Here is a 72,089-nt window from a genome sequence, read left to right as displayed (position 1 = left end):
CAGTTTACCACACACTGATCTCCATGTTCTGTTATAAAAAACCTCCACTCTCCCAGCACAGCGATGGCAACCATCCACCAACCTCACACTGTCTGTACAACAGAGAGAGAAAGAGAGAGGAAAAGATGTAGAAATCTGAAAAATCAGACTGAATCTCAAAATTAATACATAAGCCATTTAGCTCTTACCAGCACACACCAGTCCCACATCATTATCATGGGAGCAGTTGTGTTTGAGTGAAGATGATTTTGGACAGAAGTGAGTCTGAGATTCGCTGCCTCTACACTGAAGCACCTCTAAACACACCTGACCCTCCCCTCTACCAAAAGCAGCTGCTCCCAGAACCTCCACAGGAGAACCACAGCCCAGCTCTCGACACACAACCTCTGCATCCTGCTGGTCAAAGTCAGAATCACACACTGTGACCCAGCTCTCTCCATGAAGAACCTCCACTCTCCCAGAGCAGCGAGATCTGCCCACCAATCTGACTTCTACAATGTGTTTATAAGAGCAAAGAGAACATGTACGTTAATATTAACACACAGCATTGGGAGGGCTGGGAGGTTAATTTGAATAGAAGGGAATTAAATAATACGGGGCAGTGATTTTTATATTTTGCACTTTTCATTAACTGAAATACAAGGATTTTAAAAATATATATATATATTATTTCTTAGTTGCTAATTCTAAACCAAAGCATTCAAAACCACCTCTGTAATAATCCATTTATTAAGTGTATGAAAGTGAATTTAGGTTCAGGCTTAAACTTTTCATGTTACAAAGAAGTTTTTTTACAGGGGTGTATATAAAACAACTAACAGTTGTTTAATTAATTCAGTACATTCCAACACAGGCCTCATCACATTTGTTTACATCTCTGTGTAATATGTTTTATTTTTTTGCATCTTACCTGCACAAACAGCACCAGCGTCTTCATCATGATTACATCTCTGTCTACCCCAATCATACGACCTACAGTTCTTCAGTGAAGACTCTGATCCAGCACAGTTAGCATATTCCACCCAGATCGGTCCTGATCCTGATCCAAAGCGAGCTCTCCGTGGTGCATCTATGGCTTCCCCACAGCCCAGCTCTCTACACACCACTGCAGCATCTCTCATATCCCAGTAATCATCACACACTGTTCCCCAATGTCCTCTATGAAGAACTTCCACTCTCCAAGCACAGCGGCTACCACCATCCACCAACCTCACACTGTCTGTGTGGAGAAAAAAACAAACACACTGATAATCAGAGAATAATTACACTTATACTCAAATAATAATACTCAAACAAGGCTGAAATACATTTAAACCAAATCATGGACATCAAAAGCTCCCATTTAGAGATCATAAGAAATCAGTTCACTAATTTGTACTTCTATAGCAATACTAAAATGGGCTGACTGGATGATAGCAAAGTGTAAATCACATGAATGTAAGATCAAAAAGTAAATATATACTTTTCAATTAAATGCCACTTTATGCAACATCATTCAGCATGTCTGGTTTGGTGGGGGATTAGTGATGGTCTGGGGAGGCCTGTAGATGCCCAGGCCTCTACAGGTTAGACAACAGTACCCTGCCTGCTCTTAGGTATTGAGATGAAATCCTTGAACCCATTTTAAGAAAAAAAAAAAATATATATATATATATTTTTTTTTTACCAGTATATTATACTTACCAGATGTGACGAGAGTGACAGTGGTCAATAGAAAAATGAGTAGAACTCGGATTTCCATCTCTTGCACACACACTGCTCAACTCAGCAGCAGAACAAGCTTTACCTCTACTCAGCCAGATAAGACTCAAGAACCTGAGAGACAGAGAGAGAGAGAGAGAGAGAGAGAGAGAGAGAGAGATTCCCCACAGCCGCCAATCACACTCACTATGACCTTATTAGAAAGAGGAGAGGAAATTATCAAACATTTTCAGTGACAAATCAGAAGAAGCTTTTTTTTTCATTTTGCCATATTTTTAAAAAGCATCAGCACTAATTAACACAGCTCCACCTCCTTGTGTCTGTGTGTGTCTGTGGGCAAAGGAAGGTACAAAGTCAGCTACCTTCTGGAGACAAACTTCAGAGAGAGTAAACACACAAAATACAGCATTAAAGCTGCACCTGCAGACAGCAGATCCAAACACATAACATCCACCATGAAGATAAGTCACAGTTTCTTTTAACTACACATACAAACAACTTTTTTGTGTTTCTCATGCTTTTACAGAGTATATAAAACTAGTTTTAATCCTGAATACAGAAACTCTGATTAAGTGTGGGAATATTGTGGGTTCCCTGTGAACTACAGCAAGGCTGGTGAGCGATGGACCAAACAAAGACGGTTTGTCTGCCCTGTGAGGCGGGTGTAGGGTATGTTTGTGGAAATGCATCTAAGGATGCACCTACTACTCTACTGATCACAGCAGTTCCAATTACAAAATAAAAGTCCTGTTCTCTGGAGTATGCACTCGTGAGCCGAACTTACCAAGTCCGTTCTGACAAAGTACAAGAGTCCAAACTTGCTTAATCTATAATGAGAAACGGGCTTGTGAGCCCATGGGACCACGAGGGTGGTTGAGAAAACCTTTATTCTCTCTGTAATGATTAATTTATTTATCTAAAACAGTATGAAATGCATTAATGAACTGAAACATGTTGCTCAGTGTGCTTTTAAAAATGAAAAAAAAAAGAAGACACATTCTTTATAGGTGTGAAAAAAAATCACACTTTATTATCATAATATAGAAAACCATAATAATGTATGCTGCACAGACATATATAGATATATTTTTGATTAAGGTGAAAAGCAAATATAATTTGCATGTTTACCATGTTTCCACAATAAATCGTACGTATTAAAATATCCAAACCTGTTGTAATGTGTGGGCTCTCTTCAGCAGGTATGATATCATCATAGACCTCGCCATAGTTTTCTGTAAAAATTAAAAAATGCATTGCAGCACAGCAGCATCAGGATGATGGCAGCAAGACACTGTTACTCAAAGACTCAAACTTTTAAAATACTAAGGGGTTTTCAATGTATTGGTACTGTCGCCCTCTGCGATCAGAACTGGTTGACAAATCAAAGTGTGTCCCTTTAAAAAAAAAAAAAAAAAAAACTCCCACACACCAAAGGATATTAACTCACCTCAACATGCCTTTTGCAATCCTGTAGTTACCCCTGGGCAATCCTAAAATCACTATTACAAACTGTACAGTAGGCAAGACATTGTTTTTAACTTGTGCCAGACATGGATATACTGGAGTAGTCAAAGATAAATTGAATTTAGCATTAGCATTACCCGCTAACCACGCTCACTATTTTCCCGTTCAGGGGTGAGTCTTATCGGCCTGAAGCCTGATGCTAACTGCTAAAACACTTCAGAACCCTACACATATTGCATGGAACTTTTTTCTATAAAACAAAATATATATATATATGTTTTTTCTTCTGCATTAAAAATTCTAACACACATTCAGTATATGTCAACTTACCTGAGAGAAGCTCCTCATCTACGTCCTCATATCCTGAATGCTGATCTTCAGAGATAAAACTTCCTGTTAAAGGAGATCAGAACAGTCAGAATGCCAAAGTTCAATTATTTAATCAAAATCTACAGCAAAAAAATGTATTTGTAAGTCTGAAAATGAGATGAGGCTTTAAGCCCAATCCCATTTCACCCCATGGCCCTACCACTTACCCCAACCATTCTTTGAGTGTAAAGGGTGAAATCCTCCCCATAAGAATTGGGACAACACTTCATGCACCAGATACGTCATCAGAAGCACTAAGGTTCAGTAACCTAGCTAATTTTATGGCATTGTATGTCTTCAGAAAGGTTGGTGATTAAGGAACAATTGTCAATTTCTTAATTCCTGTTATGGAGCTTGGATTAGCTTTCATTTTATTTAATTGTTCTGTTCCGCCTTAAATGATGCAGCCTCTGCTGTCTCTTGCACCATTTAAGGTGAAATGGGAAAGTTGGCTAACAAACCCCATCCCTTTCCTCTGCTTTTTAACAGCAGTACAGGCCTGAATTGATAGTAACAGATATGTAATTCTTCCTATTATAGTCAGTGGAGTAACACATTATTTTGAACCTGTAAGATAAGGTAACAATGCTACAATTGATTTACTGCATGTAGTTTTTTCATTTATAGTCATTTAAACACTCAGAATTGCTATTTGATATCTGACCTTAGATCCACTTTACATACTGTGAGAAGACTGCCTTCAGTGAAACTCTCTACATATAATTTACCTCTTTTAGTATATCTGTTAGTGACACATTTATGGTTAATCTCTTCATAGACTGCCTCAAGCAGAGTCTTCCTCCTCGCCTTAGAGATCACTGTGAGAGAGAAAGAAAGAAACATGGAGTCAGTTCAGTAGAAGAGAAGACTGATGACAGATTGAAGGACTAATGATGATTATAGAAAGTACAGAAAGTGGATTTTAGATGATCTCTAAATCTCCCTACCTCTCCTGAGCACTCTGTTCTGATAAAACAGCACAACCAGAAGCACTAAGGCCAGGAACAGCACAGATCCCAGAACCAGGAGAGACACTGGATAGATGTATGGAAAATTAGATGATGGATTTTTTGAAGGAGGGACTGTCTTTTTCTCTGTTAGCTGTGCTGGTACTGAAAACACAGAATAAAAACACTGTTGAACACTGCATAGTTTTGTTTAAACTTAAAAAAAAAAAATCACACAAAGGAACTAATTAAAAGAGTACCTGTGGTGTAAGTTGTAGTTGTTTCAGATGAAAAAGGTAATGTGACAAATATGTCTGAAAGAAATATCATAAAAATGGTCAAGAAAAAGAGGTTACAGAAGGAGAAAGAGATTAGAGCAGCATTATTTAAGAAATGGTATTTATTGTTTTTGTGTTTATTGTATTTGAAACAAAAGTATATGGCTGATATGGTAATATTGTAGGTATTTTCAAAAATATTGTTGCATTATTGTCTGCCAATGTTACTTAGTGTATTTATCAGTGTTGTGAGCCTAAATCAGCCATAATATAAATGCTATTCTCCCTTTTACAGGTCAGAGGAGCACAATAATAATAATATTGAACCTGACTGAAATACAGAGTACACTGCTTAACATAACCATAGTTATCTTAAGAGAAGTTAATACTAGATTAAAAAACGTTCTCGCACACCTGCACAGGTGACTCCAGCACTGTGGGAGCAGTCAGTGTGGTTCTTCAGGGAATGAGGACAGTCCCACAGGTGAATCTCATTCCCTCTACACTTCACTCTGTTCATCCAGATAGTTCCTCCACCAGAACCATCAACAGCTCTTCTATTAACACTCAGCGCCGGCCCACAACCCAGCTGCCTGCAGACCACCTGAGCATCCCTGATGTCCCACAGATCAGCACATATAGACCCCCACTCAGCATTATGATACACCTCCAACCTCCCAGAACAGATTTCCTCTCCTCCTCTCAACCTAATAGGCATGTAATCTACATCACACATGAACAGACACATGAATAATATTACATTTTTATAACAAAACTACAGCAAACTGCATTAGTGTTTTTATTTAATCAGTTTTCACTCAAATCAAAGATCAACTGATGAAAAGGGAAGTTTAGAATTATTTGACAAAACAAGTTAGAATATAGGCACGAACAAATCTGATTAATATGTATACTTATTCAAGTAGTGAATGGAGTGGTAGTCAAATATTCGTACTTGAGCACTGACCCTGGTTTGGAAATAAGAAGAATTTTTGAAGGTTTTCAAATGCAAGCTGTTTCTTCTCTCCTAGAAATGGAGACACATGCTATAAATACTACAAAAATCAAATCAATACTACTAAACTCATTACTAAAATAATGATCTCAGCAATAACAATTGAGAGTTTCAATTGAGCGGCAAACCCCCTCATTTCACACCAACGCACAGAATTAAAAGTCAGTCTGGTTGTGATTTTCAAATAACACCAGGCATTCTAACAGGGCGCACAGGAAACTTCAAGCTGCACCAGACTGCTCTTTTTCTCTAACCCCACCGAACTATTCCAGCAATGACAAAAACAATTTTTCAGTGCGATTTTCGGACAGAACAGGCTCCTATTAGTAAATGTACACCATTATTGTAAGTCACTTTGGACAAAAGCATCTGCCAAATGTAATGTAATTCAATGTAATATCTTATTATTTCACTCACAAATGTAATTTTTTCTGATACACTTTACACTTTTTATTAAAATGTGTTCCCAGCATGACCAGATGAGTGTAAAAAGCACAGCAAGGTGTAGCTTGTAGTCCCAAAAAATCTCAAGCAATCCTGCACACATACATTGCCATGAAGAAGTATTTGCCCCCCTACAGATATACTGATATTTTTCTGATTATTAAAAAAAACTTTAACATCAGACAAAGATAACCCGAGTAAACATAAAAAAAGCTCATTTTAAATGATCAGGAATAAAGGAATTTAAAGAATTTCTTGATTCTACAGGTCTGGCAGTAATCAGGCCTGGTTGAGTTAAGTGAAACTGAATACTCATCTATCCAAAAAGTGTAATTAATCACATTTTATTTTTTAGGGGGTGTTTGGATATTTTTTTTCCCTTAATAAATAAAATGATTATTTAAAAATTATTTTATATTTACTCAGGTTGTATACACTTACACAGGGAAAGAGGATGAGGAAAAGTGAGGGTGATCCGGTCACCACAACACTTTCTTTCAACACAACTTTCCATGAAAAACTGTTTTACTCATGCTCATCTACTACAAAGAAAAACAACATACCGGAGCAGGTAATGTGAGTCACCTCACTGCTTCTATCACAATTGTTCTGACTCCAGGATGAAGATGGACAGTGAAACAGAGTAGAGTCATGTTTCCTACATTTTACATCATCCAGCCAGTTAGGAGCTGATTCCACTCGTGCTTTGGTAGCTCTCTCAGTCTTAAATCTTCCACAGTTCAGCTCCCGACAGATGAGACCAATTGTTTCTACATCCATCCCATTGTTACACACATTCCCCCAGGTTCCATTATAGAACACCTGCAGATTCCCCTCACAGCCCTCAGTCAGTCTGATCTCTTTATACTCTGATGAGAGAAAATGCTTTATGTTAGACCCTGGAGTTTTCATGTAGTTTAAAACAAACTTAATGAATCTACACTATTAGTTAAAAGTTTTAGAACACCCCCATTTTTTGCCATTTAAGCACTCCAGCCCAGTTAATAACCTGAAATGGTACAAAATCCAGTGTGCTCAAATGGTACAAAAGTTAGCAGTGCCAGGGCCTTTAAACAGAAAAGGACCCCAAAAAAGTGTATATTGTAAAAAAAAAAAAAAACCTGAATATATTTGTTTTAAAGAAAGCTTTGGAAATTGGCGCAAAAATAAGAATAAATTAAGTCTTAGTCTGTAGTAAAGTTAGAAGAGAATGTGTTACTGCACTCTACTGCTGACTTTGTAGTAAACTGCACTTTTATCATAATACCTAAAAAAGACACCAAAATACAGATCAATTTGAAACAATTTAGTTTGCCCTTTAGATACATTCTGACACATTAAAAAAAAACAAGAAAAAAAAAGGTACAGGAAGAGGTCTGGCTGACCCACATGGCAACAACTTTAGATTGGTTTAACAAGTCTTATTTTAACAGTTTAACTAAGTCTCACTTTCAGCACTGAAGAGAAAATTTAGAGGTCTGACAGGTGAAGTGTTGTAAGAACACCAGCAATCAGCACACTGTACCTGAGCAGACGACTCCTACATCATCCTTGTGTCCACATTCATCCTCTCCACACAGCTGATATCTGCAGTTCTACTATTACGACTCTGGAAGAAATGTTGTCAGTTGCACGATTTAATGTTTTAACATATTTAGCAAAACAAAGATACATATATGAAGAGGTTATAATGAAACAGTCTTCTAGTAGAGTCTTTGGCGTAGGCCCCGTCATCGGCCCAGGACTTGATACATCTGGGCTCTGCAGATCCTGTCGTACATTGGAGACAGGGGCGGAGCCAACCCCCGGGCAACCAAACGGGACCAACCTGGAGGCGGTGGGGAAGGAGGAGGGTAAGAACGACCATCAGCGTCTGAAAGGCAGCAAAGGTACTGAATGAGTGATCTTATTTAAAGGCAGAGGGAACAGCTGATTGGATAGGTAATTAGGTGACGTAGCATTGGAGTCTTTAGTAGAACTTTCGCTGCGCTTTCACTTCTACTATTACGACTCTGGAAGAAATGTTGTCAGTTTCACGATTTAATGTTTTAACATATTTAGCAAAACAAAGATACATATATGAAGAGGTTATAATGAAACAGTCTTCTAGTAGAGTCTTTGGCGTAGGCCCCGTCATCGGCCCAGGACTTGATACATCTGGGCTCTGCAGATCCTGTCGTACATTGGAGACAGGGGCGGAGCCAACCCCAAAGTGAAAGAATTAATATATATATATATATATATATATATATACCCACCGGTAGATCTTTACTTTATCCTACATCCTGTAATAAATGAAACGTTTGATTAATAATCAGCATAATAATAAACGATACCGTACTTTTGAACGATAGCTCTTTAGCACCGGTGACTGCGGACAGTGAAGCATTTCCTTTTATACCTTGGATATCCCCATGCATGAGTGAGTTTATTAGCATTTAACTCGTGGATTGTGTTAAGTGAGCACATGCTTGATGTAACTAAATGTGGGTGACCTGTGCAGTAACAAGCAGAGTTAACGTGAGTGTAGTGACCAGTGATGCGCTTGCATTGCGCCAACTTTCCATGCTGTTAGTATGGGCCGATGCCCTTCACTCATACATACGCTTGCTACGAGCCTAAGCGGGGTGCGCCCCCGAAGCGTACGGGCACGAGCCCTTCACTCATACATTCGCTTGCTACGAGCCCAAGCGGGGTGCGCCCCCGAAGCGTTCGGGCGGCGAGCCCTTCACTCATTTATTCATTAGATCATTACATATTCATTCAGTTATCTATTCATCAGAGCATGCACGGGGAATGCCCCCAAACATACAGGCCATGTGCCTACATTCAAACATTCATTTCTTTCATTCTTTAATTAATTCTGCATCCATCCGATCAATACATAACATTTTGCAGACGCTTTTGTCTAAAGCGACTTAAATAGTAAAGTTCAGAAATAATAGAAGGTAGAAAAACTTAATACAGGGCCTAAAGGAGATCAAAGGGAAGTTGTGTGACAGAGGAGTGAAGAAGGGGAAGAAGGAAGAGACGTTAGCAAGAAGAAAATGGTATTAGGCGAGGGGTGCGCCCCCAAACATACAGGCCATGCCTACATTCAAACATTCATTTCTTTCATTCTTTAATTAATTCTGCATTCATCCGATCAATACATAACATTTTGCAGACGCTTTTGTCTAAAGCGACTTAAATAGTAAAGTTCAGAAATAGTAGAAGGTAGAAAAACTTAATACAGGGCCTAAAGGAGATCAAAGGGAAGTTGTGTGACAGAGGAGTGAAGAAGGGGAAGAAGGAAGAGACGTTAGCAAGAAGAAAATGGTGTTAGGCGAGGGGTGCGCCCCCAAACATACGGGCCGCGGGCCCTACATTCATACACGAGGGCGTCGAGCCCAATCAAAGCATGCGTTGCTGTTAGTGAGGGCCATGCCAAAACATGCATCTAGGTTGGGCATCGAGCCCATCATGCGCGGGGACCGCCCCCAAAGCATGCGTTGCTGTTAGTAACGGGCTGCGCGCCCTGTAAAACGCTGAGCGCGGGGTTCGACCCCTGAAAAAACATGCTGTTAGTAACATGCAATAATCCTCATGTCATGTCGTCTGGGCTGTGAGCCCAAGATAAAGAGGAGATTGTCTCCTGGCATGTGTTGATGTAAATGACCACGGGCCATAATGCATTAAGCTATAGGTATAGACATGTGATAATCAGCAGTGTTGGGAGAGTATCACAGATCGTTTTAATACTGGTTAATACTGTTAGTGAAGCATTGAAACAAAAGCAAATGTTGATGTATAATAGATCATTTAAATCGCCGGATTGATGCACAAATTAACATACTCTAAAGTATGTAGTACTTCCACCGCCTCCAGTGTTTGCTTATAAATAATACTTACTTAGACAGTGTTGAATGAGCTTGCTGAGCGTTCAGCAGTAGGTCCAGTTCTGGTCTAAGTGTGTGACAGGTCTTCTTCAAGTAGCAAAATGGTGACGTCAGCTTCGCTGAGGATGTGGCTGCGTCGTTCCTGAAGAGAGCGACCAGCGTAGCAGGATGGAGATGGTCAGCGTTTCCTAATTGACATTTGACAGGTGAAATCTGACCACTGTTTCGCCATAGGGTAGCTATTAGGTGAAACCAAACAGAGGCGCATAAAGTTTAGAAGAGCGTGAAAGCAGATAGCTGCCCCAGAAATGTAAAGACAGAAATAGGAGTGCACTTTTAGCATTTTAATTGTAAAACAGGGCCCTGTTATCTGCAACAGAATGTTTCGCGCAAACAGTAATGAAGGAAGGAGTAGAGCTTAAATCAGACAGCGTGAGGCATTGAACTGATCAAATAAATATTGTCGGCGCGCGCTCGTGAAATGCCTGTGCGCTTAAATCCATAAAAGCTGCCGTATGCAGTTGAAACATAGGGAGAATATATATAACTTGTAAATTAGATTTATTTCTGTAAATGGCAAGCTATATTAAATTGAGGAAGAGGATTTTTGCAATGCCTTTGAGGAGTAAGCATATAGCTGGATTAGAAAACGAACTCGGATAATCTGACTATTACGACGTTCCTTATTAATTGGCATCAATAATTTTGTAGATAGAAAGTTTGTTACCAATTATGAAATTAATTTATAATTACTGAGTCCCAGGTAATTAAATTGAGCAATGACATAATCGGAGTGCAGAAAGAACAACTTAAATGAGGATCGTGATCACAGCTTCGCGGTCACAACGTATTTTATTAATGATTTCAGAGAAAATAAAAAGTAATGAAACGCACGCGATCATCACCGATCATTTCGTACAGAACTGAGAGGCAGATCCAGGGGCGAGGGTCAAAATTAATAGCCAACAGTCGGCAAACTATCGCCCTTGGAAATAAATACCCAAAACCGACAAACAGAGCGGCGCTCGCACCGAGCGCAGCCGAAGAAACAGCGCCGAGGAGAACAATGAGAAATACCGGACCACAACCAAGAAAGCGAGACTAGAAAAGCCACGAACGACACAGCAAACAGAGAAGACACAAAAGCACCCAAGCGAAATCGCGAACCCAGAGACAGATAATGATACAGATACATAGATATTAAATAGCCCTAAGGAAATGTAGACATCCAGCAGCAACAGCACGATTCATAAGAAATAAAGAACAGTAAGAATAAAGAAACACACTATATACGGATCAAAACACAGAAGAACAGAAAAGATATAAGAAGATTAAATAGAAAAGAAAAGGTAATAAGACGATAAGCCGGGAAGCAGGTCAGCAGCAAACAGTTTTAAAACGCAGAGTAAGACATATTCCTTTAAACTAAGCTTTAACAACTAATGCATTTCACAGGTACAATAATTCGTAAGAGTATCAGCAGTACCATTATTATTATTATTATTATCATTACGTATGTTTTATATAAATAAATATACTTATAAATAATATACTACAGTTGGACAATTTATTGTACATCAGTTCGTATTCTAGCATTATTTCTAATTAGTACTAGCACCACTAGCATTATTATTAACCATTACAAATTTATTTTTCGAGCTTATTCAATGTACAGCACACGATGAGCTGCATTGTAATGTATGAAGGTGCTACAAAATAAAGAGTAAACATCGGCATCATTATTATCATTATCACTATTATTAGTACTAATATTACTACCATTATCACTATTAGTACTATTAATATTATTCCATTATGATTACCGTAAACTAGGCAGAGCAGTAGATGTTGCCAACTGCCATCAATAATTTACGGAGCAAAGTGCAAGGAGCAATGACATGGAACGCAAGAGACTGAAAGCACTGAGAAACACAAACATGCATATGATACAAAATATGTCGAAGAAGCGAATACGTGAAAACCCAATCATGAGTAACTGTACGTGACAGCAAGGGAGGCGAGGTCGGGGAAGAGACGGCGGAAGAATGAAGCAGTGAGCGGTAGAATGTTAGAATGTAGTCAAAAGTCCGGAAAAATCAACAGAACAGCGAACAGAAGACAGAACAGAAAAAGAAAAAAGAAAAGAGGTAGAAGAGCGGCCAGCCATAAGGTCAAAAGACCGCGAAGAGGACCATCCACGCGCCGGGGGCAAACGGGCTTCGGAAGGAAGGCAAAAGAAGAACCTTACCTTGTAGGATGACAGCACGCAAGCGCGGGGAAAACCATAGCAGCATCAGCAGAAACAAACGGCCTACCAAAAGCCGGGCCAGGCACGGCAGTAGCTAAACAGGAGGAGGAAGAGGCCATGCAGCAGAGGACCCAGGCAGAAACACACGTGGCAGCGCAGCAGCAGATCCAGCAGAAGCGCCAGGTAGGGCAGCAGCAGCAGCAGCAGCAGCAGCAGAGCTGGCAGAAGCGCCAGGTAGGGCAGTAGCAGCAGCAGCAGCAGCAGCAGCAGATCCGGCAGAAACGCCAGGTAGGGCAGCAGCAGCAGCAGATCCGGCAGAAGCGCCAGGTAGGGCAGTAGCAGCAGCAGCAGCGGCAGATCCGACAGAAGCGCCAGGCAGGGCAGCAGCAGCAGCAGCAGCAGCAGCAGCAGAACCGGCAGAAGGGCACCAGCAGCGCAGGAGCAGCAGCAGATCCGATAGAAGCGCACCAGCAGCGCAGTAGCAGCAGCAGCAGATCCGACAGAAGCGCACCGGCAGCGCAGTAGCGGCGAACAAACCAGGAGCGCGCTAGGCAGCACAGCAACATTAGAAGATCCAGGCAGGAGCGCGCCAGTCAGCTCAGCAAAAGTCAAAGTTCCAGGGAGAGCGCGCCAGAAGGAGAAAGATACGGGCAGGTCCGCGCCAGCCGCAGCAGCAGCAGAGGCCAGGGGAGGCGGAGCGAAGGCAGAGGGGCCGAGTGAACCGGTGCTCAGTTACAACTTGCCACCCTCTCGAACCGTGCTACTCTAGTACACAAATAAAGTAAAAACGCTAGAAAAAGCCCCATATTCAAACAAGCTTCAGCAGGAATACAATAAAGCCGAAACAAAATATCGGAGGACAGTTAAGAGTAAGGAGGGGAGACCACAACGTAACAGAAAACCACGAAATAAGAAAACAAACAAAGGCCCCGCGCATGGGCACTGCCGTCGAGAAGCACATCACGACGGGTTGCGCAATACGACAGAACCCTGCGTTACAGGGAGAGGCAACCCGGAAGCAGATCCACAGCGCCCTTCGACAGCGACCAAACCAGAGTCCGAACTCCACGCCGAGACAGCGACCGCCTGAAGGACCGGGACAGCTGGGGCTTATCGCCGACAGTGGGCTGGGGCGGCGGCGGGACAGAGCAGGAGGGGGTAGAGTAGCGGGCCGCCAGCCAACGGTGCGGCGCGTGGCAAGCAGATTGCGTCGTCCGTGCACAGCCGACTGGACGTGGGGAGCAGCAGCCGTCAGTAGGAGCGGGAGGCGTCCGACGACAAAGCGGCCAGCAGTAGGAGGTTAGCAACAGGAGGCCAACACGAGACGCCGGTCGGACACACTAGAAGCGAGAACGGGACATAAGCGAGAGAACTGCGGACAACGTCAGTAAGAACGACCATCAGCGTCTGAAAGGCAGCAAAGGTACTGAATGAGTGATCTTATTTAAAGGCAGAGGGAACAGCTGATTGGATAGGTAATTAGGTGACGTAGCATTGGAGTCTTTAGTAGAACTTTCGCTGCGCTTTCATTTCCACAGAGACGCCTCGTTCCCCTCACACTCCACCTCATTCAGCCATATGGGTCCAGTTCCAGATCCAAACCGGGCTGGTACCGGTACTGGAGCACTGAGGGCGACTCCACACTGCAGCCGTCTGCTGACCACCTGTGCATCCTCAATATCCCACAATTCATCACTCACTGTCCCCCATGATCCACTGTGGAAAACCTCCAGCCTTCCAGCACAGTCTCCCCCAGAACCAACCAGCCTGATGAAGCTGTAGCCTAAAATTAAGAGAAACCAGTTCAAAGTATGATTTCTTAGTTCACCCGTAGTCACATGATGATTGGTTCATTTCAGATTCATAATAATTATAATAACCCTTACAATAAAACAAAATAAAACAATTTCCCCCTAACAACGGGCATTATTCACTACAACTCCAAATAATTTGAATTAAATGTACCAGAGCAGGTGATGTAGAGCTGTTCTGTGGAGCTGCAGTTAACTGCTTGTGAGCTGCTGCAGTTCCTCAGATGAGCTTCACTCCCAGAGCAGTTGAAACCCGTCACACACATGTAGCTGTGTTCAGGACTGGATGAAGAGGAGCTGGAGATGTTGAGTACAGAACCACAGCCCAGCTGTCTGCAGACCACAGAGGCCTCAGACTCACTCCAGGAGTCCAGCAGAACTCTCCTCCAGTCCTGCCTGAAGAACACCTCCACCTCCCCCTCACACTCCATCCCTCCAGTCAATCTCACTACACCCTCATGAGACGCCAGAGAAGAACCTGAAAGTACCACAAATATATTTTAGATTTTACAGGCTTAATAAGATTGTTTTTACAGCACTTGAAATAAATCAGATTTAGAAATTAAACACATTGTTTTTTTTCAGGTACTGCTGCATTAGCTGAGCTATATATGGAGCAAAATTAGAAATTGATTTTCAGAAATCAAAATTGTCTATGGAAATGTATATACATGTTCAAAACTGAGATACATTAGTAAATTAATTGAAGTGAAGTAAAAAAAATATATATATATATATAAGAACATTATAAGGGCACTTCCTCCTAAAATCACTTTACAGCCCATTGATAAGAATGTTTAAGATTCTTAAAAGCTCACCACTGCAGATGAGTCCAACATCCTGTTTATGAGAGCATGCAGTTCGACTCCATGATGAAATGGGACATTTTAACAGGTGTGTTTCGTTCCCCTGACAATCAAACACATCCGCCCAGATCCGGCCACTCCCCTCCCCAAACCAGTCTGACCCCAACACAGCCACAGCACTCCCACACTTCAGCTGAGCACAGAGGACACTGGCAGCTCTCATATCCCAGCTTACATCACACACTGTACCCCACTCACTGAGGTACTGGAGCTCCACTCGACCAGAACAGGAGTCTGAGCCGTTCATCAGCCGAGCCTGAGTGTGACCTGAATTTACAACCAAGAGACTCGTAAAAGAGCAAGTTCTCTCCTATACTGTATATTATATAAAGAAATGTTAGACGATAATATCACATATTATACTGTACCAGAACATACAAGTCCCACATCATTACCATGAGAGCAGTTGTATTTGTGTGAAGAGGTTATTGGACAGAGAGTAATCTCAGATTCATCTCCTCTACACTGAAGCTCCTCTGACCACACCTGACCCTTCCCTTTACCAAAAGCAGCTGCTCCCAGAACCTCCACAGGAGAACCACAGCCCAGCTCTCGACACACAACCTCTGCACCCTGCTGGTCAAAGTCAGCATCACACACTGTGAACCAAGACGCTCCATGAAAAACCTCCACTCTCCCAGAGCAAACATGAGGACCATCAGCAAGTCTGGATGTCCTGTGATCTGTGTGTAATGCAAAAATGTTAAATCTCTCTCTCTCTCACAATCAGATTAAATAAAGACTTGTATAATAGACAAATGCTAAACAAAACAGAAGGCGTTGTCAAATTAACATGTTCACTTCATTAATGAATAAAAAAAATGAACACAAATAACAAAAATACTGCTCATTAATTACCCTACTTTGTGCCCTCTGACCTCCGACGCTAGATCCCAGTTCACAGATCATATCAAACCACATAATCTATCCAATTCATCCATGTTAATAATACAGATTAATTTAGCTAGGAAAACAGTTGGCATCGCCAAATAGCCATAGTGGCTAATCCGCCATTTTGAAAATCATAACAAAAGATTCATAGAAAAACAATAAAATTTTTTTTTTTTATTCTGACTTTTTTTGTTGGTCAAAATATAATTAAATATGTAAATTCTGTCCATATTTGATATCTTAATTCTGTCCATATTTGCATATTATTTTTAATCATTTTAAGCAGGGCTGGTATATTTTATTACACAGCAAAGCATTTAAGCTGTTATTGTAATAATAAATGGAAAAATGTTAACTATTTTAGAGTAGCCTAGAATATCTGGCATGTGTGACCTTCGTTTATATTTTTTGTAATTTGCATACGAATAAAGGAGCATCAATTTATAACATTTTTTTAAGATATGTACAGTATTTACAGCATCTTTACTGACTGATTTTTTTTAAGCGAAACAGCAGAGTGGTATAGAATACCATAGTCTGGCAATCTCAGTGTGTGATAATGTACACATCAGGAAGTTGTTCAGTTGAGCTGTACACATTTATATCAAAACGATAACACATCGACTAAAATTAATATATTGTGACATAAGTTTTGTCATATCGTCCAGCACTAAATTGTTAAGCTGGAAATGGCACTATGTTTCTAATTACAGTGTGTTGACTGGTTTTGTTTTGGCACATAAGGTGTTTGAGAAGTTGTCTGGAAGTGGAAAGGACTAATGCATTTTGTTTCATTCAGGTTATAATTTTGAAAACAAATGTTGTGCTCTAGCAAATCAGTACTGCAGACCCTTTTTTATGAAATTAAATTTTATCAAACAAAATGAAACTGACTAGACAATATCTTGGGTTAATATTTTCAGCAATTAAATAAAAGTCAAAGCAAATGTTAAAAAAAACATCACTGCTTCTCACATTAGCTGTAACTGTCAGAATTTACTATGTAATAGAATATTTAATACGGAATAGGTATACAAAACAGTGACATTCCATCATATGATCTCTGATTTGATTTTGTCTATGATGTGTCGAAACATTCTCAGAAAGTTCACAAATGTAATACATGTAATACGTACGTATTACAGTTTTTGTCTAATTAAAACATACCTGAACAGGTAAGCTCAATATCCATATTATGATTACAGCTGTGTTCACCCCACCCTAATGATCCACAGTGTTTCAGTGTAGACTCTGATCCAGTACACTTCACATGACTCATCCAGATCGGTGCAGATCCTGGAACAGCTGCATCAGTCCTAAACGGCTCTCCACAGCCCAACTCTTTACACATGACAAAACCCGCTATGAAATTTGCACCAGCACCACAAATTGTTCCCCACTGTCCTCTGTGAAAAACCTCTGCTCTTCCAGCACAGCGACTGCCACCATCCGCCAACCTCACACTGTCTGTGTAAGAGAAAATAAGAACAAGAAAAATTTACCAAATTATGAACTAGTAAGAGTAAAAATGGGAAACATTTTTTGAAAAACACTTACCTGCACACACCAGTCCCACATCATTATCATGGGAGCAGTTGTGTTTGAGTGAAGATGATTTTGGACAGAAGTGAATCTGAGATTCAGTTCTTCTACACTGAAGCTTCTCTGACCACACCTGACCCTCCCCTCTACCAAAAGCAGCTGCTCCCAGAACCTCCACAAGAGAACCACAGCCCAGCTCCCGACACACAACCTCTGCATCCTGCTGGTTAAAGTCAGCATCACACACTGTGGACCAGCTCTCTCCATGAAGAACCTCCACTCTCCCAGAGCAGCGAGAACCTAAAACCAGCCTGGCTCCTAAAATATCACAAGAGCATAAACAATGAGATAACAACAGGATTTAATAAATGAAAGTCAGACAGCACAGACACACAATGTAACTATTCAATACAGTGCACATATTATATGAACATAGTGTAGCTTGCCTGAACAGATGACTCCAGAATTGTGGGTTTCATTGCAGTCATGTTTACCCCATACTGGTGATCTACAGTTCTTCAGTCTAGACTCTGATCCACTACAGTCCACATCATCCATCCAGATTGGTCCTGATCCTGATCCAAAATGAGATTTGCCCAGTGCATCTACAGCTTCTCCACAGCCCAGCTCTCTACACACCACTGCAGCATCACTCATATCCCAGTCATCACCACACACTGTTCCCCACTGCCCTCTATGAAGAACCTCCACTCTCCCAGCACAGCGACTGCCACCATCCACCAACCTCACACTGCCTGTACAACAGACAAGGAATAAAGAAAGAAAGAAGCGAATAAAAAAAAAGAAATAATAATAGGTCTATGCTTCTTCAGCGTCGCAAGGTTATTTAACATAATTCTCAACAGATTTCGCTAATTCAAACAGCCCGAAAATGTTTTAAATAGCTAAATTTTAACGCTCTAATTACTAAAAAATGGCTCGGGTTCAGAAGGACAGTTTATGGCTCAGGTCGGGTCTGGCTCGGGCAGAAAGTGCATGGATTTGGGCCGGGTCGGGCTGGATTTTTGGGCCCGATCTAAGCTCTACCGCTCCACACACTGCAGGCTTTTTGCAGCGGGGGAGCCATACACTTTTACAAAAACACAGTTAACTCTGGACTGGAAATATTCCGCTGTTTTAATCTTTCCAGACCTTGTCTCACCCCTAGGCTATTTTAATTAAGTTTTTCCAACTCTAGACGAGAAATATGTGCAGTTTTAATCTTGCAAGGTTTTTTTTTAATCGCTAGGCTTTTTTATTGAATTTTTCAAACAGCAAACTATTAAAAATTGGCTTATTTACAAAATATTTACATGTAAGTTACTTAACGTTACTTCTAAATGCTAATATAATGCGGGGATACACTTTTAACACCTGACCAGAAATATGTGCAGTATTTTAACAAAACAATTTCAACAACAAGTTGGCTTATTTATATGAAATTTACATATAACGTTAACTTTATTCTTCACACGAACACTGAGCTAATGCTAAGCTAACAGCGCTAAGCTTACACCTGAGGAAAAATATTGTGCTGTTTTAATTTTCTCACACTTCGTCATTAAGCTATTTTATCTAGGTTTTTCCCACAAAAAAACTATTTCAAATTAGCTTATTCATAAGACAAGTTTTAAAAATCTGCTCATTTTCAAATGCAATTCATATTACATTTAAACTATGGCAATGTTTAGCTATCCTTAGACAACTAACGTTAGCTAACTACCTAGAAAGAGAGGCAAGGCCAGCACGTGCAGGTGGTGTAAGACACTACAAACACATAACGTTACATGATCATAAAATAAAGGACCTGGTCGAACTTACCTTATATCTTAGTAGCACAACAAGTCCTGAGGTGAGCTGAGCTGAGCCTAAATGAGCTGTGCTTCCGCAGCAACTAAAAATGTGCTGCTTGGCGCGTTGTGGAGTTTGGGTTGTGATTATAGACTGTATAAAAGTATGGACTGGACGGTCCCCATTTACTCTCATTAAGGCGTTTTAAAGCCAAAATATGGCCGAAATGGAAGCTGCCATCTTGCCTGCGCTTGAGGAGGCAGTAGAGGCAAATTGGAGCCAGAACTGGCGTGACAGAGGTGGGAGGCGGGGCCGTGTGACTGCTCAAACCCCGCCCACTCCACGTAATTTTCACCAAACAAGTTTAGTTACTTTACTTAGCTAACCTGAGTTGGCTAACCTAGTTAACTATCGTTAAGTACCTAAGGCTAGGTTAAAAACCTAACGTAAATACTAAAATTAGGGAGAAGAACGAAGTATGTGTAAGGGACAGTATTAGTATAACAGTAACGGCATTAGAAATGTGTGTTACCACTAGGCACCTGTAGGTGGTTAGATTCGGATAATTACAGTGGTTTTTGGGCAGGAGAAAAAACAAGACAAGCAGTAAAAAGCCAAAGGAGCCTCACCTTTTCTGACCGCAGTTTTAGGATTTAGGAATTAGGAACATGAAAGTACCTAGTTTTCTGTTTATAAGCATTTTAATCGTTTTTTGTTCAGTTTTCTTGTGTATTATTTTGTAAAGAAATAAATCTTTGGTTTGGAAACCTAAAACGCGAGTTGGAAAGTGAGTCAAGAACCGCATGGATCTACAGTATGAATACTAATGAACTGATGGAGAGAAATGATCCACTTACCAAAAAAAAAACTGGAGAGAAAGTTTTCCTGAGGGTACTGTAAAAAAAAAAAAAAAAAAAAAAAAAACACTGGGGTTATTAACAAAGGAGTGGGGCTTGCAGAATGTACAGAAATCAACTTTCCAAAAAAATCCTGGATGTGTAATTTTAGATTAAAATTCCGTCATCTTTCATTCAGTTGAATGGAAATAGGCTTTAGGGTTAAAAGCTGTACTGAAACCAGCCACCAGAGGGCGTAAGAGACGTTGTGGCTTCACTTTTCAACCCCTGTCGTGCTGTCTATACTTATATACAGTCTATGGTTGTGATCAGTGCGGTCTCAGCAAATCAGAGTGGTGTTGACTGGTTAAAATCAACCTAACAATTTTCCGCACAGATTGCATTTTCAAATAGAAAAATACATACATAAATACCTAAATTCGTTAATTAATTAAATAGATACAAAAATATAATCTACTAAATAATTAATAATAAATAATTATTAATAAATGACGCTTAATCAAATAGTCTATATTCATACTGATTTTACAACAATATTTATAACAATGATGTTGATATATTATAAATAAAAAATGATATGTATTCTTTAATAATGTCAATTTCCTGCACCTGTCACCATAACGTCCAAAAAAAGTTACCTAGTCCGAAGATCAAATGTTTAACTGCATATTGTCCTCCAAGTTGTGGTCATAGTTAAACGTCCAAACAGTTGGGGTTGGATCTTTGCCTGCCGGGAGACGGGCGGCAGTGGTGTACTAAAAACTGACAGGGGGCTTCCTGACAGTACGCCGGCAGTTTTAAAAACTGTCAGGGGGCTTGCTGACAGTACGCCGGCAGTATTAAAAACTGTCAGGGAGCTTCCTGACAGTACGCCGGCACTACTAAAAACTGTCAGGGGGCTTGCTGACAGTATGCCGGCAGTTTTAAAAACTGTCAGGTAGCTTCCTGACAGTACGCCGGCACTACTAAAAACTGTCAGGGGGCTTGCTGACAGTATGCCGGCAGTTTTAAAAACTGTCAGGTAGCTTCCTGACAGTACGCCGGCACTACTAAAAACTGTCAGGTAGCTTCCTGACAGTATGCCGGCACTACTAAAAACTGTCAGGGGACTAGCTGACAGTACGCCGGCAGTATTAAAAACTGTCAGGGAGCTTCCTGACAGTACGCCGGCGGTAGTATTAAAAACTGTCAGGGAGCTTCCTGACAGTACGCCGGCACTATTAAAAACTGTCAGGGGACTAGCTGACAGTACGCCGGCAATATTAAAAACTGTCAGGGAGCTTGCTGACAGTAAGCCGGCAGTTTCAAAAACTGTCAGGGAGCCTGCTGACAGTATGCCGGCAGTTTTAAAAACTGTCAGGTAGGGGGTTTCCGGTCGGGTGGGATCTAAGATGGCAGCATAAAGAAAGAGCTCCCAAGCGACGGGTGTTTTTCCCCCCTGAAATATAGAAATTAAGCGAAGAAAAAAGAGAAGAGTAAATGTGCAAAATGTCGGGGGGAAATAAAGGAAAGAGCACCTCGAAGCAAAATCCTAAGACGGTGAGTGAAGACACAAATACTCGGATGGAGGAGAAGGCTAAGGTGGGAGCTAGCGCGCAGCAGCTAACAGAGGAGCCCTTAAGGGGAATGATGAAGGAGGTGATTAGCAGTGAACTTCGTGAAGCACTCACCGTCTTCAGAGATGAACTCAAGAAAGATATGCGAGCGGAACTGCTGGAAATACAGAAGGATATCTCTCAGAAGTTAAATGAGACCACGGAGGCAATCCAGGAAGCCTCCGCGAGAATATCCGAGGCGGAACAACGTATTGGCGAAGCCGAGACATGGAACGTAGCGGCTAAAGAAGCATTGCTACATACGCTAAAAGAGCAGAGAGTCCTACAGAGCAGGCTAACTGAGCTGGAGGGATTTTCGAGGCGAAATAACATCCGCATATCTGGAATACCGGAGGGGGCTGAAGGTTCCTCTGTACAGGCTTTTCTGAAGGAGTTCCTGTCGACGCTGCTGGAGGGAGCTGAGACCCCGCTAGGTATCCAGAGAGCTCACCGGGCTTTAGCGCCAAGGCCGCCCCAAAGTGCCCCTCCGAGATCAATCGTGGTCGGGTTTCTCCAGTACACAGTGAAAGAAAGAGTTCTGAGGGAAGCATGGAGAAAACCACTCCACTATCAGAACCAACGCATATATTTCGACCATGATTACGCCAAGGAGGTCTTAAAGAAAAGGCAAGAATACACCCTTATTAGAAAAGCGATGAAAGGGAAGGGGATCCGTTTTCAGACTCCTTTCCCCGCACGTATGAGGGTTTTCTGGGAAGATGGGGCGACCACATACGAAAGTGCAGACGAAGCGGCAAAAGACCTGGAAAACAGAGGGGTCCAGTCGGGTTACCGGGTAAAAACACAGCCTCAGTCTTTACAAAATAAACTTGAAAAGCTTCTCCCCTGGTCCACTGTGGACGGGAAAAAGTCACAGCGCCGTTCAGTACACCAGCAAGGAGTACAGCAGGGTAACCACGACCTGCATGAAGCAACTATTCGAGAAAAATTGAGAGGCTTCCGACGGGACCCAGATGATAATTAAGTGTTAAATACTCAACTAAGATTCCGTCATAAGCCGTAAAAGGTTTTCCGCAGAAGTACAAAGTTTAACGCTTAATCCTGGTATTTATTTTGATATACTAAGTCGTCGTTTGTGGAGATTCTTAACATTGGTTAGCTTGTAGGAGTGTTTTTCCTACACAACCACTCTTGTAGGGGGTCCTTTCTGTGGACTTCTCTCTCAGAGGCAAGAGACCACGATGGTCAGTTGACATTGGAAATCTCATTGTTTTGTGTATTTACTTTTCAGATTTTGTTTGAATTTAAAAATGTTCTGTTCATGGCACTTTTCGCAGGTAACTTTAAATATTTGATTCTTATTTTTAGAGGACATGCATCGTCAACTTAAGATAATATCAATGAATGTTAATGGTTTAAACAGTCCCATAAAGAGAGCAAAAATATTAGCTAAAATGAAGAAGGAAAAGATTGATGTAATTATGATCCAAGAGACACATTTAATTGATAGTGAACATGAAAATTTTAAAAAATTTGGTTATAGAAATCGCTACTGAGGCATCAGGAATACTATTATGTGGGGGGGACTTCAATGTAACATTAAATCCGAAACTTGAGAGTACAAATAAACAGAGGAGTAAGCCATTGAAAATGTCGAGGATTAGGAAAATAACCCAAGAGCTAGGACTGATAGATATATGGCGAGATGTCAATTATTCAAAAAGAGATTATACATTTTACTCTACACGATATCAGGAATACTCCAGATTGGACTATTTTTTTATGTTTGGTGTGGATAGATGGAGGGTTAAAGGATGTACAATAGGTCAGAGGGACTTGTCGGACCATAGTCCAATTTACCTTACACTTTCTCTTGACAGCCCAGCTAAAAATCATCTATGGCGACTGAATGTAGGCATATTAAATGAATCATCATTTATATCATTTATTAAGGATGAGATAGAAGTATATTTGGAGCAAAATGATAGTGGGGAGGTCTCACCCACAATATTATGGGATGCTGCAAAGGCTGTGCTCAGAGGAAAAATAATAATGAGGATGTCAACAATAAAAAAGCTGAGATTGGCTAAAATGAATGAACTGCAAACTACATTAAAACATTTGGAAAGGGAACATAGTCAAACCAAAGATTCTAAATTACTCCTGGAAGTAAAAAAAAGTAAGACAAGAAATTAATCAAATTTACGAGGATGAGATTGAAAAAAAGTACAGATTTACCAGGCAAAGATATTATGAGCAGGGTCCAAAAGCTACTAAAATGTTGGCCTGGAAACTCAGGAAACAACAGTCATTAAATAATATATTAAAGATAAAAGAACCAATAACAAAGAAAATAACGTCTAAACCTGAAGAGATTTTAATGGCATTTGAGCGATATTATCAGTAATTATATACCCAACCAGAGAATGCAGGCATTGATAAGATGAGGAGTTTCCTGGACTCTATAGACCTTCCAACTATTGACGAAGAACAAAATTCTTTTTTAACATCAGAAATCTCACCTGAGGAACTTTTAGAGGCTATTAGTAATCTGAAAGGTAATAAATCATCTGGAACAGATGGTTTCCCCTCGGAGTGGTATAAAACTTTTAAAGAACAATTAACTCCTCTGTTACTTAGATGCTTCAATTGGGTCCTAGAAAAAGCAGAATCCCCCCCCCTCATGGAATGAGGCAATGATATCTGTAATACCGAAGGAAGGTAAGGATAAAATAGATGTATTTCGGTCTTAAACGTAGATTCTAAATTATACGCTTCTATTTTAGCCAAAAGGCTGCAAAGAATATTACCAGATTTAATAGATAATGATCAGTCGGGTTTCATACAAAATAGACAAGCACAGGACAACATAAGAAGGTCATTGCATATTTTAGACTCTATTAATCAAAGGAAGTTAAAGGCTGTGGTACTTAGCCTTGATGCTGAAAAGGCTTTTGACTCAGTTGGGTGGGACTATCTTTATCAAGTTTTAGATTAATTTGGATCCAATGAGGCAAGTCTAAAAAGCATTCAAACTCTGTATTCATCACCCTCTGCTATAGTTAAGATTAATGGCCATTTCTCAAAAAGACTTCAGTTAGAAAGAGGCACACGCCAGGGATGTGTTTTATCCCCTTCACTATTTGCCTTATACATTGAACCTCTGGCCCAAGCAATAAGACAGAATAAAGATCTGAGGGGAATTCATATAGGTAAGGTGGAACATAAAATATGTATGTATGCAGATGATGTACTTCTGTTCTTGCAGGACCCAGAAATTAGCATACCAATTCTTATGGATTTTCTAAAATATTTTGGATCCTGTTCAGGTTATGTTATCAATGAGCATAAAACTCAAGCTCTATTATATAATTGTACATTAACACAAATCTACCAATCCAAATTTAATTTTAGTTGGACTTCCTCACAAATTAGATATTTAGGAATTAATTTACCAAAAGACTTAGGAGATATATATAAAATAAATTATACCCCCATTATTGCTAAAATAAAAGAGGATTTGAGTAGATGGTCCTTGTTACCCTTGGATCTCAGTAGTAGAATTGAGGCGGTTAAGATGAATATTCTGCCAAGGTTACTGTATCTCTTTCAATCTCTACCAGTAGAAATTCCAGAATGCCAATTTAAAAGGTGGGATAAGCAAATTGCCACATTTATCTGGAATGCAAAAAGATCTAGGGTCAAATATGCAACTCTACAACTTCCAAAGGATAGTGGAGGAATGGCCTTACCTATCTTAAAGAATTATTTTGTAGCCGCCCAGTTGAGATTTATAGTATGCTGGTGTAGCCCTATATATAAGGCCAAATGGAAAGACATTGAGACCGATTCACTAGGTTTTCCACTGCAATCAATTCTGAGTAGTATAAACATGATAAAATCTTTAGAACAACAACAGAGTCAATGGGTTGGGGTCCCACTTAAGATTTGGTCAGATATGATAATTAAATATAAACTACATAGAGACATAAAAAGGCTTTCTTGGCCAGGATATGACATACATTTTAAACCTGCCCAGCAAGATGAAAGATTTAAGCATTGGGCTACTAAAGGTATTACATCATTATGCGTTATGATGCAGAAGGATACTTTAAAATGCTTTGAAGACTTAAAATTAGAATTTAATTTGGAAAAACAAGACTTCTTCAGGTATTTACAGATTAGAAGGTACTTTGCAACAGAAGTTCGAAAGTTAGATAAGGATGTGTCACCTTTGGTAAAGATTTTTGTTGATGTTTATAAAAAAGGAAATCTGGACAGAATGATTGCTAAAATATATGGGGCTATCTTGTCTTCCATGAAAACTTCAACCAGCTATATTAAAAAATGCTGGGAAAAAGAACTTGAAATGAACATTACAGAGGAGGAATGGGGAAAGATTTGCAATTCCCAACCTAGAACAACATTGGCAAGGTCATGGAGGGAATTTGGTTGGAAATCTATTATCCGTTTTTTCATATCCCCCAAACAAACCTGGAAGCAAACAAAGAGAAGCCCAGCTTGCTGGAGAAACTGTGGTGAAAAAAATGCTGGCCATATGCACATTTTCTGGTCCTGCCCAGTGATAACCCCTTATTGGAGAGAGGTCAGGGATGCAGTTTCCACAGTTTTAGAGTTGGACATACCACATAACTTTACCTCTCTTTACCTGGGTTTTATCCCAGATGACGAGAGAAGGACAAATACTTATTCAGAATTCTCACAGTTGCCAGCAAAAAAGCTATCACAAGGATGTGGCTTCAAGTGGCACCCCCAACAATAATCCACTGGATGGAAATAGTTAAAGAGATCCAGCAAATGGAATGTATGACCCTAACCTTGAGACTGCAGAAAGTAAGAATGTACGGACCCTGGAGGAAAGGGACCTTTTTCTTAATAATGTAGATTATGAGGACTGAAGGTAGATGTTATGTAACCTCTCTCTTTTTAAATTTTTGGAATTATCTGGTGTAGAGTATGCCTGCTTGTTCTTTTAAAGTGCCAATAAAAATAAAGTACAAAAAAAAAAAACTGTCAGGTAGCTTCCTGACAGTATGCCGGCACTACTAAAAACTGTCAGGGGACTAGCTGACAGTACGCCGGCACTATTAAAAACTGTCAGGGGACTAGCTGACAGTACGCCGGCAGTATTAAAAACTGTCAGGGAGCTTGCTGACAGTAAGCCGGCAGTATTAAAAACTGTCAGGGAGCCTGCTGACAGTACGCCGGCAGTTTTAAAAACTGTCAAGGAGCTAACCTAGGATGGACTCTTTCATATGGAAGTGGACCTGTTTTGGCATTATGGAAAAATCATGAGAAATTTAATTTTAAACATGAATAATAAAAATAAATAAATAATATAAAATAAACAATACAGTGAATTTTTCCCAAACTTGCAGGAGTCATAGCTTAGGACAGACTCTTTCAAATTGTAGAGATCATGAGATCATGAGAAATTTAATTTTAAACATGAATAAAATAATAATAATAATAATAATAATAATATAAACAATACAGTGAAATTTGCCCAAACTTGCAGAGGTGATAGTGTAAGAAAGACTCTGGCATTGAATCTTAGCCCCGCCCCTTCACGTGCAGTTTGGTCTAGTTCTACTGCTGTTTAGTTTTACTCTGTTGCTTCAGGCAAGTTACCACTTCAGGTTGGCTAGATCACAGCCTCAAGAGAATAGCATGTGAGGAGTTGTGTGCGTGTATTCCAACCAAACCACACACCACTGAGACTCTTGCACATGTAATTGAAGTGTGAAGTTTAATAAAGAAATGAAAAGGAGACAACTGCTTCATGGTGTTCTGACCGACACCCCCCATACAACACACATCCCATCATTAGAACCTGCACATACAGTCCTTTAGTGGTCCTCACCAACATTGAGGTCCTTCGAGCCGGATTCTGTGTTGATTTGGGATCAAGATGCAACAAAGCAGTGAAGCAGTTCGTCCTAAGCGGCAGACCCGTCTCCCTGCCTACCTCGGAGATTATGAGCTTGATGCAGCCAGCTATAGGCAACATCTCAGTGGACCGACAGCGATGCAGATGCACTCACCAGGGAGGGAGTGGACATCCAACATGGAGGGAGCAGTCGAGATGACACCCACCACACGCCCTTACACCTCATATCCCAGGCGCCAAGTCCAGTGGGATTCATCCCTCGGCGAACAAGAGGACGAACATCCCCACTTGCATGCCATAGGACATGAGAGGCGGCGTGAACGGCCTGGGATGCCCCGTCCATCCAGCGCTGAGTATGATGTGAGCAGTGACTCAGTCAATGCATGCAGAGCTGAACTACAGGAGATTCGCATTGAGAACATGAAACTTCAGCTATCTCATCAGCATATACTAGACAGTATGGCTGAACTTAAAGATGTTTTTAGAAAAGTGAAGTCGCTTACAGAGAGAGTGACAACCCTCAGTAATGCTCAAGCAGAGCATCGACAGGAAGAGTGGCCAGATCTACCCCCTCCTCCACCTCCAGCACCACGTGCCACAGACAGAGAAGGAGAGGACTACAGTGACTGGCCACCCCCTCCCACACCATGGCCACCACAGTCAGAAGGCTACGATGAAGGTCAAATGGTCTCAGCAATAGACAGAATGATGAATGAGCTACAGCTACTGAAGCAGAGTGCTGCCTCAAGATCAACGTCAATGGCTAGCTCGCCTTCCACCCAGCAAACAGGCTATTTCTCTGGGCCCAAGCACCCTGGCAGGCCCGCAGCTGCTCCGCCACCGCCAACCATGGGAACGCCTACGCCTTCCCCAGTCTTCAGTCCCTCAAACTTCAGAGCCCGATATGGACCTTGCCAACACTCCAGTTCATCGCCTAGCCCACGAGCAGGCCAATCATCTCCACATCTGGGTGCCCAGCAGTCTTTTGTATCATCTGCGTTTGGGGAGAAGGTGTATAGGGGACTCAAGCCGAAAATTCCAATTTTCAAGAGTAGAGATCCGGTGGAGTACACAAGACTTAAGATAAGTCTAGAGAATTTGCTACCTGAAGACAGCACAGAGCTCTTTAAATATCAGGTCCTTATCGACCACTTGAAACTTGAAGAGGCCTGTCTGATAGCTGATTCTTACCTAAATTCGCCTACTCCATACTCAGACACCATGGCAGCGTTGGAAGAGAAATTCGGCCAGCCCCGCCATGTGGTTCTCAAGATAATAGCTGCTGTTATGGAGGCACCGGAGGTGAAGCGTGGAGACATTGCAGCCTTCGAGAAGTTTGCTCTACGAGTCCAGTCTCTCGTTGGCATGCTCCAGAACCTGGGGCCTGAAGGAGAGGTGAAGCTCAGATGTGGCACACACGTTGCTCGTCTACTTACAAAGCTCCCATCTGAAATGAGAGCTGACTTCCGCCGTGCCATGATACGGAAGCCACGTACTCTTTGATCGATCTAGCAGAGTGGCTAAGATATGAGTCCTGGTGCCAAGACACTGAGGTCCAGCCAGAGAGCAGATATCAGGGGCAGTCTGGCTCAAGAGTTGAGAAGAAGAAGAATCGATCAGCTATGTCAGTGTTACATGGAGCCGAGGGATCCCCCCTCACTGACCCCCCTAGGCCGCATGTGCCGCCACAGAAAAAAGGCAAAGCTAAGTCATATTGCCCGTACTGTGAGAGCTCTGAGCATTTCCTGAATAGGTGCCAAGCCATTCAAAAGCTCACAAAGGAACAAGTGACTGCGTGGATTAAAGGAAACAAGCGATGCTGGCGCTGTGCAAGGAACCACCAGGCTGCTCAGTGTGATTTAAAGAAGCTGTGTGAGGTGTGTCAAGGCAAACACTTAAAGGTCCTTCATGAGGTCAACAAGAGAGACACTGATGAGCCTCCCAAGGACGGGAGCAGTGCAGACAGCTCAACCACAGATGTTCTCTACCTAGACCGCCCATCAGAGTCCTCTAGGGTCCTGTTGAAGGTCATCAAAGTGGTGCTTTGGTATCGCAACCGGAATCTGGTGACATATGCCGTGTTAGATGATGGCTCGGAGCGCACAATGCTCCTGCCAGAGGCCGCCAGACAGCTGGGGATAGAGGGCTCTACAGAAGAACTCAATCTTCGCACCATAAGACAGGATGTCCAGGTGCTCAGAGGAGCCTGTGTTTCCTTCCACCTATCTCCAGCTGGTCAGCATAAGAGCAGCTTCAAAGTCACACATGCCTTCACATCACCACACCTTAATCTCGCTGAGCGCTCCTACCCAGTCACATCCCTTCAAAAGAAGTACAAGCATCTGGTAGGTCTACCTCTTGAGCAGTTTACCCGGGTTAAGCCCCTCGTACTCATAGGTGCTGACCACCCTCACTTACTCACACCGATTGAGCCAGTGAGATTGGGACCACCCGGGGGGCATCAGAACATCAAAATGTTCTGATAGTAATTGAGTGAAACATACAAGTAGTGTACTATCAGGACTATATGAAATTGAACTGTGATATCAGACAGATTTCTTTTAATAACAGTCTAAACATTGTGTTGAAATAAAATATTTTTATAATTTAAAGGGCCTTTATTTTGAAATGACACATCAAAATGTTCTGATATTAAGTGAGTGACACATACAAGTAGTGTACTGTCAGGACTATCTGAAATTGAACTGTGATATCAGACAGATTTCTTTTAATAACAGTCTAAACATTGTGTAAAATTACATAAATGTTATAATTTAAAGGGCCTTTATTTTGAAATGACACATCAAAATGTTCTGATTTTAAGTGAGTGAAACATACAAGTAGTGTACTATCAGGACTATATGAAATTGACCTGTGATATCAGACAGATTTCTTTTAATAACAGTCTAAACATTGTGTTGAAATAAAATATTGTTAAAATTTAAAGGGCCTTTATCTTCTGATATTAAGTGAGTGAAACATACAAGTAGTGTACTATCAGGACTATGTTGATTGTGGAGTTGGAGGGGTTGATGGAGGAGTTAAGGGGGGGTTGATGGTGGAGTTGGGGGATGGGTTGATGGTGAAGTTGGGGGATGGGTTGATGGTGGAGTTGGGGGGTTGATGGTGGAGTTGATGGTAGAGTTGGGGGGGTTGATGGTGGAGTTGGGGAGGGGGTTGATGGTGGAGTTGGGGGGGTTGATGGTGGAGTTGGGGGGGTTGATGGTGGAGTTGATGGTGGAGTTGGGGGGTTGATGGTGGAGTTAAGGGGGGGGTTGATGGTGGAGTTGGGGGGGTTGATGGAGTTGATGGTGGAGTTGGGGGGGGTTGATGGAGTTAGGGGGGTTGATGGTGGAGTGGGGGGGAGTGGATGGTGGAGCTGGGGGGGGTTGACGGTGGAGTTGGGGGGGTTGGTGGGGTTGATGGCGGAGTTGGGGGGGGTTGATGGTAGAGTTGGGGGGGTTGATGGTGGAGTTGCGGGGGGTTGATGGTGGAGTTGGGGGGGTTGATGGTGGAGTTGGGGGGGTTGATGGTGGAGTTGGGGGGGTTGATGGTGGAGTTAAGGGGGGGTTGATGGTGGAGTTGGGGGGGAGTGGATGGTGGAGCTGGGGGGGTTGACGGTGGAGTTGGGGGGGTTGATGGTGGAGTTGGGGGGGGTTGATGGAGTTGGGGGATGGGTTGATGGTGGAGTTGGGGGGGAGTGGAAGTTGCAGTTGGGGGGGTTGATGGTGGAGTTGGGGGATGGGTTGATGGTGGAGTTGGGGGATGGGTTGATGGTGGAGTTGGGGGGGTTGATGGTGGAGTTGGGGGATGGGTTGATTGTGGAGTTGGGGGATGGGTTGATGGTGGAGTTGGGGGGGTTGATGGTGGAGCTGGGGGGGTTGATGGTGGAGTTGGGGGGTTGATGGTGGAGTTAAGGGGGGTTGATGGTGGAGTTGGGGGGGGTTGATGGTGGAGTTGGGGGGGTTGATGGAGTTGGGGGATGGGTTGATGGTGGAGTTGGGGGGGAGTGGATGGTGCAGTTGATGGTGGAGTTGGGGGATGGGTTGATGGTGGAGTTGGGGGATGGGTTGATGGTGGAGTTGGGGGGTTGATGGTGGAGTTGGGGGATGGGTTGATGGTGGAGTTGGGGGATGGGTTGATGGTGGAGTTGGGGGATGGGTTGACGGTGGAGTTGGGGGGAGTGGATGGTGGAGCTGGGGGGGTTGACGATGGAGTTGGGGGGGTTGATGGTGGAGTTGGGGGGTTGATGGTGGAGTTAAGGGGGGGTTGATGGAGTTGGGGGATGGGTTGATGGTGGAGTTGGGGGGAATGGATGGTGCAGTTGGGGAGGGGGTTGATGGTGGAGTTGGGGGATGGATTGATGGTGGAGTTGGGGGGGGTTGATGGTGGAGTTGGGGGATGGGTTGATGGTGGAGTTGGGGGATGGGTTGACGGTGGAGTTGGGGGGGTTGATGGAGTTGGGGGATGGGTTGATAGTGGAGTTGGGGGGGTTGATGGAGTTGGGGGATGGGTTGATAGTGGAGTTGGGGGGGTTGATGGTGGAGTTGGGGGATGGGTTGATAGTGGAGTTGGGGAGGGGGTTGACGGTGGAGTTGGGGGTAAAGGTGGAGTTAAATAAGCAGTGACTACTGTTCAAAAATCTTTGAGAGACCTGTGCCAGTTTATACAAATTTTATTAAATATTTAATCATTTTAACCAACTTTTACTAATTTTAAACTACATATTTATAACTACAATATATATATATATTTTCATTTTTACAATATTATTAACTTTTATGCAAGTCTACAATACGCTACTAATAACTACATCACTACTAATAATACTAATAAAATCGAATGATATCTGATATAAAATTTGGATGTATTTCAGTCAATACAACAAATCCAAAGAACCAGAAGAGGCTTCATGTTGAAATGTGGTTTATTGGTCATCATACAGTCCAAAATAAAACAAAATTAAAGTTAAAGAAACGTGAGGAAAATAAACCCTTTGATAGTGAGAGTGTGAGCACGGGTAGTTCAGGAGTTTAAAACAGGAAACGCAAAAAAAAAGCCCTGAATGACTTAAAAGTCCCCATGAAAAAATACAGAGACTTCTCCTTTACCAAAATAGAGCATTATTTTACAGTGTTTCTGCCCAGAGTCAGGAGAACCATCAGAACCGGCCAATCAGAACCAGCCTATGAGAACAGGCCTATCAGAACACCCCACTGCATTACTGTACAACAGATAATCACGTTCCGCTTCTACACCAGGAGGAAATTAAGATTTTTTTTTTTACAGACGTTTAAAGTGTTTATTGATTAAGTTTCTTTATTTTATTTACTGAATCACCTGGAATGTGTGAAATCCAGCAGCAGTCCACAGAAATAACACAAATCACAGTCTCTCTGCTGAACAGATGTGAACACGGCCTCTCCAGATGTGCTGCAGATGTTTCCAGAGCCTTTTTTATTTTATTTTTTTATCTTAAGCGCTTTTTAAAACACAGAAATACAGATTAAGGCTTCAGAAAGATGAGTTCTATATAACTCTGCTGTGTTATTGCCTGCACTCTAACATCATATCACATGAATTTATCCAACATACTTATATTTCATCCACCGTAGATTAAATTTCTGTTCACAGAGTTTATTAAAAACACAGTCCAGGACTAAACTTCGTCAAATAATCTTACAAAAAAATATGATCATCAGCCAGGCTGAGTACAAACTCTCCTACACTGATATTGGGACAGATATCCTAGATAAATCTCATCTTTATCAGACAAAAACAGCTTTAACACATGATTAATCAGACATATGACTCAATTACTGCCCTATAAATACCATTCTAAAGGGTGAAAATACCGATTAATCGGCCATTATTCTCTATAATCTGAATAATTGGTCGAAAAACAGATTAATCTGTTGTTTTCAGTGGAAAACCATTTATATTATCTGATTAATCACACAAGTAACAGAATAAACAAACGGTTATTGGGTGACAAATCATTTATAATATTCGATTAATCACACAAACCACAAATTAATCGTCTAGATTATTGAGTGGTGATTAATCTGATGTCCAAATAATCACACAAACAAAAGACTAAAAATCAACAGTTTTTTTTTTTTGCTGGCAAATCAATAAAACAAACAATGTATTAATTTATTTTTTGGGAGGCAAATCATATATGATATCCGATTAATCGGATTAATAAAAAAAAATGTGCAGAAAATATATATAATATGATTAATCAATCAATCATAAAGTAATAGATCATATAATCAGGTTCATCACAAACTACAGATTAATCAACTGAAATATCCGATTAATTGGGCAAACAACAGATTAATCGTTCACTTTTTGGCAGCAAATCATCTGTAAATTTCATTAATCGACTGTTTTTAGTGGGTCATCTTTCATATTCTCCAATTAATCTCACAAAAACAGATTAATCAGGAGATATTTGTGACGATTCACCCATAATACAGATTATTCTTCAAAATAATCTGGTCATTCACAATACCATATTATTTACAACTAATCGACACAATACAGGTTTAATCATCGATAATCTGACGAACTGTTCTCGGTTCACAATTAATCAATTAATCGTCCAACTTTTTTAGCGATTAGCATAGCTAGCCTGCCGAACACAGCAGGAGTCCAGCGCTGGTTCTGATGTGTTTTTTTTTTTTCATTTTTCTACATCAAAACTTTACTCTTTTTTCGCTGGTTTTTACAAAAACGTCTCGTTCTTCTTTTTCCTCCGAGTGATCTGAAGTGCCGAGCTTCACGTTTGGTCTTTTATAGGAAAAACAAAAAAAAGAGAAGCTAACATTCAAGTAAACATGTTTCTTAGAAAAATAATGCCATGTTTAAGGGATTCAGTTTTATACGACGATATAAAGAAAATTAAAGGGGAAAAAAGCAAAAACGTTACATTCCACACAGCCAATCAGGAGCCTGGAAAGCACATTCATGTGTGTAGATGCTTTGGAATGATTTTTAGCTCTGCACAGATTTGATTCTAACACACACACACACACACACACACACACACCATCATTCATATATTAGTCTTTTTTTCTTTTTCTTCTGCTCCTCTTTCCTCCCTCTATTAAATTAATCGCCCCTCACAATAAACAATAAATAAGACGATAGACTCCGTTATGATGATCAGATCTGATAAAACCAACAGAATGGATGTGGAGTGAAGCTACGCGGATCAGGAACATCGATCCAGAACCCGGTTCTAGATATACGGTGGAGTGATGGAGAAGAGCGACTGGGTTCAGCGAGAGTTAAAACCCCTGGGAACACCTTTTATACACTGATTTATTATTATTATATCAGATTTGGGTGTTGATTTAAGAGTTTAGCGTAGCTTAAACAGAAAATATGAAGCAGAAATATGATAAAACTCCTCAAATATCACCATCATACACTCCTCATACCTCTCTGAGAACAACTCTAGCCTCCCCAAGTTAGCTTTAGCTCTCCGGGTTTTCCTTCAGCTTTAACTTTAGATCTACACGTTTATCTTTAGCGCTCCAGGTTTAGCCTTAACCCTCCAGGTTTAGCTTTAAATCTTGCTAACCCGAGCTTTAGCTTTAGCTCTCCATTTTTTTTTCAGATTTTACTGTAGCTCAACAGGTTTATCTTTAGCACTCCAGGTTTAGTTTCAGTTCTCCAGATTTAGTGTTAGCTTGCAAAGTGTAGCTCTACCTCTAGCTCTTTAGCTTTAGGTTTAGCTCTCCAGGTTTAGAATCATCTCACTCTGTTTAACTTAAGCTCGTCAGGTTTAGCTTTAACTTAAGCTTAAGCTTGTCTGGGTGCTCAAACCCCACTCTGAAGTCGTGAGGCATTGGACTACAGATTGAAGACTCTCCATCTTTAGCTTTAGCTAAAGTTTAGCTTTACCTCTCCCGGTTTAGCTTCAGCCCACTAGGTTTAGTGTTAGTTTCAACTCTAGCTCTCCAGGTTTAGCTTTAACTTTTGCTTGCCAGGTTGCTCGAACTCCACTGTGAAGTGTTGAGGCGATGGACTACAGATGGTAGGGAATACTCTCCAAGTTTAGCTTTAGCGCTCCAGGTTTAGCTTTAGCACTGCAGGTAACTCGGACTCAAAGTGACGGATGAGCCACGTTAGCATTCTGATTGGCCAGGGATATGCTGAAGTAAAACTGACCCACTTGTAGGACCGCCCACTCTACACAGAGAGAAGAGTGGTAAGAGTGAAACACAGCAGAGATTTATTAGACTTTGTTCATATACAAGATATATTTTATACTTTTACACTTAATTAGAAAGAGAGGTCAGATTTTGGTTCCCAGGGGCTTTAAAACCTCTGCTTAAATTATTATTCAGGGCGGAAACATTGATCAGACAGCAGGAGACAGACCCTGAAACCACAGAGAAAATATACACACATATATATACACACACACACACACACACACACACTCATCAGTCGATATTCTAATTGGTAATGATGATGATCAACAAATAAATCAGACAGCGAAAAGACAGACAAAATTAAGAGATAAAAAAGCGTATGAAAATAAAGATCAGCGGGAAAAAAAATCCAATTTCTTCACTTTTGTTCCTTAAATCCACCTCGAACCCGAGTCCGCCGGAGCCCCCCCTCACTGCAAGACGCAGACCGCCGCTCCAGTGTGTGTGTGTGTGTATGCTAATTTCACACCCTGACCCGGGGTTGGAAGGAGAGTGGAGAGCTGTAGCTCCTCTGAAGTCTGAGTGAGTCCAGCAGACAGAGTCTCGTCCATCAGCAGCTTCATACAGCTTTCTGTCCTTCAGAAAGAACGAGGGAGAGACCTACAGATCGTCAGAAAGTAAGAGAGAGAGAGACAGATCCTCCTCCTCTCTCTTTCTCTCGCTCACTCCGGTCCGATTGTCTCAGTCTGTATAAGCCTCATTCTGTCGTTCTGTCTTAGAGAAGAGGCAGTGTGTGTGTGTGTGAGAGTGTGTGTGTGTTGAAGGCAGTTCGGGTGTGTAGAAAGAGAGAGAGAGAGAGAGAGGGATCAGAACAGAGCTTTAGCTCCCTGGTTCTCGAACTCAGACCAGGCGTCGTTCAGCTCCATGAAGATCATCTTGGCGTGCTGCTCGTACGGCTGACCTGTTGCCTGCAGAACAACACAGGGAAAAAGTGTGTCCAAACTGGTACTGTTTATATTAGGGCAACACGATAAATTGTTTAAGCATAGTCATCACAATTTAATCAAACACGTCCATCATGTTGCAATGGTTTGATTCTTAACACTAGAAGTAGATACACAGCGCTGTCTCTGTGTGAGTGACAGGCTGCTGCTGCCTGAGAAGCATGAGGAATGAGGAATCGGGAGGAAACACGAGGTAACCAATCAACAGTACAGGTACTGGATGAACTCAGGATGAACTCACCTTGTCCGGATGGACGACCAGCACGGCTTTCCTGTAGAACTTCTTCACCTGGTCAGGTGTGACGAGGTCGGCCATGTTGACGGGTCTCCAGCGGGTCTCCCCTTCCCACAGCACCGTGTGCAGGGTGGAGATCAGCGCCCGGATATTCCGCTCCTTCCCCTCGATCCAGTCCAGGATCTGCACACACCCGCCACCAACATCACATTAACACCAGTTTCATCAGCAGCCCACAGCAGTGATCTGAACCCTGAGCACCAGCAACCCCCGGTGGCCTGCAGTGGTACTGCAAGAGGCTGCAGACTAAAACCTTTGCGATCATACAAAAAGATATTTAATTTAAACTTTCATTTTAATTAAAGTGGTGAGATATACACATTATTTGCAAAATGAGCTCACATGACCAACAGAGATTGCTAGTGAATAATTAAATTATTACAACTTATTAATATAAGTTGTTTTGTATGAGTTTTACTCATCATGTATTAAGTAACAGTCACTAATTTAGACACACTTCCATTAATATTTGTTTTTTAATTTTATTATTTACTAAATTGTAGATTAATATAAAAAACTTTAATGTTTTGAAGTCTTCAATATTAAATGATATTAAATAAGAGAAGGGGTGTGTCCAAACTTTAGAATGGTGCAGTAAATAGATAAAAACAGGTTCTTCCACTTAGAATCTGAGCTATTCTGAGTATAAATCATGGAAAACTCATGTAGAAAACTTCAGAACTAGCATCATGAGCACTCACTTCCCACAATAACCCCTGATGAGCTGGTGAAGAGTGTGTGTGTGTGTGTGTGTGTGTGTGTGTGTGTGTGTGTATGTACCTGTAGCTTCAGTGGGTCCATGTCTTTAGAGAGCTCCTGTTTGCGCATCTCAGCGATGGTGCGAGGTCCCTTCTTATCAGGTCTGGAGGAGAAGCCCTGTGTGGAGAGAAGATCCCCGAAATCATCCTCCTTCACCTTCGGCTTCGGACCTGGAGAAGATCAACCATAAAAAAACATCATCATCTTCATCATCACATTATATTTATCAGCAGCACAAACAGCAGCAGAACACAGGTGTCAGTCTGAAGCCCCGCCCCTCCTTACCGAAGCCCGGCCCCCGGATGCCCCTCTCCTCCCGTCCTCCAATCACGCTGAAGTTCAGGTTGTAGTTGGGCTTTGCTGGTTGGCTGCTGCTGGTGGCGGCAGTGGCTGGTTTGGGGACGGAGCCTGGAGGCATCCACTGTTTACTGGAGGAGGAGCGCGGCGGCGGCGGCTGCTGCCACGCCTGAGACGAGCCTTTAGCACCTCCAGCAGGGGGCGCCGCCTTAAACCCTGAACCAGAGAAACCACTGCTGGAGGAGGATCCTGTACACCAAAAAAAAAAAAAAAAAGTTAAAAAAACAACTTTTATCTCCCTGATATTTCACAAAAGTACTGCAGAGCACTAGAGGGAGCCCATGAGTGAGTCTAACATGGTAAAAAACTCAAATTATAAATAGTTCTTGTCCAGGGTATTCCTTTAATTTTTTGAAAGTAGACTGATGTATTTTGATACAAAAATTCATAATAAAAAAAAAGCAAAGAAAACCAATCTGTGTGTTTTAGCCATTCTACAGCATGTGTGTTTTGGACACCAGAGCAAATTCTCATTGTGAGCTGATCAGTTGGAGTTTAATAGCTTTTAACAGTGTGTACGTGATATTAAAACATTTAATATTGGTCTGTGTTGAGGAAAAAGAGAACAAAAAGATTAAACATTTATTAATTATGATTTTTCTCCCATATGATGTTGCTCCATATAAACCCATTCATTTTGGACTCACTCAGGGGCGCCCTCTGGTTGCCCGACAAACCTGTAAAAGATTCCTAAGTGTGTATTCTCCTCTCTGGTAAAAAATAGCACAGTGCTGGAGGATGTAAGAACTGAAGGACTGACAGCAGCAGCAGCAGTAGTTCTGATGGTCAGTGTTCAGGGGATACTGACCTGGCAGAGTGGAGCCCAGGTTCCCGAGATCAGCGAACGGGTCAAAGCTCTGGGATTTAGCCTTCGAGAAGCTCGACGGAGCTCCAGAAGCTAAAATACACACAATATATAAAAAATAATAAAGATACAGCAGCACAGCACACACAAATACTATCACATGTTAAAATGTATTTACCATATTAATCTGATTACTCAGTGTAATTAGATTAAGACCAGTAAAAACTGTTCTAATGATCTGTGTTAGTGGTAGAAGCCTGTACTGAACTGATAACATGTTGGTTTGGCTGATTATTAATAGATTCTGTTTTTAGGAAGCAGATAAACTGACCTTATCGCTTCACTGACAGACTGTTCATTGACTGGTTGACTGATTAATAGCAAACACTGTAATGGATATTTTGCATGTGATCACATGACTGAACAATTAATAAATTAACTAATTATCAGTAAAACCAGCAGCAGACATACTATAACTCAGCCAACAAATAACTAAATACCCAATTAATTCATTGATCATCAGGGCTGGTTTATTAGCATTAATTAATGATTAGCATTCACACTGGCATACCTTGCAATAAATGAACTGATTTATTCGTTAACTTGTTGATTTATTACCAGTCAAGCCTTGTTCACAGCTTTAGCACGTCAAAGATTGATTAACTCATTGATTTTTTTTGATTGATTACCAGTTCAAGTGTACAGGCTGTACCTTGTAACAGGGTTTATACACTTTTTAACCAATAAATTTACAAAATACACTTTTTCATGACTTTATCACGCCTTTAAGGCAAAAGACCATACGATATTTAAAACATCAGCGCAAAAATGAACAATAAAACCAAAAATCAGCCAAAACTGATGAAAATGTAGTGACACAAAATCTTTAATAATAAAATGTGCATCTGATCTTGAGAGCTCCATTCGTATTTGTAGCTCAAAATATATTTTCTTTATCAATAAACTGAAACACAAAGATTTGTAGAACAAATTCTCATGACTTTTCAAAAATTTCTGGGTATTTTTATTTTTTCAAAACTTATCCAGGCCTGGAAATTGCTATTATTTTTTTTTTATTCCATGACTTTTCACCGTATGAAGCATAAATATAAATTATTCGCATTAGCAGGAAATAATTGGTCTGGGTGCTTCACTGATTAATTGAATGATTGATTACCAGAAGCAAAAGCTTTAATGGACATGCTAATTCTAACCATGCAACTAGCTAATAAATTAATGAACTGATCGATTACCTGTACAGGCTGGATTATTAGCAGTAGCAGGCATGCGAGCAGCAGCATTGCATTATCTACATTATCTGGACGATTCATTGATTAATTACTATGATTGATTAACAGCAGGATTTCCAGCCTTAGAGCTGCAATGATTAACTGATGGATTGATTAATTGATTGGTTGATTGATTGATTACCAGTAAAGGCTGGTTTGTTAGCAGTAGCAGACATGCTAGCTGTGGTGCCGGCGGCTCCGGTCGCCCAGCTGTCCCAACCACCCAGCAGATCAGGCTGACTGGCCGACGAGGTCATCTTAGGCATTTCTCCCGCTAGCTTATCTATTCAATTACACCAAACACCCCCAGATTACACATTACATACTCAATTACCCACAATTACACAACACACCACACTCAATCATCATTAAATCATCAATAAATCAATACATTCATACACCAATCACAGCGCAGATTAACAGGATAAGATAATATTTATAATCTTACGAAGGTTGAAGAGGCTGGAGTTGGATGCTGGAGGAGGCGGGGCTTTAAAACTGCTGCTGTTACTGTCGGAACCGAGCAGATCACCAAACGGATCAGACCCTGACGAAACCCCGGAGCCCACGCCGAACGGGTCAAATATATCATTAACTGAGGAGAGAGAGAGAGAAAAAGAGACTCATTAAAACTCATTCTGACAGACTGTAATACACTACAGGAAGTGTAGGGGGTGCTCTATAATGCTCTATAATGTTCATATGATCCACAACACGCTCATTCTGACAGTCTGTAATACACTACAGGAAGTGTAGGGGGCGCTCTATAATGTATATATGTCTCACCCTTGGTGGTTGTAGGGGGGTTCTGGGTGGTTGGAGGCTGGCTGGGCGTGGTGGTGGTGGTGGTGAAGAACAGGTCCTCGGTCTCGGCTGATTGGTCAGTGTTGGGGTTGAACAGGTCGTTCAGCAGGTCGCTGTTACTGGCGCAGGATCTCAGTCCCGGTTCTGGGGGGCCCGGCGGCGGCTGGGGGGCCGCGGTGGAGCCGCTCGCGTCAGAGTTCAGCCCCAGCAGGTCTTCAGTATCCGGTTGGGGTTCAGGAGGAGAGGTGGTGAAATCTGCCTCAAACAGAGGCTCGCTGGGATCCCGCGACAGAGACCCGTCCATGGGGGCGGAGTACGACACTGACTCCTCCTCTGAACCGCCACTCAGGTCATCCTGATCATCCATTGGTCCAGACAGGCTGTCCGAGCGATTGTACTGCCCCCTGCCGTCTGTAGATAAGCAGAGTAACATGATTAAAAAATGTTTTACCCAGTTTCCTCCCAGAGAAAGAGCAGTGTAAAGAGCAGTGTAAAGATCAGCGTACCGTCCCAGTCCAGCGTCTGGAAGAAGTTGTTGGCGTTGGAGTCGGTGCTGGGTGGGGACGGGGTCTCTGGCTCCGGGTTCGGGGGCTGTTCGGGATAGTGTTCCGGTTCGGGAGCCTCAGAATCGTAGAAGGCTGTAGAACCCGGCTGCCGAGGAAGCTCTGGTTTACCTGCGTTTAAAGAAAGACTGATTTATTTGAGTTTATTCGCCTGATTTTTAGCTTTAGTTTCTGTTTCTCAGCCTCTTGTTTCTGAGTTGTTGTTCTGTCATACATGCTAATGTTTCTGCACAAGGTGTACTTTTCCCGTCATTATGACAGCAAAGACACACTGACCCGAAATCAAGCTGCACGGATAACAACTCGCCTATAATTAGAGCTAAAATAGTGCCCTCTATCTCACTAGCGATTTCAGGAGGCTCCTGCTCACCGAACTTGGCCAGGATCTCCTGCTGCTCGTCTCGGCTGGAGAAGAGGATCTTGGGATTAAGGCCTTTAGTGGAGAAGTTCTCCCAGGGCGGAGTCTTGTTGCTGGGGCGATCACGAGGCTCCACCTCCACGTCCAGATTCACCTGGAACAGGTCAGGATATTTCTCCTGGATGTCACACGCGTCCAGATCATACCTGTGAACACAGACACACACACCGACAGTTCTTTAGAGTGGACCCAACAATGAAACTAGGTTCTGACGGTGCAGTGAGGAAAACAGCCCATGTGTTTAAACCTATAAAGTTATCTATAACTATATACTAGAGGTGTAACGGTACAGGAAATTCACGGTTGGGTACGTTTCCAGTATGTTTTCGGTATGGTTGGAGGAATAAATAAAGAGGCTGGTTATTCTGTACAGACGCACCTTCATTCGCTTCATAATAAGAATGAATCATGTTTAGTTTTTGGGATGGAATATTGTAACGGGCTCAAGCTCTTTCATTAAATGCTGAAACCAGGTTTCTCTCCTACGGTCATCATGAGAAGATCCATCTTTTACATCTTGTTGGAACAAACAAACAAACAAACAAACAAACAATGAGCCTGATTGTGTGGCGCTTTATTAAGAACAAAAACAACAGCCTTAAGGTAACTGATAAAACTACAAATATATTTTTCCTAAGCATTTCAGTGTTTGAGTTCTTTTTAAGTAACAATAATATCTCAAAGAGAGAGAGAGAGAGAGAGAGAGAGAGAGAGACAGTACGAGCGCCTAACCCTGCGTTTATACAGGAAAAAACATTCATTTTCTATGGCAGGACGTGATTTCAGCGCAGCGACGGTTGTGAACAATTTAGCTCTGAGCTAGACTTCTCAGCGCAGGCTATGAGCTAAGTCAGTAGCAAGTTGCTAATAACAGTGCTACAGCTACACTTTCAGGGTAATGTTCATTGGTTCCACAAGTCTCTTATAGACTGCCTGTGTATCGTGTATTTTGCGTGCGTTTGCGTGAGCCAGACCGTGACTGTTCGTAAAGAGTACACATACCCCTAATATATACAGTCTACACACATACAGTTATATAACTGCGATACTAAGCTTTAGTTCTGTGATCTTCACTCACTTGGCGAATTTGACGGTGGTGGCGTTTCGGGGAACGAAGCCGGTGTGGAACTGGATCTGGAACATCTTCATGGAGGCCATCTGCATAAACGTCACACAGACAATCAGAATGTATAGCAGAAAGTGAGTGTATACCTGTAATTAACTCTATATAACACTATAATAAACGCTGTGTGCGTGTGCATACCTTAGCCTGTAGGCGTCCCCCGAGGGTGGAGCGGGCGTGGTAGATGACGATCAGGACGTCCCCCTGAACCGTAACGTTCAGAGGAATCTCAGCTCTAACATCCTCGACCTTAAAGTCCCTACACACACACACACACACACACACACACACACACAGTTAAAGTTACAGATAAACGGTCTCAGTTAAAGGTGGAGGTGTAAGGTGTTAGGAGTCAGGTGACGTACCTCATCCGGTCGTACTCCTGGGACGTCGTAGCTACGCGTTCCTCTCCGACGTAAACCTCGCAGAACGGCCGGCACCCGTTCCTCTGCTTATTAAAGAGCGGAACCGGAGTCAGCACGACGGAGCGGATCAATATCGGCTTACTGTGGGGAATTATCGGCTCCTCCGCCATCATATCACACATATACTCAATATACCTGCAATACACAATCAATAAACAACAATCAATACAACATTACACATATACTCAATATACCTGCAATACACAATCAATTAACAACAATCAATACACTATCACACATATACTCAATATACCTGCAATACACAATCAATTAACAACAATCAATACACTATATACATATAATCAATATACCTGCAATACACAATCAATAAACAACAATCAATACAATATTACACATATACTCAATATACCTGCAATACACAATCAATAACCCACAATCAATACACTATATACATATACTCAATATACCTGCAATACACAATCAAAAACCAACAATCAATACACTATATACATATGATCAATATACCTGCAATACACAATCAATAAACAACAATCAATACAATATTACACATATGCTCAATATACCTGCAATACACAATCAATAACCCACAATTAACCTCAATCAATACACTATTATACATATACTCAATATACCTGCAATACACAATCAATAAACAACAATCAATACAATATTACACATATACTCAATATACCTGCAATACACAATCAATAACCCACAATTAACAACAATCAATACACTATTATACATATACTCAATATACCTGCAATACACAATCAATTAACAACAATCAATACACTATTACACATATACTCAATATACCTGCAATACACAATCAATTAACAACAATCAATACACTATCACACATATACTCAATATACCTGCAATACAAAATCAATAACCAACAATCAATACACTATTACACATATGCTCAATATACCTGCAATACACAATCAATAACAAACAATTAACCTCAATCAATACACTATAAACATATACTCAATAAACCTGCAATACACAATCAATAACCAACAATCAATACACTATAAACTAGGGGTGTGACGAGATATCGTGCCACGAGATCTCGCGAGATTAAATGTGACGATATTTCTCGTCAAGCTTAAACCTGTCTCGCGAGAGAAAAAAAAAAACAGTTTAATGTGGACTTTTTAAGAGGGATCTGGCAACCCAGTAGCAGCGAGTGTGAGAGCAGCTCTCAGCAGAAGAGGAAAATGGGCGGACCGCGGTCCGGACCCAAACGTTGTCCAATGCGGACCCAAACCGATAAACTACTGAGAAGGATTAAATTGTGCGGCGCAGTAAACTCACAGACCAATCACGTGTGGGGTAAGATCACCAAACGCTCTCTTCAGTCAATCAGATCTGTGCAAACGCGGTAAGAAAAAAAATAAGTGCAAACACACCGCTCCTCACGCGGGATCGAATCCGTGTTGTCAGAGTCGCGGTACCGCGGCCGTGAAAAACCGCCTTTATAAGGAGATAGGGAGCCCGACAACGGGTGGAAAAACGAGAACTGGCGGAAACTAGTCACGCCGAGCGCGACAGAGAGACAGGGGATAAATGTAAACAAAATCTGTCCAGAGAGGCATTTCTTCTTCTTCTTCTTCTTCTTCTTCTTCTTCTTCTTCTTCTTCTTCTATATTTTTACATCATTCAGTTCAAACAACCTTACATGATATAGCACTTAATTATTTAACATAATTAAATACCCCTTATATAGAAGATGCTTCTGCTACTTTTTAGTTGTATGTCTGGCTGCATTTTGGCTCCAGTGAAAACAATAAACGGTAACAGAGTGACCAACAAGACACAAACCATATGTAAATACTGTAAGTAAATCCTACTTTTTCATAGGCAGTTGTACTAATCCCTTAGCTCTGTACTGTATTTAAAAAAATGTTCTGTCTCTGTTTGCACTTCAAGCATAGGCTTATTATGACTGGTTATGTTATGCATAGTTAAATTACAAGAGATTTAGGAGAAAAAAAACCCACAAACCATAGTATTAATATGACTGGTTGTGGTTTGCACTTATTGTTTGCACTATATAAGACCTAGAAAAGTTGTATTTTTATTTTTTATTCTTATTTCTATTCCTTATAGAATAAATGTGTGAGAGAAACCAGTCTGTTAAGTTTGAGGTGTATGATTTTCTTTAAAATTTTATTTTTAAATCTCGTCTCGTCTCGTTATCGTGAACCCAATATCGTGTCTCGTCACACCCCTACTATAAACATATACTCAATATACCTGAAATAAACAATTAATAACCAACAATCAATACACTATTATACATACACTTAATATACCTGCAATACACAATCAATAAACAACAATCAACCTCAAAAAAATAAGTAATCAATACATCATACACCTGTACTAAATTAAGTAATCAATAATCAATCAATACGTCATATGCATCATAAGCAAATATTTTTTACATATTACTGTAGTGCTGAATGGAGAGTGCAGTACTGTAACTGACCAGCAGAGTGTGCTGCAGCCTCATAAAACTACAGGGCAGCATCTGATATTTCATTTCACACTCCTCACACACTCCTCACACACTCCTCACACACTCCTCACACACTCCTCACACACTCCTCACACACTCCTCACACACTCCTCACACACTCCTCACACACTCCTCACACACTCCTCACACACTCCTCATCTTGTCAGTACATTATAAACATGAATTCTTACTGCCGTATTATTATGAGTGTATGTTAGCATCATGCTAACTGCTTGTATTTGAGCTGTAGTTTCTGGACTCGTAGCTGCATTAAAACACTAAATAAGAAATCTGCACACAGAAAACATGTTAGTTGATGGACTGTGTACAGGTTGGGGTGGAGGGGGGTTACTATCTGGCTGAACTATCGCTTTAAAGGTGAGCAGATGGAGGCGGTTCATTCATGCTGCACAGCTGTTCTTGGTGAAACCGCCGCTGTGGCCAGAGTGACGCAGTTCCCAGAGAAAAACCGCAGAGCTACGGCGAATTTAGCCTGAAGCTCTGAATAAGCACAGGCTTCAGCACATCAGCAGGAAACCAGCACACACACACCGAGAAAGAGAGAGAGAGAGAGAGAGAGAGAGAGAGGAAGCGAGGGGGAGGGGGGGAGTGAATGGGTGAAGGAGTGAATGAGTTAAAGAAGTGTGAGCATGTGCTGCTTCCATGTTTCAGTTATACACAGTTATACTATACACTATACGAACTAAACAATTTATTTAAGGGTATTAAAAGGAGTTTATCCTGCTTTTGTTGGAGTAACTGTCTCTAGAGAAGAGTTTATACTAGATTTGAAGCTGCATTCAGTGATAACAGCATTAATGAAGTCAGATGCTGAATGCTCATTATCCCCCCTCATCCAAATGTGTTGTATGAAGCTCTTTTGTTTAGTGAGTTAAGAGCGACAGAATTAACTAATTATCGAACATCAGTACCGGACCTTATTGATGCACAACATATAGGTTAAAGCTACTGCAGTAATGTGGGGTAAACTCTTGGGTGTTAGTTATAGTGATGGATACGCCAGTGCACACAAAATTCTGCCCACATTATTTAGTGCTTTGTAAATTCAAATAGAATATGCACTAATTGGTTTAGCTTTTTTTTCTTGCTGAAAGCTCTACTTATGATTCCTGCAAAATGGGCAGGGCTAAATAGTGCTGGAAACACTGTATGTTAGTGGTGGTTAGAGGTCTCATCATGCTCAAATACTTAAATGTTATTTTAAAAAATCTTACACAGTAAAATCTATGGAGTTCATTTTTGTGCCAAAAGTTTTACACAAAAAATAAAATAATCGATCTAAATTTTGAGAATTAAAAGAAAGAAGTGCATGCTGCAAATTCAAAACAGGAAAGAAAGATTTTAAACATTTTAAATGTATTTTGTTACTTCATTATTATTCTCTGCAGTTATTTGATTTGGCCAGACTCTGCTTTTATTCTTATGGAATTACTGTGACTTTTTGTGGATTTTGCTGCTAGAGCCTATTTCTTTTCTTTTTATCAATTTGACATGGATTTTTACTGTACATAGACAAAAAAGTGACCGGGCACAGGGGGCCAATCAGATTTTAACTGGGGCCATTGCTCCTGTGGCCCCGCCCCTAAAACTCCAGTGCTGTATGAACATAAATCAGTGGTTGTGTCTCATCACAAAAAGTATTGTCTGCTTCTGCAGCTTAGTTTCTATATATTGACCAAGGGACTGAATAGTAGCTTTTAAAAAAATAACAAATGGAGCTTTTCCATAACATGGAAAAAAATTAAGTGTGTGTGTGTGTTACCTCTTGTGTGATGGTGCGATGCCCGGGGGGCAGCGTTTCATACTGAACATGTAGACCGCAGCTTCAGCCGTGGAGAAAAGCCGACAGAAACACAGAAACGAACACACCACTACAGCCGACGCTGCACGCCCGTCCTGCACACAAATAAAAAATATTCTCATTTAGAGCATTTATTTACAGAAAATGAAAAATGTCTGAATAAAGAAAAAAGATGCAGAACTTTCAGACCTCAAATAATACAAAGAAAAGTTCATATTCATAAAGATCTGTAGGTAAACTCACAAGGCAGTGCACGATGCAGACGTTCCTCTGGTCCTGTTTGAGCCACTGGTGCATGTTCTTACAGATCCCGTACAGATTCATCAGAGTGGGAGCTCTCCTCACCTGCCAGCCACACTCTGATACCTGCGCACAGGTGTTAAAAACCTTCAATAAACCTGCAGCTTCAATATTAAATTTCTCACCTACAAATATATATATACCATTCAGCAAATAATAGAAGAATATACAGCAGAACTGCACCTGTATGAAAATAAAACCACACGACACGCCCCTCTAGTGTTACTGGAGGCTACCACTAGAGGCCTCCACTTCCCTAAGACAAGGACACATAATAGACGAGCTGTGTCCAGAATCACTCCCTATTACAGATACAGTGCACTGTTAGGTGAGATTTGTAGATATATGAACAGTACGTATTTAAAATGTATTTAAAATTTTAAAACGTGAACATATTTAAAATGTGTCACGTCCTCAGAGCGGATGTTCCCTTATCATTTCACTCTTTAGCAAACACTACATAGTGTATAGTGAGTTAATGTCTTTTGGATCCTTTGGATCTATGAAGCTTAAATATTAAAAGGTATCGGTATCGGTATCGATATCGGCAATACTGGCCCTGGATTTACTTGGTATTGGATCGATACCAAATTTCCTGGTATCGTCAAGATAATCTAGAGTTCTTAAGGCTACCAAGTGTGAACTACTATGGTGTGTGTGTGTGTGTGTGTGGTACTGACCCGGTTGTGGAAGCGGGCCGGTCTGTAGGAGCGTCTGGACAGGTTATAAACAGCATAGTGACCCGGATGCCGAGAGTCCAGAAACAAACGCACGTCCTCAATGTTGTTCTTTATAGCTGACTCCACCCCCTCAGCTGGGAATGACATGACTGCGCGCACACACACACACACACACACGTTATTATTAAATAATAGACTAATACAATTTACACTCAATTAATACAGTATGCTGTTTTTTCTCTATTCTTTCAAAATGTAATGGACCAACCTGACCACTATGGTTACAACTTATTTTTGATAAGTGTCAAAAGCAGCATGTTATAACACAGATCTCAAGTCTTTCGGAAGTTGCAGGATCTACCGCATATCAATAACAGTAAAACAAAATCTCCCAGAATCTAGCACATGCACGCAGGTGAGACAGAGTTTTTTTCCCCCCAATGACGTGAAAAGACAGGGAAAGATAGGGAGAGGGAGGGAAAGCCACGCCCCCTCGTGTGCATATTCATGAAGCGCATGTAAAACAGAGAGGGTTCTGATTGGCTGACTCTTTGCAGAGAACAGACCAATCATTTTTTTGAGTGGGTGGAGAGTGTTTTTTTCCCCTCCTGGATGGGATGCATTCAAGAGCATCATGGCTCCCATCAAAACTCATTCCCCCTCAGACTACTCTAAAGTATATCCATGTCTGACTTACCTGCTATTCTGGAGGTGATGTAGGACAGGTCCAGATCTCCTTTAGCGTAGCTGAACAGAACAAACACACACAGAACACAGTCATTAACTAAACCAGCAGAACCAGAACCAGCAGATCCACCTCAACCAATCACTGACCATCCAGAACCTACTGACCTCACACTCAGCCTCACACACACACACACTCACACACACTCACCTGATACAGTCCAGAGAGCATCTGTACTACATCTACTGCCACACACACACACACACACACACACACACACACAGCAAGATGTTTTGCACAAACAACTCTACACAATTAAATGCAAACTGAATTAGTGTTTATGGGAACAGACTGTGTTTATGGACAAACCGCACTAAAAAGCAGTGGAGCTCAACACACACACACACACACACACTCGCAGTGTGAACACACAACACAGCGGTGGCCAATAGTTACCTGGGACTGCAAGGGGTGGGCGGAGTTACATGACCATGACATGTGATTTGGGAACAGAATGAACAAAAAACAAATGAAAAACGAAAAATAACTAAATGATCAACAAAAACTACAAAAAAAAAAAAAAAAGAAGAAATAGGAGGGGTTTAAAACGTGGTGGGCGGGGCCTAAAGGCTGATTTATACTTCTGTGTTAAATCTATGAATGTAATTGCTTGTGATGGCAATGCAGACTGCAGCAGCTGTGATTGGTCGACTGGGCAACAGAGTGATGGAGACACCTGGTATATATACACAGGTATAAATGCTAACAGCAACACAGAGCACTTAGCATGCAGGCTACACCTTAGATTGAACACAGAATTATAAATCTGCATAATAATCCAAAAAGCTTTTTAGAGGAGCACTATGAGTGAAATGATGCTGAAGATTTAATCTAGCATCTAGAAGTTTTTATTTAAAGTTTATTTAAAGTTATTAAAAACATTTTCTGATGCAATAATTTGAAGTGGGAGGGGCTACTAGCAGTCAGGATTAATTTATCACTGTGGAGGCGTGGCCTGTGCTATAGTGTAGTAATGTAGTGATTCTATATGGGAAAATATAGAAGAGATGGAAAAATCAGGGATTCTGTTAAAATAATAATTCTAAGCTTAAAAAAAAGGAATTGCTATTTGAATTTAAGTAAATGTTCATTAAATATAATTGAACTCTTAGTTGAATGTACATAATTCTCTAATGAATATAACTCTACACTTAACTCTTAACCTTCAAAAGTTTCAGAGTTGATTTGAGGTTAAGGGAAAGGTTAGTATAAGCATTAATAATCAATTACATTCAGCTAAGACTTCAGTTATACAGTATATGATAAATATTCAGTTTAATGTAAGTAGAATGTTAGGTAGGTATCTAGAAGGCATCTATGATGGACTATCCAAGTAAAGTGATGCCCCCCAAAAAATGAACAATTATATTAATAAAAAAATAGTAATGTAAAAAAATGAGACCCTATATACATATATATTATTATATGGACTTTTTATGGACTTTTTTCATAATCTGTGGCAAATTCCCAAGTCCACTTTTTAATCTTTTAAATGTGATTTACAGTATATCTGACAGTAGTCTGATAGACAGTTCATGCTCCTAAACTGACGCTGATGTTAAAGAGCAGCAGCAGCAGAAATAATATACCCAACACACTTTTTTTTTTTACTTTTTGTGCAAAATGTACATAAAAAAACAACAAATCTGACCATTCTGGCTCAAACTAACAAACACACAAACAAATAAACATAAATACATAAAAGCAAGATGAATCTGGGTTTTGGGGTTGAGTGTGTGTTTAAGCTTAATGTTAGTGTGTGTGTGTGTGTGTGTGTGTGTGTGTGTGTGTCTCACCTGGCTACAGACTGGATGACTTTAGAGGACGTGTCTTTAATGTTTGTGAGAAAGCGTTCAGTCCCGCCTTTAAGGATGTCCAAGAATCCTCCACCCATTCCCTGGTCTGGGTCACCACTGTACACACCTACAGCACACACACACACACACGTATAAATATGTGTAGCAGTTACAGTATACACAGTAATTCATGTCCAAATACAAGTAAACAACAGACCGTTTAACCTCATCTGAACAAAGATCACAGCGGGGTCAGGAGTAAACCGTGTGTGTGTGTGTGTGTGTGTGTGTGTGTGTGTGTGTGTGTGTGTGTATAAACAGATGGTGATCAGAGGGTAAATCCTCTTACAGGCCGGAGAGAAACCCTGGGATACAGAGTTGGGGGGCGACTGATGGAGAGGGTCACTGTGTAAATATCTATACAGGAATTTTACTATCAATTAAAATATATTCATTTAATTCAATTTAATCCCTATGAGTCAGTTTCTTAGACAGGGATTAAGACTAGTCCTGAACTAAACAGCATTTTAAAATGGAGATTTTGTCAAAGAAGGGGAAAAAAAATAGTCTGCAAATAGACTTAATTCTAGAATCTCAAAATTGTAGACTCCACTTCTAATGAATTCAGGATTCAGAATCAATGTTAGATTGATTGCAAGATAAAATTATATTTTTATTATTGGTCGCTTACAGAATAAATAGTATTAATCATGATTGAATATAAAACTAATTAAGATAAATGTGGATGGATGAAATGAACGCTTGCCTTATATTCCACCTTTAACAATTTGGTATTATGTGCTTGTGTGTGCACAAGTGTGCGTCTGTGCATAAGAGAAATAGGGAGATTTAAACCGTATATTAGCGTTAATAAAAAGTTAACAACCTTCTAACCTCAGCATTAGTAAACAGTACTGTGTTAACATTACTAAAAAATAAAAAAAAAATCTGCCACCTGGCTCTGTAAAATGAGTAAATTACGGGAGGAGGTTGTGACCAAATTTGGTAATGTGATTAATCTGTGTTAAAAATGTTTGACTGCCTTTGACCAGTGTGGGTTAAAGAGGGGTACTGCTGGAATGATGGCTGATCATGATCATGATGTGTGTGTGTGTGTGTGTGTGTGTGTGTGTGTGTGTGTGTGTGTGTGTGTTTGTGCCATCTGTCTGTCCATCAGGTGATGGAGTAATAGCGGTTAATCTGTAACAGAACTCTCATTCACACGCAGCGAGTGTGTCTGTGTGTTTTCAGTCCTTGAGCTCAGTACACCGCTCCGTGTTAATATGTATAATACGGTGGTCCCCCTGGTGTTGTTAAGCAGTTGCTAAGTGGTTGCAGCGCTTTGGTCATGTTAAGTGGCTGGTATGATGCATTGTTTGCACGTAATTAATTACAATGAAATAAACTATATATTGTATTCTGTTTTCAAAATATAAGTAAAAGTAAAAACACGATATACACTCATCACAAAAATAGCTGCACCCAGAGGGAAGGTGAAAGTGATCAGGATCAGGATTATAAATTTAGACTGATTTTACAGGTTATATTTATTGATCTACACAAAATAATACAGAAGTAGTGTGTAATGCATGTATAACGCATGTATAACGCATGTATAAAACACGTGTAACAGACTTTTCAATCCTGTCAGGTCATTTCTTGTGGGTGCAGATACTGTTTTAATGTCAGAAGCGTTTATTTTATAATAATACAAAACAGCAAGTAAACATATTGAAACATTTTGATTTTTGTGCAAATCAATCATCAAATACAGACACCCCAGATCAGAGAACAATACTATAGACCAGTATTAGATATCAGTCTGAGCTCTGACACACTCACGCTCACACACTCTCTTGCTCAAACACACACACACACACGCTCATTCTCGCTCTCGCACACTTTTGCTCACACTTGTGCTCACTCTCACACTCGTCCTCACACACTCATGCTCTCGCTGTTGCTTTCACACTCGCTCACTTACACACTCTCTCGCACTTACACTTGCTCTCACACACTCACGCTCACCTGCATTGTGTATGTTGTTGATCTGCGCGGGCAGCTGGGCCGTGTTGTTGCCGAAGCCGCCGTTCTGCTCCAGCAGCTGCAGAGATTCATATCCATCAAACGTCGGTTTCAGACAGTAATACGCACTCAGCAGACTCATGATCACACACACACACACACACACACACACACACACTAACACACACCCCAACACACACACACTCACACTATAACTACACCAGCGTCCACAACATGGACCGTCCACTCAGTGAACAAACCGTCCCATCCCTCCAGCCTGAGGAGCACAACACACTGAGAGACTCAGGAGTGTTTGTGTGTGTGTGTGTGTGTGTGTGAGACAGAGAGAGGGAGGGAGAGAGAGAGAGAGAGGTTGTAAACAGATAGATAGATGGAAAGAAAGAGAGAGAGAGAAAGGAGGAGGAGACAGATGCTCACGAGACAAAAGCTTTACTACTACTGCTCTCTCGCCCGCTCTCTCTCTTTCTCTCTAATCCAGACCAGAGAGAAACCCCCACTTAACCCAGATCAACTCAGTCTAATGTCCCCCCCCCCCCCCCCCCCCCACACACACACACACACACACACACACACAACACACACACACGCACATTAACGTCAACCAGCAGGGATGCCCCAGCCATCCGTAAGTGTAACCTGTACTTTTGTGCAGAACGAGTGTAAAAGAGACTTTCTTCTTTTTCTTCTTCTATTGTTTAATGAAAGAACAATAACATGACCTAACCTCCTATAATAAATCAAAACATTTCAAAACGTCTAGAAAAGTACTTTTATACTACAAATTAACAGAACAGTGAATGAGCTGATCCACCTCTTTCCGAGGCTTTGGTTCTCGGTGGTTTCACACCTGTTATTTAATCTGAAAATCAGGACAGAAGTGAAGCTGCAGCCAATTAAATCATATTATTACTGTCTCCTTACTGAAATAAACACCCAATATACCCCCCCCCCCACTCTGATCACTCACTCATAATGTGACATCATTTACTGAGAGAGAGAAAAAGAGAGAGAGAGAGAAAGGCATCCCTTTGTCTGAGGATGGAGGGATAGACGAATGGACAGAAAAGAGAGAAAGAGAGAGGTCTGAAGGCTTTTTAGAGAAATGAGGGAGTCTGTGTGTGTGAGAGAGTGTGTGTGTGCGTGTGAGTGTGTGTGTGTTCTCTCTGAAAGGGAGGTCTGTTTGTACGAGTAGCTCCAATAAAGCTTCATTGAACATTACCCACAAGTTTAATCACTGTGTGTGACAGAACCCTCCACACACACACACACACACCACAATTTGTTAAAATGACATTAAATTACATTAATATAATATTCATAATTAGAATAGCTTTGCTGAGGTAAATCCATAATAAGAGCTGCATCTCTAAGGTAAATTTATGATTAGAGGTAAAATTAGGTAAAATAATTTATAGAATAGCTTTGCTGAGGTGAAATCATGCTTTAAAATGCACCTTTAAAGTAAATTTATGATTAGAGCTGCATCTCTGAGGTAAATGCATGATAAGACTAGTTTTGCTGAGGAAAATGTGTGACTAGACGACAGCACTACTGAGGTAAATTCTCTGCTGAGATAAATTTATGATTAGAATAGAATTGCTGAGGTAAATTCATGACTAGAATAGCTCCGATTCTTTGGTCTGCTAACAGATTTGTGTGAAGCTGCTTTGCTACATCATCAGTTGTAAAAGTCTCATTAGAGGAATAAATTTGATTTGGATTTTGATTAGATTTCTGCGAGCGTTACCTCAGTGACCGGGGATTTGGGGTTGACGTTTCTGGCGGCAGCGATTTCCTGCAGCTGATTCACCAACTCTGTGATGGACAGACGTTCCTCCGGGTTTATCTTCAACATGGACCCTGAAACAGACACACGACAGGGACCGATTCAAACACACAATACACACACACACACACGATGACACAGTGGACAGACAGACAGACGGCGGAGAGCAGTACTGACGGATGAGCTGGTGGAAGACGGTGTAGCGCGTGTCGTTCTGAGGGATGCTGTATTTGCCGTTAACAATCTGCAGCTTCGCCCCCTCCTCAAACGGGTGCTGCTTAAAACACAGCAGGTACAGGATACAGCCCAGAGCCTGTATAACCAATCAGAACACACCATCAGACCAAGACTGTCAGATTAAATATTGTAACATTAAAATAAAACAAACAAAAAAAAGCTTAAAAGCATCACAGCCAGTTTTTTTTCCATACAGAATACAGCTTCATTCAACATTATCAGAACTCCAGACTAACTTTCCTTTTCTCACAGCCTTCTTGCTGTTTGCTGCATGTCTTAAAAGCACAGTTTGACTGTTAGACAATGAGTGGTGCAGTTTCTCTGATTACCATTGCCAATGTTGAAGCTCCACAGTTGGCTGACATGGTGATCCACCAACCACAATTATTTATTATTTACTTTTTAGGGTTTTTTCTCCCACTAGCATTGTGTTGATCCTCCTTTTTTTGCAGTGTAAGGGTTAGAGTTAGCTAAGCTTAGCAAAGCAATAGGAAAACCACCAGTCATATTTTCACCAGCATCTTAAACAACAAAAAACTGTTTTAAACTGAAAACAAATAATCCATACTGAAAAAGAGCTTTTATTTTGAAAAAGCCCCAGGACAGTGTGAGGGGGTTAGTCTGAAACCCTGTATTATTATAATCAGGATTCTTTAAATCACCATATTACAATGTCATGATATAGTTTGTACCTAGTTAAAACCACAGGGAACACACACACACACACACACATGCTCATTTACACTCATACAACATACAGGAAATAGTTCTAAGAAATGCACACAGACACACACACACACACACACTAATCTCACCCATATGTCCTGTTTCTCGTTGATTGGGAAGTTGGAATAGAGGTCAATCATCTCCGGAGTCCTGTAGGCTGGCGTCGTGTTTCTGGTGATCTGGAACACACACACACACACACACACACACACAGTATGAAATCTTGCAGTTTCTAATGATAAAGCTACATGGTATTCTGTATTTATCCACCACTGATGATTAAACACTACCTGTTAATCTAATCTCACACCATCTCACACAGACATCACCTGCCACACACACACACACACACACACACACACACACACACACACACACACACAAAAGCAGAGCTAGAGCTGGCGGGTTGCCATGTTGACTGTTTACACAGTGTGTGTAATTAGAGTGGAGCTCTGAACAGTTAGTCTTGATTTAGTTCATCAGGAAATGATGGAGAACGTTAATCAAATAACACACACACACAAACACACACACTACATTAGCCCAGTGACACATCTGTCTCAAACACACACACACACACTCAAATTCACTCCGCTTTTTACCTTTACCCTGATATCCACTACCACATTATACAAATATCAGCCCCACTTTATAATACAGTATAATTAAACATTAATAACTAATGTAATAACAGTGTAACTACTGAAGTACTCATTGTTACAGATTTATTACATTTGTACAGATTATGTAAATCACATGTATATAAAGCGCAGTTAGACAAAAGAATAACAATATGTTGCCCATCTTCCCATAATGAAATCTGAATAATGTTTTTAGTGCTAGCTCTTTAGCTGTTCAGAAGTGAGTATAATCGCCTATAATTAGCCTGCTGCTAACCTCGGCTAACACTGCTGGAGCAGCCGTAGCATTAGCCTCTAAAAGCGCTTGCTCTTTCATCGTACAGAGGTGAGTATATCAGACTGAGGTCTGCGTGTTCATCATGTTAAAACAAGCTACGCGAGACGAACTGCTAGCTAATATCACCCTGGCTTTGGAAATGCTTTACTCACCCAAATAAACAGTTTTCATAAGAGAAATCTGTGTAGATTAACATCCAGCGCTCGTTTGACTTGTTTTTTTACGACTTAGAATTTTGTTTACTTACCTCAGCTTTACAGGCTGAATTAGAAGGAAAACATGGTGCCACCCCTGTTCCTTACTAGTGTTACAAAATGCGCTATAAATCAAGTGTGTCTTATAGTTTGAAAATTACGGTACTCCAACAAAAGCAGCACAAACACTTTTTTAACACTCTTTTACACTGAATAAGCAGCTGTCCCAACACTTTTGTCCATCATATGGTGCACTGAAACACCATAATATTCATATCTCTGGTTTCCGTAATACTGAATATGATATTAGCACAATGTGTGTGTGTGTGTGTCAGCTGATGGACGGTGTTTGTGATTGGGGGAAATGGTATAAACAGGATTAGCTGGTGAGGGATGGTTCCAGCGCCGGGTCTCACCTCGTCCTCCACCATGGATCTCTTCTGAGCGGACCAGTTGTAGTCCGGATAATGAGCCACGGTGGTGGAGCTCCCGAAATCACACAGCTTTATCGTCCCCTGCTGGCTGATCAGCAGATTCTCGATCTGTCCACACACACACACACACACACACACACAGAGACACACAGACACACACACATATTATTAAAGGGCTAGGCAATATCAAAAAATTAAAAAAGTTCATGTTTATAATATGGCACCTGTTACACTGGGTATCATCATTTAACACTGCCCATGGTAAACACTACAGAAGTATTTTTTAGAAGGTAAAAGATTTATTTATGTCCCTTATTATTATTATTATTATTATTATTATTAATAATCACAATTTTATATATTATATTTAGTATACACTTTACTGGAGCCTTCCTACAGAGTAAGAGTTTGGAAAACATTCTTTTCCTTACAATAATAAAATTATTTTTTATTTAAAATTTTATTTAGCTTGTTCTCTGTAAAGGCTCTGGCAGTTCACTGCAGAATTGTGTACACTAGATTTCGATCATTTCCGTTTTTTGACTGGAAGTGAAGATCTTAAACGGCAAAAACAACTTATTTAACTCCTTCATCACTTACTGACCAGCCTGACTGATCCAGGTCAGATCTTTACCGCCGGCTGCTTTACTTCACTGTGTACTACTGTACTAATGTTGTGAGTAGTGGGCGGGGCTTCACCTTCAGGTCTCGGTGTATGACCGGTGGTTTCTGTTTGTGCATGTGCTGCACAGCGCGACACGACTGGTAGAATATCTTCAGTATGGTGTCACATGACATCGGCCCCTTCAGCTCCACCTTCTTCACAAAGTCCACCAGCTGACCTGCAGGAAGGAGGGGGGGAAGCAACAGGAAGTGTGTGTGAGTGTGTTAGGAGTGTGTGAAGTGTTTTCATCTTCCATGTACAGAAAAACTAGCGAGTCAGCTTTACACATCCATTCCCCGTCAGTTACTGTCAGTGTGTGTGTGTGTGTGTGTGTGTGTGTGTGTATAGTGTGTGTGTGTGTACCTTTACACAGCTCTGTGAGGATGAGGAACTCGGCCTGGCCGGTGTCGGACTCCTCTTTGCTGATGGAAGCAGCTGAGCAGAACTGGACCACATTAGGATGACCAGACAGCTTTTTCTACAGAGGTACAACACAAGCGCCTGAGTTTAGGATACTGAATACAATTATACAGCTTTTAAACAGAGCAAAAAGGTACAACAAATGCACTGGAATTTTTGAATAGCAAACAAATATATATTCATCTGGATTTAAATTAGCACTACATTAAGGCAGGAGGTACAACGCATGCACCTGAGTGTGGGATACTAAATAAATATAGTACAATAAATAGAGTACACAAGCACAACAACAGCAGCAGGATTTAGGACACTAAATAAACCAGATCCCTGGTGTTTAGAGCAGAAAGGCACAGCAAGAATACTCATGATTAGGATACTGCCTAAAACAAGACACCTTTTGAATAGAGCACACAGGTACAAGCAGTACTGTATACACGTTTAGGAAACTATCTACAACCACACACCTTTAATACCCTAGAGTACCCTAGAGTACCAAAACCTACAGAGGTACAATAAATGGACCTAGGTTTCAGATATTGCATAAAAAATAGAGCACACAGGCACAAAAGATTATAACCTGGCATGCTTTATTTAGAGTTTACAGGTACAGCAAACATTTCTATAATTAAGATGTGTACTAATACCAGACAGCTGGCGAAAAACAGGTACAAAAACAATCGTACAGAGGTACAACATTTACAGAGCACACAGGTACAGCAACACACCTAGTATTTCACTACTGAATAAAACTACACACCTTTAGCAAACAACAAAAGTACAGCACATAAACCTGAGTTTAATATTTTAAATAAATTAGTCTGATTAACTATTAAACTTGGAGTAGACAGCTGCCAAAAATAAAATGCATCCTAAGTGAAAATCTGACTTTCAAAGCAGTGATGATGACAAATTACCATAAAGCAGACTTCCTGGATGATGGCCTTGTTCTTCTCCTCCTCATTAGACAGAAGTCTCTGTAAACAAGTAAACAAACCAAAAAAAACAGAGCAATATGATTAGTATAAATCTATCTACATCCTGTAGATATGAGTGAGTTACATCACAGGTGATAATAAACTACAGTAGAGAACATTACAGAAAGTTTAATATGAGGTTAAACTCTAACTCTTACCTTCAGAGCGAAGTCTTTCCCGCTGCCGAGATCCTGAGCTTCATACACGAACGCGAAGCCCCCTGAGCACACAGAACACAACACAGAACACAGTGTTATATAATCAGAGTAAAGCTTAACTAACATCCATTACAAAATAATTACTTACAAAATATAAAAAAAATCACCTGCAGTTTTGCATTACGTAAGTTTTAATCATACTTCATATTTGAAATAAATAAATAAATTATATATATATATATATATATATATATATATATATATATATATATATATATATATATATATATATATATATATATGAGCACAATATTGAGTTTCGTCTTGAGATGACCGTCATCACACCCCTACTGCTGAGTGTTGCTTAAAAAAAAAAACTTATCAGCAGAAACCGTTAACAGCTATAAGCTGGAGTAATCAACATCTAACATCAACTTCAGCAGTTAATATTTATCTGATGTCAGTTAGAGCAGTTAACACCTATCAATGTCTACCCTAATATCTTATATTCTACTATATACCCTCCTGTCTACCCAATGTTTACCCAATAACTACTTAACATCTAATCAATATCTAGCATAATATCTACCCTATATCTATTCTAATATATACCCTAATGTCTACCTAATATCTACCTAATACCTACTGTAATATCTAACCTGATATCTAACCAATGTCTACCTAATATCTACCCTAACATCTACCCAATGTCTCCCATATCTAACCAATGTCTACCTAACATATACCCAATATCTACCCTAATATCTAACCAATGTCTACCTAACATATACCCAATATCTACCATAATATCTAACCAATGTCTACCTAACATATACCCAATATCTACCATAATATCTAACCAATATGTACCATAATAGGTAACCAATGGCTACCTTAATATCTAACCAATGTCTACCTAACATATACCCAATATCTACCCTAATGTCTAACCAATGTCTACCTAACATATACCCAATATCTACCCTAATATCTAATCAATGTCTACTATAATATTCAACCAATATATAATACAATATAATACCCAATGTATACCCTAATATCTAACCAATGTGTACCTAATATCTACCCTAATCTCTACCCAATGTCTAACCAATAACTACTTAATATCTGCCCTAAAATCTACCCCGACATCTACATAATATCTCAACATTCTGTATTTTGTTCAGTGGTTTAAACAGTGGTGGAGTGCAGCAGTCACGCCTTTAATAGTAGTTCTAACAGTTCTAAACCAGTAGAAAGGATCTGAATATGACGTATTTATTATTTTTGTGTCAATCAGTGTCTCGTCTAACAGAAGGTAAAAGCTTCCTTTACACTTTTCTGGTTCCTTTGCAACATTTCTGTTGCCAAAACAAACAGAATAAAGTCTGAACCTATTCACACAGAAAGGAAACTGAATAATGATTTATTCATTAATTCATTCAGAAACAGCAGACAGACGTTTGAGAAGGAAAAACAGCGTTACTAACAGTGTTCATCATCAATCAATCTGCTAAACAGACGAGTGCAGCTGAATTAACAGATGCACTGCTGTAAATAACTGCAACTGACCCTCATCATCCTGGATCAGGTAGAACCTGACTATAGTCAAACTATATAGAACAATATTACCAAAAACAAACAACCAGGAAAGGAAAGATCAATACCTGCACTAATATAAAATCAATTCAGATTCTACAGGCGGCAGAACCGGTTCTCTGGGTGAAGCTCTGAGGAATGTACTAAATATTCCTCACTCCACTGACTCAGCAAACACCACAGAGAGAGAGAGAGAGAGTTAGAGAGTGAGAGAGAAATAAAGAGAGGTAGAAACAGGTAGAGAGTAAGAGATAAGAGAGAGAGTGGTAAAAAGAGTGGTAAAGAGAGAAAGAGAAAAACAGACAGAGAGAGAGAGAGAGAAAGAGAGAGAGTCAGGTGAGTTTGTTCACTCCTGAGGGGTGTTGCCATGGCAATAAGTAAAAGAATAGCCGGGTTTTACTCAACGAATGAAAAGGGCCCTTTTAAGTTTCACGTTACAGGTGGCACACACTCGCGCACACACTCGCGCACACACTCGCGCACACACTCGCGCACACACTCGCGCACACACTCGCGCACACCTTTTACAGTGCGTCAGATTTAGACTTAGAACTTCCGATACAGTGATGTCTAACAGGAGTCTACTGTAAATTTCAGAGCAATCACCCATGATACCCCAGCAACCACCAAACACCACTGGAAGATCCACTGTGGACATCATAATCAACACTGGTTGAATGGATATGTATTAGGGGTTAAATGGTATACACAATTCACGTATAATTCAAGGTATAGACCCTACGGTTCGCTACAACTTCAGTATGGTGGGTAAAACATAAAACAAATAGGAACATACAGAATTCTCCATATACTGTTATTTATTCCATCCTGACAGAGTTAATACAGGCTGCAATGGATTTAACAGTAAAATATAAACACTCTCTCACATAAGTCATATTTATACCTAGCTCTAGAGAAGCAGCAGAGTGTTATAATTTGTTAAAACCACTTTGGCAGTAGGTAGTCTCAACTTAATAACCTTATTATAACTTCACTGTTATATTACCATATACTGTATTAAACTCTCCTGTATGTTTCTGAAAGGTCACAGCAGCTCTAAACTGAAACACATCTCTTTTGTTTTGAAAACCCTATAATAAGTATGTGGGGATAAGTAGGCACTTATCCCCAGAGGGACATTTAATTATACATTTTGCTCACACTCAACACACACCCGTGAGAAGCAGCAGCCAATCACACACAGCGTACTCTTAACTGGAAGAGTTAACCACCGTCCATCTGGAGGTCTGCATCCAGCACTGATACTGAGGATGGCATCCAGTCACACACACACTTAGGCTACGTTCACATTACAAGGCTGAAGTAACTCAAATCTGATTTTCGGTGAATGTGAACCGTCATGACGGACAAATCAGATCTGAGCAAAAAATTAGATTTGAGCAAAGTGGCTTGTAATGTGAACAGAGCTTTACACAGGGAACATGGAAAATCCACCCAGATAGGGACTTGAACCAAGGACCCCAGTGATGGGAGGTGACGTACTAACCACTAAGCCACTGTGCCGCCATTTATGGACTACAGTTTACATTTAAACACTATAATAATGTTTACATGCTCTATTTAAAAAGACATACAACCACTGCACTACTTCATTTAAAAAACAAATTAGGGATACAAATTCAGCTCTCTGTGATACAGGCCTTCTGTATGGAATCAAGTTCATTCCTGCACCTGCCACCTAATACCTTGGAGCAAATAGCTGGATTCGAACACACCCACTTCATGTTTACTTTATATTTATTTGGAACTACATAATTTCATAAATTCCCATCAAACTGATACTAAAGAACCCAGACACAAGCAAAAAAAAAATCACATTACACAATTTCCCCTATTGTACAATTACAGACCAGTCAGCCAAAACACCACCACCAACTTCTCTAAGCTTGTACACTTTATTAGCATGATGTTAACTGCATCGCTTATAAACCACAAACAAGTCTTATTTTTTTTTTATTTTTTACAATAAAATAATGAAGGCATTTCCCCCCCACAACACCTAATTATTTCTAAGAATATATATATATATTTTTTAATTGTATCCTATATGTAAATGAGCTCTGTTCTTACTGGCTGACCTGTACTATCCTTTGTTTAAAAGGCAGTACAGGCTGAAACACTCCTTATAACTTCAGTGTACATGAGTTCCCATGTGTCTAAACTGCTGTAAAGTGAACATGTGGAGCTACACTTGCTGTACACTTAATGGGTGGGACTAAATAGTTATTGGCTGGATGGGTGGGGCTAAACTGCTGTAGTCTGATAAGGTAGATATGGGTATCTTGTTTCAAAATATCATATATCAATATATAGTCTAAATGTCATGTTTTGGAAATGTAAAATAAAAAAAACAAATAAATTAGTTTCCTAAAAAAATAAAACCTGTTTTTAAACAGAGCCAGCTTATTTATGTTAATAGGTTTCACCAGCTAAGAGAAACATAATGGACAATATTAAGATCAGCAAAAATTAATTGCAGTCATGCAAACATACTGTACTATATATTTTCACTATGTAATTTTCACAACAGACCAAAACTACACAACTCTAGTATTCCATCCACATGTGTTTATACCACTTCTACCTGTAGTATGAACACTATTCCAGAATCAGAATTAGGAAAACAGTGGTCTAGCTAACTTCAATCACCATGAAATATGCAAGTGGAAAAAGAACAGCTTTGACAGACAGAAAAAGGTCAAATATAATACACAAAAGCTGGTTATCCATTCACATATGAATTATATTAAAACCATTTGGTCCATTTTGAAGTGTAAACTACACTATTCCAGATTCAGGAATGGGACAAAGTGCACATGGAAAAATAAAACAGTGCTGAAAGACAGGAAAAGCTATAACAGGGATAACAGCAATGTTGATAAAGTGTCAAATCCAAAAGTGCATTTTAGCTGATCAGACACATTAGACATCCGTCTACATAAGGTTAATGTGTTTAAATCGGTTCTACCTGTAGTGTAAAACACTACTCCAGAATCAGGAGGATTAGGGAAACAGTCACATAGCTATTTAAAACATCAAATCCCATCGCATATATATGTGACAGACAGGAAAACATTTAATTCCAGGTGTATTTCTGCTATTTACACAAGCTGGACATCAATCCACTTAAGCCATGAATAATATGAACACTATTTCAGACTCAGACACACAGCAATTAGCATCAAATTCCATAACATATTCAGGCGGAAAAAAATAAATAAACAGCGCTGACAGACAAGATTTCTTGCTTAAACATACGTTTAATATGTATTAAACCAGTTCTACCTGCAGTGTGAACACCATTCCAGAATCAGGATTAGACAGTCAAGTGCACCAACTATCTTAACTAGATTAGCATCAAATCCCATCAAATATGCAGGTGGAAAAGCGGCAGTGTTGGCAAACACTTTGCTCAGTAAAGATAAGGCTCAAAATAATACTCTAGATTAATTTAGACAAATACTTCAGATTAATCTGGTGTTACAATACGAATTTAGCTAAACACCATTATTATTATGTATAGCTAGTAGGAAACGAATAGAGAGCTAGTAAGGCTAAGCTAAGCTATGCTAATGCTACTCCTTGACTAGAAAAATCTAGGTTAGCTAGCAAGATAATCCAGCAAAAATAAGACATAACCCCAGATTTAAATTCGTTCTAAAAGGGTTTCAGATCGTAAAAATCCATATTTGAATAGATAAAATACGATTAAAAGTGAATAAAGTAGTTAGCTAGCTAAACCGGAGCTTTGGGCTGCTAAAGCTAACGATGCTAAAATATGCTAAGCTAGCGAGAACAGACATCGCTTATGTTTTTTTTTTAACTTAACGCTAGCGGTTTTAAATATTGTTTAAAAGGTGTTTTATTACATGTTTAATACACGTTGAGGTGTTTTATTTTATACTATTATATATATATTTACATATAGCTACATACATGTTTTATTCGCTGTAGAATACGCTGAATTAACAATTCCACCTTAAATCGCATGTTCCACCTTAAATTCGCGCGTTCCACCTTAAATGGTGCAGCAGGTACATGTAAGTTACATGCAGAATGTACCTGCTGCACCGTTTAAGGTGGAACGCTCAAACTTAAGGTGGAACGCTCCAATTTAAGGTGGAATAAACAACCCAGGTCTCATTGAATCGTGACACCCAGCGTATTCTCACTGTACCTTCCGCGATGACCCGCTTGATCCGCAGCTTGGTGTCTCCGAGCTCCACGATCTGCCCCACGAAGTCGTTCTGGTCCCGGCTCGCAGCTCCGGCGGACCCGGCGCCCCCGGCCCCCGCCGCGGCCAGAAAATCCAGCGCAGACTGGAACAGGGACATGTCGGATCCGGCCCGCTCCGCTCCCGAAACACCGGTACCGGCGGCGCGCTCAGCCCGCCTCCTACCCCGCGCTCCTTACGGCTAAACACCGGCACCGACCCGCGGCTCTCACCACGCGCGCATTCCGCCGTTTTCCGTTTTCTCACCGCTCTCCGGTTCCTCTCTACGAGCACCAAAACCGAAAAAGCCTCCCCGTATTTCCGCGAAGCGATGACGCAAGGGCGTAACGTGGAGGCGTGACGTCACGCACTTGGTTGCATCTGTTTTTAATTTAAAGCAGCAGTACTTGATTTTAAGCTGTAACCAAGGTGTTGCTATGGTAAATGTGATGTTTGCTATGGTGTTGCTAAGATGATACTAGAGTGTGGCTGTGGTATCCGTGGAGGCTGCTGTGATGTTGCTTAGTGGTTGCTAGTTGATTGCTAAGCTGTCTGTGGTGTTTGTTATGGTCTTGCTAAGTGGATACTAGAGTGCTGATATGGTATCTGTGGAGGCTGCTGTGATGTTTCTAAGCGGTTGCTAAGTTATCTATGGTGGTTGTTTTAGTGTTGCTAAGTGGATACTAAAGTGTTGCTATGGTATCCTAGGATGCTGCTGTGATGTTGCTAAGCGGTTGCTAGTTGGTTTCTAAGTTGTTTGTGGTGTTTGCTATGGTGTTGCTAAGTGGATGTTAAGTGTTTGCTAAGGTGTTGCTATAGTATCCATGGTTGCTGCTATGATGTCAGATTGTTGCTAAGGTGTTGTTATGGCATCTGTGGTGGTTGCTTTGGTGTTGCTAAGGTGCTTGCAATGGTGTCCATGGTGGCTGCTATGATGTTGCTAAGATGTTGCTATGTGGTTGCTAAGGTGTTATGGTATCTGTGGTGGCTGCTATGGTGTTGCTAAGGTGTTTCTAGGTGGTTGCTAGGTCAGTCTCTAAAAAAAGTTCTGAAAAAAAGATGATCAAAATTGGCTGCAATTTTGCAGAAATAGGGTCCAACTGAGCATGTGCAGATTGCATAGTGTCATCACGCTAGCTTGTTTCTGATTGGGTAAATAAATCTTTAGTGCTGCAACTATATTCACTTTCCCCTACTGTGGTGATGCTGAGGTGTTTCTTGGTGGTTGCTATGGTATTTTGAAGGTTTACAGTCTAACCCCGCCCCCACAGAGAGCACGGCCAATTGTGTTCACCGGGGCTCCGGGACTTGTGAACTCGTGATCTTCAGGCTTTAGAGTCAACGTCTGGGTCTGTTGAGCCCCCAGGGCGGTTGCTATGGTGGTTGCTATGATATACTTATTGTGGTTGGTTCGGTGTTTTGTAGCGCATCATCAGGACACAAGAAGAAACTTCTGTTCTGTTCATATGGGTGAAAAAAATTAACCTTGCAACAAGATGTGAACAATAATTTTATTATTTAAAAAACAGAAAAAGGTCAAATATACAGTCGATATAATTTAATATGCTTTTAGCTACACAGAAATAACATAAACAGGAAATACGTCTGAAGTGAAAGCAGTTCAGGGAGAGCTGAGACTAGCGCTGGATGAAGCCTGTGGGTTTACAGTGCTCTAAAAAACCTAACGTCAACTCAGTAACAGTATCGGGGGGAGACAGTCTGGACAGACGGGGTTGTGCACGTCTCTGCATCAGTATGGTCAGGTTCAGGACTGGGGTTAGTCTAGAGATGGGGTTCAGTCTAAGTGAGGTTTAAGTGTTTAGTCACCCCCACCCACTCCAACATAATAAAACACGATAAACATCAGTATAGACTCTCTCCATTCACATACATTCATTGGCTGATTAACAGACAGGCTAAACCACCAGCACTAAAGCGTCTTTTCTGCAGGATGTGGGGAAAAAACGGGGAAGCATCGCAGCTTATCCCCGACTTTATTTATTTGCATTATCTTATTCACACAGTGCCCATGTTGCTCATCATTGCTTTGTTAGTCAGCAGTAAAAGTTGGGTAAAATTTGTTATTGAAAGCTTTGAAAACCTTGCAAATCAGGCCTTTCTTAGCGTGTTCAGCTGTGCTTAACTGACTGAACGCAACAGTCAGACGTTTATTGCTAACTTGGCAACGGAAAAATTGTGAATGCGCTTACATGCCTGCTTGTTACGCAAATGTGGGTCAATCTCCTCTGCTGAGAAGTGTTGGACACGTCCAGGTAGCTGCGCCGTTAAAATAGCAATCCACCAAAGTCAGAGCTCACCTTCAAGGGAATGTGAGGCAACTGACACTCTGATTTTTGCATTTCAAGCCACACAAGGTGTACTTGTCCCGTCATTACGATAGCAAAGAAAAACTGACAAATGCATTGTGACTAAAAGACAACAAGCTAGCTAGCTAGCAAGTTGGATAGCTAACTTGTTGACAGTAAGGCACTTAAGACTTTTGGGACAGAGGTTTGCAATTTAATGTACATGATATGTTTTCTTAGGGACCGGCTTGGGAAGGCCCACACCTGTACAAGTTGTTAGATGGTATCTTTTGAGTGAGACTGAACCAGGTGGTCTGGCCAGTGTGCTCATGGCAAGGCAGAATGAGCGAAGCCTGTTCGTGGCTGTCAGAAGGATGGGAAATACGATGCGTCATATAAGTATGGTGACCGGCGGTTTCTGGCTGGAACTGTCCATGTGAGCAGACAAATGGCTCTGGCATGTCACTACGCATTGCGTGGCGTGAACAGCAATAGCTGTAATTGGTCCGCTGAGCCGCCCACATGAACGCAATAGTATAAACACGAGCAGCTGCATAAGGCGCTCGCACAGGCCTCACCATAGACCAGTTACTGCAGCCAGTAATATAATGACCACTGTGTGAATGATGCTAATTGGTCTGTTTTTCTTCATTTAGCTCAAACCAAGCATCATAAAAACGTATTAAGTGTTTCTGCAGAAATTACGCAGGAGTCTCCAGTGCTGGTGGTCTCTCTGTCTGGTGTCTGAAATTAAAACTGTAGATATAAATATATACAAATCAAATCATCTACTGTCTGTGCAGAAAACAAGTGTTTTACAATTTCAAAAAAGACATTCAGGGTTTATCGCAAAGCAGCACGATGATTTAGGAAATTACTTTAGCTAAAAAAAAAAAAAAAAAAAAAAAAAAAAAATCATGCATCTCCATTTCAGAGGTGAACTGACTGGTTCCCACCCCTTTCCCTCACCGTCCAATCAACAGAAAGTCCACCTGAAAGGCACAGTGCACAATGCATCGCGAGGTAGTGAATCATGGGTACAGTTGGCAATTAATAATAATAATAATATTAATAAAAAAAAAAACAAACAAAAAAAAAAACATACTGTCTTATTGTAGAACATGTTTAAGGTGGCATGTCAATTAATGCAATAGAGAGGGGTTTAAATGCTGGATCTGAAATCTGGCAAATCTGAGATCAGACTGGAAGAAACCATGTGGAAGGCGGAAAGCAGGGAGATCTGATCCTCACTACGCAAATAATAATAATAATGCGCTTTTTGAGACACTGTCTCCACACCCTGGGTAAAGAACGCAGGCTGAGGGAAGCAAGATACCGTTGCTTTTCTTTTGCAGAAATTAGCTAAACCATTGTGATTCGTGACTCTTGATTGCAGACTCTGATTAGCCAAAAAATAAAGTAAGTAGTCAGTTTTTAAACTACTGTGCATAAAAGTTTTTCAAACGCTTGGAATTGCTAATAATAATATAATTACCATAACCTATATTAATTCCATCTGTTTTTATCAGGGGTACAAAATTCTGGTCTAGGATGATTTAAAAAAAGATTAGATATCTCCTAACAACCCTACATCGTAGCCTGTTGTGCACCTCCCCAGAAATGTAACTAAGCATTGTGGATACAAATGTAATCTGTAATGATTGGAGATACTTTTTTTTTTACACCTTTGGATGTGAACATGAGAACAGCTGCGTAGGGCGCTCACACAGGCTAAACTATTGACTCTACGCAGCCTATAAATCTGCCGGGTCATAAATCGCCATGACCAGGATTGGGCACCATAAATGCCTTGGTTTAGTTCTTGTATGGGCAACACTTGCCTAGCTTAAACAAACTAAATGCTGCATTTACAGAAAAAGAAACAACTGCAGACATCTGTAGATGTTGCTTAGAAGTGAACAAGCTGAAGCATCGTGCACTATGTCGCGTACAGCCAGAATAAAATCAGTTTAAATCAGAGTTTGCGAGCTTTATTCTAGTTTCTAATGTGTCTCTGGCCCATTTAACATTTCTCATACTAAACTCTTCTTATCTTTCATTATCAGACCTGTGCTTTTTACTAGTGCACAACCTCACGTAAAGCTCGACCTGACGTGTGCTCGCCATCAGACGCGGCTGTGACTTTAGCGCTTTGCTAATCAGAGTGGGAAACAGGAGTGATATGGCTTAAAATCCAAAAATACTCAAAATTACTCAAAAATGAAGAGTATTTAAAATGAGCTTTGCTTTAAGAGTGAAACAGAGTCAGAGCTGGTCTTCATATTGAAGTTCAGAGCCCAGCTCACTGTTGTGATCGTGTTATGTGTGTTTGTGTGTATATGTAGATTTTTGTGTGGTAGAAAAGCAACAGTTTTTGGCTTTTACTCTAAAATTACCAAACATTTCAAACACTTAAACCACAGACAATTGTTACAAAATGCATTTCATCCGTTCACCTGTGGAAAACAGTCAGATATTATTCAGGTATTGAGTTATTAAGATATTTGGCTGTTCGTTGGGTTTTGGCTGAGTTTTCTAAGGCACACATGAATAGTCCTGAATAATCCTGTTCAGGATCAAGATCAACAGTCTACTATTGAACCACAGGATTTATATAGTTTATCAGAAAACATCTACATCAAGCCTCTCTGGTCATCCAATTACAAAATTACTCAAACTGAAGTTAAAATTCACTCTGTCATGGTGTGTTTGTGCGTGTGAACATAACTGGGTTGGACAGCCATCATTAGATCTCATTTATAAAATGTTTATTCTGTGCTAAGTATTAAAATACTGTATCTGTATCTACTGGAATATTATTTTACTTCACTCATTAAGTACTTAAGTACAAAAATAATGTATCTGTACTCTACTGGAGTATTATTTTTACTGTACTTATTAAGTACTTAAATACTAAAATACTGTATCTGTATCTACTGGAGTATTATTTTTTACTTCACTAATTAAGTACTAGAGTACTAAAATACTGTATCTGTACTCTATTGGAGTATTATTTTTACTTCTTTAATTAAGTACTTAAGTACTGACAAGCATTATTTTGAATACACCACTTAGGTACGGAACTACTTCCACTTTTACTTTTGTAATAACTACATAACACAGTACTGTACTTTTACTTTCAGTACTTCAGTACTACACTTTTCCAATACACTACTTGCAGTAGTTAAGTACAAACATTTTTGAATCTTTAGTACTTCTACTTAAGTGTGGAGCTTAAAGACACTCCAACTTCTACTCACTTCACTTTTTTGAAATTATATGCTGTCCGAATTATTGCGATAAACAATATTATATTATATTATAATAATGTCATTAATATAATAATAACATAATATCATAACAACGGAACTACACCCTTTTAAAGACAGTAAAACGTGCGGCCTTGGTCTGTCCCAGCTGGACCGCGTTGGACTGGCATAAGGAACTTGCCTCATTCTGTAAGTGCAAACACAATGTAATTATTGTGACAGGCCTAATTATTATAGTAATATAAACCTTTATAAACGAGACCTGATGGCTTTTCCTAGTCCAACACTCAGTAATCTGATTTATTTAATAATTAAGTAATACATCACACGCCTGCCCGAGTCCCCAGTCCTCGTGTTGATGTTCGTGCTCTACTCCAGGTCCAACACTTGGATCAGTTGAAAAGTGCTGTCAGGCTCTTCATCACTGTAATCAGGAGTGTTGGGGGTTTGGAACGGAACTGACTGTGGAGTTTCTGAAGTGTGGGATGATCTTTGGGCTTAAGCAATTCTGGGTAACGCCACTTATACAGCGACAAGTGCTAACGCTAACACATATCTGGACCTTCTGCAGCATCCCAAGAGCTGCTTTAAAGAGCACTGCTCTATAGGAGGAGCTCAATTTCAGTCCTGAAGATTTACTGCAGCCCAGACTTCAGTTTCAGTTCTAATCAAACAAACCTGACCAAC

At 40.6% G+C, this 72,089-nt stretch overlaps 3 protein-coding genes across 42 annotated transcripts in view; all 3 read right to left on the bottom strand.

The window, feature by feature from the left end:
• LOC111190360 (scavenger receptor cysteine-rich type 1 protein M130) overlaps window positions 1-7,820 on the bottom strand; it is a 28,689-nt gene extending 20,869 nt beyond the window's left edge. For 31 of the 39 annotated variants that reach the window (XM_049470425.1, XM_049470410.1, XM_049470405.1 and 28 more), the window contains exons 1-11: window positions 7,744-7,820; window positions 6,782-7,087; window positions 5,715-5,786; window positions 5,174-5,482; window positions 4,742-4,795; window positions 4,482-4,646; window positions 4,263-4,352; window positions 3,496-3,558; window positions 2,871-2,933; window positions 911-1,219; window positions 307-491 (exon numbers count right to left, since the gene is read on the bottom strand). In XM_049470425.1, coding sequence (XP_049326382.1) covers window positions 307-491; window positions 911-1,219; window positions 2,871-2,933; window positions 3,496-3,558; window positions 4,263-4,352; window positions 4,482-4,646; window positions 4,742-4,795; window positions 5,174-5,482; window positions 5,715-5,786; window positions 6,782-6,998 — 1,527 coding nt within the window. In that variant the 5' untranslated portion in view covers window positions 6,999-7,087; window positions 7,744-7,820. The other 8 variants (XM_049470406.1, XM_049470423.1, XM_049470440.1 and 5 more) reach the window with 6 other exon arrangements.
• Window positions 7,821-32,478: 24,658 nt separating this feature from the next.
• On the bottom strand, window positions 32,479-66,166 carry gak (cyclin G associated kinase). Of its 2 annotated transcripts, XM_049470872.1 has the most exons (28): window positions 65,792-66,166; window positions 59,995-60,056; window positions 59,777-59,836; window positions 58,806-58,920; window positions 58,478-58,620; window positions 57,761-57,886; window positions 56,322-56,411; window positions 55,447-55,582; window positions 55,231-55,343; window positions 53,466-53,541; window positions 51,438-51,564; window positions 49,594-49,643; window positions 48,897-49,045; window positions 48,160-48,282; window positions 47,878-48,011; window positions 43,520-43,714; window positions 43,296-43,413; window positions 43,110-43,189; window positions 41,984-42,177; window positions 41,557-41,724; window positions 41,033-41,461; window positions 40,695-40,841; window positions 40,389-40,529; window positions 38,961-39,050; window positions 38,081-38,341; window positions 37,817-37,965; window positions 36,983-37,159; window positions 32,479-36,705 (listed from the first exon to the last, which is right to left on the bottom strand). In XM_049470872.1, the coding sequence occupies exons 1-28, from the start codon at window positions 65,946-65,948 to the stop codon at window positions 36,604-36,606; spliced, it is 3,912 nt and encodes a 1,303-aa protein (XP_049326829.1). In that variant the 5' UTR covers window positions 65,949-66,166; the 3' UTR covers window positions 32,479-36,603. The 2 variants fall into 2 exon arrangements, with proteins under 2 accessions (XP_049326829.1, XP_049326830.1); XM_049470873.1 differs by lacking the exon at window positions 40,389-40,529.
• Window positions 66,167-71,924: 5,758 nt separating this feature from the next.
• Window positions 71,925-72,089, bottom strand: part of sh2b3 (SH2B adaptor protein 3) — a 42,393-nt gene continuing 42,228 nt past the window's right edge. Inside the window, exon 8 of the mRNA XM_022675710.2 lies at window positions 71,925-72,089. This exon is cut by the window's right edge and continues 1,521 nt beyond it. The gene's annotated coding sequence lies outside the window, so the exon portion shown is untranslated.

Source organism: Astyanax mexicanus, chromosome 22 (genome assembly GCF_023375975.1).
Source record: "Astyanax mexicanus isolate ESR-SI-001 chromosome 22, AstMex3_surface, whole genome shotgun sequence".
In the NCBI taxonomy this organism is placed as follows: Eukaryota; Metazoa; Chordata; class Actinopteri; order Characiformes; family Acestrorhamphidae; genus Astyanax; species Astyanax mexicanus.
Note: the sequence above shows the minus strand (reverse complement) of the source record. Positions and strands in the feature narration are given on the sequence as shown.

What these genes read in the sequence shown, in the direction of transcription:
- gak (XM_049470872.1), bottom strand. Translation starts at nt 65,948, where the DNA reads ATGTCCCTGTTCCAGTCTGCGCTGGATTTTCTGGCCGCGGCGGGGGCC. An exon ending in CCAAATCCCCGGTCACTGAG is followed by an intron (nt 53,542 to 55,230) that starts GTAACGCTCGCA and finishes GAATCTCTGCAG; the next exon opens with CTGCTGGAGCAGAACGGCGG. An exon ending in CGGCCCGCTTCCACAACCGG is followed by an intron (nt 48,283 to 48,896) that starts GTCAGTACCACA and finishes ACCTGTGCGCAG; the next exon opens with GTATCAGAGTGTGGCTGGCA.